At 36.3% G+C, this 72089-nt stretch overlaps 2 protein-coding genes across 4 annotated transcripts; both read left to right on the top strand.

Annotated features, from left to right (window-relative positions):
• Positions 1–2208: 2208 nt before the first annotated feature.
• LOC100377847 (nuclear transcription factor Y subunit gamma-like) lies at positions 2209–20519 on the top strand. 2 transcript variants are annotated; one of them, XM_085492872.1, is made up of 10 exons: positions 2209–2293; positions 5802–5948; positions 6956–7027; positions 8173–8286; positions 9941–10036; positions 11728–11916; positions 12202–12312; positions 13768–13908; positions 16276–16458; positions 17551–20519. In XM_085492872.1, exons 2-10 carry the CDS (start codon positions 5823–5825, stop codon positions 17659–17661), a joined length of 1143 nt encoding a protein of 380 aa, XP_085348998.1. In that variant the 5' UTR covers positions 2209–2293; positions 5802–5822; the 3' UTR covers positions 17662–20519. The 2 variants fall into 2 exon arrangements, with proteins under 2 accessions (XP_085348998.1, XP_077869771.1); XM_078013645.2 differs by having other exon boundaries at positions 2219–2293; positions 5783–5948.
• Positions 20520–31894: 11375 nt separating this feature from the next.
• Positions 31895–70647, top strand: LOC100377697 (axotactin-like). Of its 2 annotated transcripts, XM_002739938.4 has the most exons (37): positions 31895–32072; positions 41424–41762; positions 43588–43769; positions 44398–44520; positions 46679–46816; positions 47242–47348; positions 48101–48264; positions 50745–50899; positions 51069–51291; positions 52174–52264; positions 52848–52996; positions 53463–53593; positions 53983–54210; positions 54688–54820; positions 54922–55116; positions 55526–55615; positions 56149–56282; positions 56795–56974; positions 57093–57312; positions 57702–57803; positions 58252–58391; positions 59054–59302; positions 60247–60402; positions 60810–60998; positions 61388–61522; positions 61814–62071; positions 62353–62441; positions 62742–62895; positions 63140–63321; positions 63726–63834; positions 64233–64388; positions 64793–64881; positions 66018–66092; positions 66975–67293; positions 68239–68982; positions 69408–69492; positions 69925–70647. In XM_002739938.4, exons 2-37 carry the CDS (start codon positions 41464–41466, stop codon positions 69968–69970), a joined length of 6219 nt encoding a protein of 2072 aa, XP_002739984.1. In that variant the 5' UTR covers positions 31895–32072; positions 41424–41463; the 3' UTR covers positions 69971–70647. The 2 variants fall into 2 exon arrangements, with proteins under 2 accessions (XP_002739984.1, XP_085348845.1); XM_085492719.1 differs by lacking the exon at positions 66018–66092.
• Positions 70648–72089: the final 1442 nt, after the last annotated feature.

The following is a 72089-nucleotide window of genomic DNA, read 5'->3' as shown; positions in this document are numbered from 1 at the left end:
TTAAATTGAATTGTAAAAACTTTTTTTTTTAAATGTGTACGACCCTGAGAGTGTACCGAGTATTTGTTGAAGTAACAATCCCATATAATAGAAGCGTTTGGGATTCGAACCTAAATAAAATAAGATTTTCCACAAAATAAGATTTTCCAGACTTGAATTAGATAGCCAAACCATAAATACATAAATGTTTCTCCAAGTTTGTTTATATCTATTAGTACTTTATTTAGCGCGCAGGTCACCGTAGGCATAACAGAAGGTTTCACAGACCTCCCTGTAACTTTTAATAATCTTACTACTTCAAGACCTTTAATGTCTTGGATAAACCCCTCAAAATTCTAACCGACAACAATTGTTTATGCTCCCTTCCTAATTTGCATAAATCCACTTAAATATATAATAAACAAAATTAGTTTCAGTGTGATCGCGTTCTGTTGTGGGCATTAGTGTTTTTGTCGGACAATTTTATTTACAACTTGAAATTTAATGTATTTACAAACTTTCAACCAAACTAAACAATTCTGATAAATTTAGTATAATGGTTGTGTAGAATTGGGTTATCGTGAGTTATTTTAATTTATAATATACATAAAGATCGACGACACTGGGTGACCGTGACGATTCCGTAGGTATATGTACGAATTGGATACGTAAGCTCCCCTAGTGGCTGCTCGTGTATTTCTACGTTATTGTCACATTAGACCATATCGCAAGTTCGAATTTCATTGCATTGTGGGATAGTTTTGACCGAATCGAATCTCTGATCGAACACGACTCTATCATGGTTACTAAACCGTGGTAACCGTGAAAGCATCAATCACAAATCGCGTCCTCTCGTGCAACTATCCCACAACGCACTAAAATTTGGAATTGCGATTAATTCTTCATATGATCTACTAAGACAATAAATAATGATGAGATAAAATTCTACATTTGCACTTTAGTTAATGTTACTTCCAACTTATATATTGCAACTATCGTGTTTACTCTGAATTTCTATAAAAAAAACACTAATTTTGAAATAAAATACTACAACTTCACATAGAGGGCGCTCTAACCATTGATTCTCACTGCCAACTTTGGAGAAACGACTACCGTATAATTCGTGTTAACAATAATGCGCTTAACCCCATTCTGTAAAGGAGAAGGAGCAAATTGAGAACTTACGCGATCGGGACACTTTTATTTAATTTTCCTTATATTATTCTTTGTTTTTTTCAAAATGAATGGTTATTGATACTTATACTTATATAATATAACGTTTGATAAAAAGTATTAGTAATCAACACGGTAATTGTATTTCAATGTTAAATTAATCCAGTGTCTATCCAATCTTGCTTTAAAAGAGTCCACTGTTAGTGCTGAAACAACATTATTGGGTAAAGTGTTCCAAATATTTACAACTCTATTACTGAAAGAGTATTTTCTGACATCCACACGTGACCCAAATTTTCTTAATTTAAAGTCATGGCCTCTAGTTATAGATGGTCCATGTAATGTAACTAAATATTGGTGGGTTGTATGTTATAATTTTGTATCATGGTTCCACGTAACCGTCTATACACTAAAGTAGGCAATTTAAGAAACTTAAGTGTCATATGGCAAAATGACTACACTAGCTCTGTATTTCACACTTATATAAACCAAATTATAGTTTCGATAAAGTTGTAGTAATATATGATGTATATGCATTAATTATGAAGTGGTCCCTGGTGAAGGTCATCCACGCGTTCAAACAAGCTGGACGTAAGTACATTGGTACAGCGCCCGCACGCGAGTACTAGGTAATGATCTATCGTTTTAAACTGCAGCTTCGGAAATTCAAGTACATCGAGTAGGTTCTGAATAAATGGATGTAATGGTATAAACGTACTTAGTTTCGGCCATGGGAAAGCGCCTTTTACTATTTTACCTCACTATACTTGGCCAGCTATACATGTAGCGCAATAATAGAGGCGCTGCACTCGCGAGACCTTTACAGGCACTCGAGAATCCACGAGACTTATAGGGCGAAACCATTATTTTTCGGTAAACTAGGTAATGAATGTATCTTTCTGTAGTGAGAATTACATTGAAATAGCTACGTAAAAAAATAAACAATTAATTCAATAATCTCTATCTTACAATGTACTTGGCAATATTGGTCTCACTCTGACCGTCGTGGTATATCAAATAATATGGATATGTTGACAACATACCCCCTGCGTCTTTATGAATAATAGTCGATTCCAGAATACCCCAGCATCGAAGCCGCCATTTTGGTCGAAAAATTGTAATTTTTTTCCGGAATTCTGAGGTAAGCTATTTCTACCGATTTAATTTGACCTGCGTTCCATTCGTTGTGGCAAGTTCGTTTTAGTTTCATTGCTTCCAAGCTAGAATTCTTTTGATATTTGAGGTATTATATTATTTTGTGTGTCTTTGTTCTCATTGGTTGCGGCGTAGTTGTCTGATTGGCGCAGACAACGCCATTTTCTAATTGGTCCAGATTGGAGAGCATCCCAGGTCACACGATTCAAAACCTTCCAGCCCACCTAGAACACGTGAAAACTACCCCAGTTTGCGCCCAAACTAAACATTACTTCAGCTGGGAAGTTTGATAAAGATTTCACGAAGAATTCTGCCACAAATCGCAGGGTTTACGATCGTCATTTTGCTGATACTCGAGCAAAGAATTCACGAAGAAATTCGATCATGATGTCGATCAGCTACAAAATTCTGGAAATTTGCTCTTCAAAACCGGGTACGATTTCTTCTAACAAAACTCTTTACAATTTATAATCCAGAAGAAACACTGTATCGTACTGAGAAATGTGTGTTACTATCTACATATCCATCGTCTTTTGTCATGTCACTGGAAATGCCTTTGTGCTTTGTTTGGGGTAGAGGGACTGTGATTTGGGTGATGATTTCGTAGCCGATTTCACCATACGATTACGTTCATTTTGTGAACTTGTTTAGAGATAAAACTTACTTATCAATTGCAGTATTTATTCTACGTGTTGGCTGATTATTTTCAACACCCACAATGTTTTTACAATTCCCATTGAATATTACCCGTGTGGGGGAGAGGGGGTTGACTCCAGCATACCGCCAGGGGAGTCCAGATAAACATCTACACTATGAACTGTCAAACTAAAAATTACTACCACTTTTGCACTGACAATTGAGTGAACTACATCTTGGTTAAGACAGGAATGTCAAGCTACCAACCCAAATCCGACTACCAATATGGGGTAATTGGATTTCACAATATGATTTTTTGACCAGTTAATATTCTTGTGCTTTGACTGTGTCATCAAACATTACCAAAAATAAAGGGGTTCTTGCTACTACTTAAGATCAGATAGCTTTTTCTACTACTACCAGGATTAAATGGAAACCAAGGCTAACATTATACCTTCCTGTTAGTGTTAGATACCAGAAGGGGCACTAGAATAGGAACACTAATACGCATATTATGTGTAGTTTTCAAACAGATAGTCACGTTAATAAATGTTTAGGGTTATTAAAATAAAAAAAGGGGCATATTTTTTTAAAATGATGAGATAAATGCAAAGAGATTGTTATTTTCAATCCTTATGCTTTAATGTTTTTTGTGAATTGTCTGGCGAACCAACCAGCGAATCTCCGGGATGATTCTGTATCCCATCATATATAAAGTTCAGAATTATGAGGAATCATCTCAGAAATAGGGTTTGCTTTTGACATGTTTTTACAAATGTATGTATAAAAAATACCAGGTTCAAGCATTGGCACTGATGCTCAAATTTGAGTGTTCCTCTTGGGTTTGTGATCCAGAATGGGGAGTTGCATCATGGTTTATTGTTTTTTGTCATCTTCAATTTCATATTGTGCATCCAAATAATTAAAACAGTTCTGATTAGTTTTTTCAAGATCTCTGTGGAATAAAACACAAAGGAAATCTGAATCTTTGTTTGTTTTTTTCCAAAAGTTATGTTGCCTTGCCAAAACTCTCAACTCTTGTGTAGACTGGGATTGTGTCTAAGTGATTCAGATTCAGGTGTTTACAACTTGATATTAAGGATATTTTGAAGAAATTGCAAAATGACTTTTAATTGTACCCCTATTTAATTCTACCTTACCCTCCCCTATATTTAGGGTTTAAATTAGGGTAAGAGGTGCAATGGACAGTCTTTCTGAAATTGACTATTTTTTTCTCAATTCAGTTGGCTTGTATCTTTTTTAACAAATCTGTCTGAATTCTAATTTGAGAAGTTATAGTATAGGTACCTGTTGACAATGAGTAGTAAGAATTTGTGGCACATCCATGCTATATTGCTCACTTATGGTCTTTTGAAAATAGTCTCAAGGAGCAAAATTAAGTGCTTAAAGAATTTCCAATTTGTAAATATTTGTTTCAGGCCAAAATGTCTAAAAAATAAAATCCAGTTCATATTTTAATTTTCTTTTTTTTTGTGTGTTTCCATATAATGTTTTGATCAATGTAAATATTTTTGTTTGATGCAGTGTGAATTTCCTGATTGCATGCATTTTTTTTATATAAATATTCATAATTGTTTTGAAAATTGTAAGTGGCGGTTGAAAACAACTTGACCAATTACAGTATATATAGTATCTTTTATTTGCATTATAGCAAAGCAGCCAATGATTTAAGGCAACCTGCAAAGGATTGTGGGTAATAGGTGTTGTCAAATGGCTTTTATATCCAATAAAAGTGTCTTCTTTGAATTCAAATGTTTTATAAATATTTGATACAAGATGGTCATGCTGTTATGAAATTCACGTAAAGAACAATGTTTTTGCAACATATTGTTTGCTTGATGAATTATAGTTCAGTAATTACAGCCCAATGCACTTTACTAGTTTGTTACATCGTCAAATATAAGATTTAAGTTTACGATTATTATTGTGTGAAAATGTCTGTTTACAAGTATTTTTCAAACAAGGATTGTTTTATACTCATTATGACTTGAACTCCAATGAGGCAATTTGCCCCTTTAAAAATAGATACTTTTCCTATATGCTATTCCTATTCACCGAGACATTTTTATCATTGGATGCCATCTCAACTCTAAAGTTCAAACCCTTCAACAGTATAGCATTGCTTGAATGTTATGAAAGCATCAAACTTAAAGACAATTGCCTTGATGCCCTATAAGTTTGTCTTGGTGCCTTTTAAAGAAATATAATTTTTCCCTATAACATTAACTATATGCCATTTTAACTACTGTAAAATGACTAGTTTTCACTGGGTTTAAATTTCTCTGATTTACCATTTCAGGCATATTCAGTGGGTTTTAAATTCACGGTTTTATCATTTAGATAATGTGTTCTATGCTAAATTTTACATATTCACTAGGTTTTAGTTTAGCGCATTTTTTAGTCAGCGAAATAAGCCAAATTTAAACCCAGTGAATAATTAACCCTTTTACAGTAGTTGACTGCCATGGGGTCAACTGGCCAATTACATGTAAAGGCTGTGTTTGGCATATTGAAAACTATGCTCTTTTTGAGGTGATGTTATATCATAGAACCTTCTATGCTGCTTGGACATGTATCAAGTATTTGTACGTAAAACGTTGGTCGAAGAGGCAGTCAAAAACCGTTAAAATAAAAAAAACAGCACGTATACGTTGCACTTGTAGGGGTATTTGTTATACTTGTCAGGAGATTTTTAACAACTAGCCCAAAGTTCTCTGAGAGTTTTCAACAATTGTTTAAACGATGATGGTTGTCAGGCAATAAAAATGTCTGGATGTTCACCCTTAGCATATATTAGGCTGTATAACTTTTTACACAGTTTTCTTGTGTGTATACAGGTTGAAAAATAACTTTGCAATATGTCTGAGACTACTTTCCAAGCAGCGGCTGCCCAGCCAGCTGGCAATACAGTACAAACTGAAGCACAGTCACAACTAGCATCATTCTGGGCAAAACAAATAAATGACATTAGGAATCTAAAATCTGTGAGTAGAACATAATTTTATTATAATTTTTTTTATATATGATTTTTAGTTTTGAATGTTTTCATAATTTTCTCGCAACTCTTGAAGACCTTGTACCATGATCAATTGTGAAGACCTTGTAGGATGATCAATTGTGAAGACCTTGTAGCATGATCAATTGTGAAGACCTTGTAGCATGATCAATTGTTCTATGTGCTGTTAATTTCAGTAGCTCACTATTTAATCTTTTCACCACCAGTTCACATCACAAATCCACAAATACTGTAGGTAGAATGCTACACAGAAATATTGTTATTTTCACATATTTGATATTTCATATGGAATAAAAGATTTATGTTTTCTATCGAACAGATATACATGTATCTCAACATCTCAAAACTTTGTTCTGTGGCATATGGTGAAAACAAATTAAATTCACTTACATGGTACTTTTTGATGTCTGGAAGTATTAAAAAATTGACAAAATATGTATTTTTTTTATAAAAAAAAATGTGTTTTTATTGTGGTCCATCACTGCTAAAATTGCATTTTATGCACATTATTTTACCATTTTCTCAAAAAAATCAGGTTGACAGTGAATCAAAAAATAGTTCACATACTGATGACTAATATTAAATTAATTGTTGTCATAATTTGACACAAAATATTGCTACTGCCATATGCACTGAAATATGCGTAAAAAACTTGTGAGTAGCATTCTAACTTTAAAAAGCGCGACAACCAGCCCCCTACATATATTTACTGGTAATCGCATGAATAGGGATTAAAATTTATTTTGGTGTTCAAAGAGGTTAAATAAAGGTCATAATCTCAATTCCCCAACGAAGTACCATATATGGTAATATTTTGTGTGTGCATGTGTGGATTACATTAGTTCATACTAAATTTAGGTGTCTCATATCTTTGAATGCAACTGGGTCTAGCCGATATGCAGATATGACTGATTAAGCGTCTAAAACATGGTACTAATGTGAATATTGATTCTGTATTTTCTCTCTTTAAATTAGGATCATTTTAAACAACAGGAGTTACCGCTAGCCAGGATAAAGAAGATTATGAAGATGGATGAGGATGTAAAGGTAAGCATTGCTTTGCATGGCATGTATAATCAGAGGTTATTGCGAGGATACCAGAAAGAGATGGTACTGTCTGAATGTATACTTTGTGGTATCCTTATTATAATCTTATTATATTCTTATTAAACAACCGACCACTTTCTATAGGACGCGAACAAAATAAATTGCTATGAATCCTGATTTTAAAAGCCTGTAACCAAGAGCCAATTTGAGCCATACGTCACGATTTCTTACATTCCACTAAGCTCCGAGGGAAAGGATAACTGTTTCAGTTGAAGCATTCAGAGTCAAAAAAAATTGTAATATTTATTAAAATTTGTGCATTACAAATAGAAAAAAAAAGTGTTTATTTTGGAAATACTGCATAATCCATCCCTATTTGAAATGTGCTTTTCCTAATATAGTAGAATGCTGATATTCGATGCATTACCACAAAATTATGGCATGTTGTAACTTTTCGCAATACAATGGCAGATGTTTAATAATGTGTATTGTTATACGTCTGTCACCGTAACGCCATAAGTTACAGCGTGCCGTAATTTTGTGGTATTTTATGGGGTGCTTTCATCTTACTATATTAAGAAATATGAATTTCAAGAGTTTGTTTTAAAAAATTTTAAAACAGATTTAACGAACTTCTTTGTATTAGGTTTGGTCAAACTCAGGGGTGCCATGTTTTTGTTTTTTATGATCGGAGGACGCTTACGCGCGTAGTCATTCCATATTTGGAATTCGCATTTCCTAATATGGTAGGATGAAAATACCCCGTACAATACTGCAAAATTACAGCACACTGTAACTTATTGCATTATGCTGACAGATGTATAATAACAGATGTTATGCAACCTTATAAGGATTGTGCATTTCAATTATATGCTGATCATTACAATCTGACCTATTTTATCTGTCATTATGTAAGCGCACATTCTACCAGGCTTCTTATCAAAGCATAACAGAGTAGTGGTCCAATATTCTATATTATTGATTGGGTCATTGCCACAACAGTGAGCACAACAATGACAATTACCATATTGCATTGTAATTAGGTATTAATCTTTAGAAGCATTTTCCTAGAGTGAAACATAAGCTATTAACAGAGTAAATAGTACCTGTATAAAGTGAGCTGCATATATCATTGTTATTTGCAGATGATCAGTGCTGAAGCACCAGTATTGTTTTCTAAAGCTGCTGAGATATTTATTAGTGAGTTGTCTCTCAGAGCTTGGATTCATACAGAGGATAACAAAAGAAGAACTTTACAGGTATGTTAATAGCATGCAATAAGCCCACCCCTCTGTTTTTAGAATTTAAATGAGTTGAGGGCATCCCTGAGTATAGACCCAGGGTGTTTTTACTGGGCGTTGATGGCATTTGTTAAAATATGCATGTAAAAAGTGTCATTGCGTAAAAGTCATGATTGGTATGGTAGTTTGGTTCCTGCTTTTACGAGAAAACTTAATTGACATTAATTTCAGAGTGCATGGCATCTTTCTATACTGTTATTTACTCAGAATGAACCCTGATGCTGCAATACTGAAGTAATCCATGTTTCTTTTGAGTACCGTACTAGACTGCGTTACCGCCCAGGGGCCTCAACTCGAAAAAACGCGTGACATGTGACAGATTATGTCTTTGAGGGAAAATCAATTTTCACAATGAAGAAACAGAAATGATCACAAAAAATATGCACATTTTATTACAATATTAATTATGTACCGCCAGAATTTACAGAATTAAAAACATTAGAGTCTGTTGGAACACGGTCAAAGTCAAAATTCTCATCATTATCTCCACTGACAAAGGTGTTGGATCGTACGCAAACTCTCGATGAAAGTCACTTTCTGCCATGATGCATTTGCAGATTTGACCTGCAGCAGCGTCCTTTGACCTAATGGGTCAAGTTGGTTATTAACCAATCAGAATGCTGTGATGTACCGACGCAATTCTTCGGAAATTCCCGAAGACTTTCCGGTACCGCAATGCGGATGTGAAATATCAATGTCGAAGTACGATCTGTTGTAATTGATTTCAGTAAATAAACGACTTGGTTTTTCCAAAAAATTTTTGATAGGTAAACTGAATATGGCATGAAATATTTACTGCATTTCACTTGTATTAGCAGATCATTGTCAAAGCGTAGTTTACGCACGATTACCATGGTCTACACATTCACAACATATTCACAGCAGTCGATATCCACACTGTATCATATAAAAACGATTACCAAAATTCGTTACGCAAGACCAAGTTTTAAATTAGTTGCATTTTGAAGGGATGGGCGCTTTGCCAAATGTGACCCCAAATATAAAAAGTGCGCAAAAGTGGGGGTGGGCGCTTGCCTGGGCATGGGTGCTAACGCGGTCGAATACGGTAGTAGTTTTTGAAACACTGAAAATGGGATTGTTTAGTCGCGAAAAACTTGGTCAAAAAACATTACTTTACTTTTCCAAATAATCGTGTCCATTGAGACCATCGTGAATGGGGTGTGAACAAGCAAACTAGTCTTTGACATGCCTTGTTTGCGACCGTGAAATGTTTACCACCCTCAGTTTACCTTTAGGGAGTAAAAATCACTAACAGATCGCATTTTAACATCGCAGTACCGTTAATTCACTTCCGCATTACGTTGAAAAAATTTCAACTTCAATAATCAGACAACTTCGTCTGTACGACACAGCATTTTTTTCCTTAAAAAGACGTAATATTTCTCTGAGACCGGCGCTGTGAACGAAAATAAATTTTGTCGTTGGAAAGGTGGTTAAAATTTTAGCCCATCCCCTTATTTTCCCAATTTTACATGTTCAGTTCCCCGGGGTTAAAATCAGGAAAGTACTTAACCTTTATGATTTACACATATCATTGCGATTTTTTTGAAATAAATGCATATTTTCATTATTTAAATTGTTTTTATTTCAGCGGAATGACATTGCTATGGCAATTACAAAGTTTGACCAGTTTGATTTCCTGATTGATATTGTTCCTAGGGATGAACTGAAACCGCCAAAGAGACAGGTGAGTTATTGCACTCAGGTTTGCAAATGACAATAATAAATACAACTATTTCATCAGTACCGAATTCGCCGGCTCTATTAGATCTCTATTTTTATCTTCAATACACCTTTCCTATAAATTGCGCCCTCTAGTGGCATAGCATTTCTATGATGTAAGAAGGTGACGGAAAGTCCATATGAAGTGTTGATATCGTTTTGATCTGTTGTCGTTTCCCAATGAAGATTATGTATTCCATGGATTTTACTATATTCTAGATGTAGAACTATTTCACAATCATCATTGGTATCGATTCAAATAACATTGTTGTCACCCCTAGAAGTAATTTTTGTGTCATGGAAGTTTCCCACCGCTAGAGGGTACAATTTATAGGAATACCGGTAGTATATAAACCAAAATATTAGACTGGCCAAGCTGTGGTGATTTTTTAAAAAAAAATGGAAAAATATAGTTTTGCGAAAGGTGGGGTGAACGCGAAACATTTCGTGATTACAGGGGATTTCGCGTTAACACCTCCATTTCGCTATTTTTTTTTATTTAATTTTAAACTTAAAGAGAAATAAATCGCCTAGACTGTGTCAGTCTACCAAAATATTTATGGCGCATATAAACCAAACGTCATGTTGGTCGTGTACTTAAACATTAAAATGTTACTTATTTTGACCATAGAAACACTTCATTAACTTATGTAAGCACACGTGTTACTGATACAGCAAAAAATATGATAGTTACTGTATGGCAATCATAATCTTGAATTCTCACTGAACGCAATTTATGGAAAAAATCACCCAGCAAAAATATGCTAAACTTTTTCATTCAAATGATCTGTAAGGCAAACTACTGTAAAGGGGGTAATTATTCACTGTGTTTTAATTTTGCTTATTTCGCTGACTGGAAAATGTGCTAAATTAAAACCCAGTGAATATATAAAATTTAGCATAGAACACATTATCTAAATGATAAAACCCTGAATTTAAAACCCACTGAATATGCCTGAAATGGTAAATCAGTGAAATTTAAACCCAGTGAAAATTAGTTATTTTACGGTATACTCTATCTACCGGTACTCACTAAATTCAGCCAAATTTGCCATCTTGCGTAAACAATTCCCATGCTTATAAATGCCTCCAAGAACACTTTCTAGAATATTTAAAACCAAAATAGCCAGTTGAATAATGCATTTCAGTGCCATTGTACCATGTAATGTACAACTGGTATATGATTACCATAGTTTGTTTACAACATGCATAAAATATGAAAAATTTAAATACAACTAGTTCACGTACAATTTAGTGTCTATCGTCTGTGTTGGATGTGATTCCAGTGTGACCGACTTGTTTGAAAATTAGCATGACGTATGAGGTGCTGCTTGTCATGTCACTCTAGAACAAGATTGGCACTATGCTTTATTGTAAATGTAGCATGTTCACCTTTCTGAATCAAGTAAAATAAGTTTTAAGTTCCATTGTTACCTTAGAAACTTGCACTCTCTGGTGTAAAAACTTTCCAGTTTCATCTGCATTGGGGAATGATTATGCAACGTAAACATTCGATATCTCATCAGAACACCAGGATCCAGGGAAATCAGTGAATAAGTTGCCCAAGCTAGAAATCAAACTTCCATTCTTGCACAGAAACCAACTGATTGCACTATAACTCAAAACTTTTCTGTGATATTGATCTTTTCTGCATAGGATGAACAAGTGCGGCAAACAGCTATGATGCCAGACCAAGTGCAGTACTACTTTCAGCTTGCTCATCAACTTCAGCAGCCTGCAGCTGCCACTGCAGCTACAACACAGCCAGCTGCAGCACAAGTTCCTGTGCCTACAACTGTTGCATCGCAAGTACAGGGACAAGTGGTTACTGGGCAACCAGGACAGGTAAGTTGTCATCTTCATCATCAATCAACAAAAAATTAAAATGTAATGTACGCAGTACACACCACTGTACCCTGTGTTGTAATATTAATGTTTCATTCAATGACTTGTTTGACATTCCCAATTCCAATCTCTGACATCACAAAGTGAAACTATGTGTAGAATATAATTCTACTCAGAGATAAATAAAAAGTAAAACAAATGAGTAAAAATAAAATCCAGCAACATAATCAAAATTCTACAGTATGTTTTAAAATTGATTTCAACATTTCTCTGTTTAAATCTCAGGTAATCACAATTGGAGGTCAACAAGTACAACTGATACAGGCACAACCTGGTCAACAAATACCAGGAATACAACAGATACAAGTGTCCCAAACGCAGCCAGCTAATGTATCGGTAAGGAGCTATAGTACATATCCATTTGTAGTTCACCACATACATGTACATGGTATATGATATGATTGTTTTCAAACTGGAAGTTTGCTCATTTGCACCATGGGGTGTTGTATTTAATGCTTTCACATCCCTCATTTTGGTAGCATATTAATTCTTTTATTATTCATCCATTGATCATATTTTTTTGAACACCATATGTCAACATGCTTGCAAACACACCTGCATTGTATCATGTACTGGACATCTTATACTCCACTCTACATATAATTATTATTTTTGAAGTACCTAATTCTTATTTCAGAACCATATCTCATAAAATAAAAAAACTATTATAAAAACAATGTCATTTCATTCAAACTTTGATGAATCAAACAAATATTTGCAAATAAACGTATGATGGCTTGCGAGAATAAAGGGGGGTGCTCATCAGTGCATTTTGGAATTTCATGTAAACAAACAATGTATTTCACATTATGTATTTCATTGTGTACTTCGCTTTGAGTCCCATATCGATTAGAACAAGGCCCGATGACCACCACCCTTTAAATGAGCTCCTGGGATAAGTAGCTCACTTTGATAAAAGAACTGTCATCAGGAACCAGTACTGTAGAATACTTTTTTTTTGCTTGGAATTAACTTTTGCTATTTTCGCTGAAGGAATGATTAAGTGAAAATAAAATCCACCAAATATACTTTTTTTAGCTTCGCTGTCGACTTTGTCGATCAGGGCTTATCATATGAGTAATTGACCAAAGTCGTTCGTATCAATGTTTTACTTTTTCGACTTCTTCTTGAAAACTACAAGTCTGAATGCTTTGATACTTGGTGTATATGTACCTTGGGTAGACCTCTCTTAGATTTGTTCATTTCATGATGATATCTTCAATTCTCTAATTTTGGTGAATATTTTTTTCATTTTTGGTAAAAAGTGGTATTTTTGGCTTCTTGTTAAAAACCGCATGTCCAATTGCTTTGATACTACATATATATGTACTACATGTGGACCTCTCTCAGATTTGTTCATTTTGTGATGATATCTTTAATTATCTAATTTTAATGAATATTTTTTTCATTTTTGGTAAAAAGTAATATTTTCAAATTCTTGTTGAAAAAAAACAGTCCGATTGCTTTGATACTACATTGTATATATATTCTTCATTTTCTAATGATATCTTCAGTTCTTTAATTGAAATGTGCATTGCTAACAGTGGATCTGTCTCAGCCGACAGACTGCTTGTTCCTATATTCTACATTCAACTTGTTAATTAAAAAATTAATTCCAGCAAGAATAAAGTATTTTACAGTATTGTCTGAGTGAAACAAACATTTTGTATTTGTTGCATCTTTATGTTTATGTTTATGTTTTATGTTATAATGCCTATAGGTCACTAACCATTTTCTATAATCATTTTAATATGGTCACTAAATCTAATACTTGTATATTTGTTTTCACAGGGTCAGATGACTGTTGTAACAGCCGGGATGACAGAAAGTCAGCCCACTCAGATGATACAATCACAGGCAGGACAGGTACAAGTGCAGCCCACAACAATTCAACAAGTTATCACAAATACCGGAGAGATACAACACATACCTGTGAGTAATATACATTGAAATACACACACTATATTAACTTGTTTGTTTAACCTTTTCACCACCAGACTTTCTCGCCCAAATTTTTTCGCACTTTTTTCTCATACTCTTCAATTTTTTTCATGGAAATGTACCCTAATTTTGGAGCCAACATACAAATTTTGAGTCGCACCCATTTTTAGCTCTGCTGTCGACTTTGTCGAGCGGAGCTTATCATATGAGTGATTGTCCGTCGTCGTCGTCGTCGTCGTCCGTCTCCGTCGTCCGTGTCAATGTTTTACTTTTTCGACTTCTTCTTGAAAACTACAAGCCTGAATGCTTTGATACTTGGTGTATATGTACCTTGGGTAGACCTCTCTTAGGTTTGTTCATTTCATGTTGATATCTTCAATTCTCTAATTTTGGTGAATATTTTTGTCATTTTTGGTAAAAAGTGATATTTTCGACTTCTTGTTAAAAACCGCAAGTGCAAATGCTTTGATAATACATATATAGGTACTACATGTGGACCTCTCTCAGATTTGTTCATTTTGTAATGATATCTTTAATTCTCTAATTTTGGTGAATATTTTTGTCATTTTTGGTAAAAAGTGATATTTTCGACTTCTTGTTAAAAACCGCAAGTCCAATTGCTTTGATACTACATATATAGGTACTACATGTGGACCTCTCTCAGATTTGTTCATTTCGTGATGATATCTTCAATTCTCTAATTTTGGTGAATATTTTTGTCATTTTTGGTAAAAAGTGATATTTTCGACTTCTTGTTAAAAACCGCAAGTCCGATTGCTTTGATATTACATATATAGATACTACATGTGGACCTCTCTCAGATTTGTTTATTTTGTGATGATATCTTCAATTCTCTAATTTTGGTGAATATTTTTGTAATTTTTGGTAAAAAGTGATATTTTCGACTTCTTGTTAAAAACCAATAGGTTAATTGCTTTGATATTACATATATAGATACTACATGTAGACCTTTCTCAGATTTGTTCATTTTGTGATGATATCTTCAGTTCTCTAATTTTGGTGAATATTTTTGTCATTTTTGGTAAAAAGTGATATTTTCGACTTCTTGTTGAAAACTATAAGTCCGATTGCTTTGATATTACATATATAGGTACTACATGTGGACCTCTCTCAGATTTGTTCGTTTTGTGATGATATCTTCAATTCTCTAATTAATTTATTTTGGTGAATATTTTTGTAATTTTTGGTAAAAAGTGATATTTTCGACTTCTTGTTAAAAACTGTAAGTCTGATTGCTTTGATATTATTCATATTGTTCATTTTCTAATCATGTCTTCAGTTCTTTAATTGAAATGTGCATTGCTAACAGCGGAGCTATCTCAGCCGATAGGCTGCTTGTTTTTGAATAATTGAGAACCAAAAATTCATCATTTCTCATATGTGTAGATGCTCTATTAGAAGCCGCATCCCCTCTGTTGCATTGTACCATTTTAATAGAAGCCGCGGTTTCTAATACAGATTTTACAGTAAATACAGGTGAATACTGCTCCACCAAAATGTATCAATCTTGAACAAAATGCACTCACAACAGAATAAGTTCTCTTTCATGTTATTTTAGAAGAAGTAGATGTACTGGCATGAACTAACATGATTAAAATAGTAGATTCTTTAGAGGGGAAAAGTATATTTAAGCTTTCACTTTAATACTTTTTAATTGAATACATTAAATAAAGATTTGCAGATTTGCCATGTTCAGCCAAAAACAATTTTTTTCTTTTTGAAAGTTTATTCATTTCTGTGGTTGCATTTGATACAAAATTATATATCAATTAAATTCATTGAATTCCAATGAAACATGGAACCAATAAACCAATGATTTCCGTGAATCTTGGTACATACATGTATATGCCAAACACTGTGTCCTGAACTACTGTGAAGTACTTTATTTTCGCTGGAATTAATTTTCGCTGAAAAGGCTTTTTGGTCGTTTTGTATGGAATTTATTTTCATTGATTTTTGATGAGTTTAATGTGAAATATAGAAAAAAAAGTATATTCGCTGGATTTTATTTTCACGGAATCATTGCTTCAGCGAAAATGGCGAAAATAAATTCCAAGCGAAAATAAAGTATTCTACAGTATATCATATCATGACTTGTTCCTCTCTGAATCACTCACCATTTCCATCCTAATCTATCTTGCTTGCTTCACAATGAGTTTTGTTTGTTACATTTCTCAGCTACTTACTTTTTTTTGTAGCAAAGACTCTAGGCTCTGAAATTTCACACCTTATTTATACCCTTGCAACACTTCAAAACAACTCGTGAGATTAATGAATATTTTCGCTACTATCTACTATTCATCCAATGATACTAGAATTTGTATATTTTTGTCACAGGTTCAGTTTAATACAGCACAGATTCAGTATATCCAACAACAACAACAACAGCAGCAACAACAACAGCAACAGCCACAGCAGAGACAAGTAACAACTGGACAACAGCAATCTCAAGCACAGACTGTACAGGTTACACAAGCTGGACAACAAGGAGAATTCATTACACAGCTAGCCCCAGGCCAGGTATGTGACTGAGAGAATGACTCTTTTTGTAGTCAATACAAAGCACTCACAAGGAACATCATCTTCACCGGCCAAGGTTCATTTTTTTGACCATCATCTCACCAATATACCTTGGCAGAATTCCTACTATTCATTGTTGATAAGATCAAACACAATCAAATGCGAAGTTGTGTGTTTTTATCAGTTAAGGCAAATCTATTGGTTTATATTTGAAATGGATGTGATTTGATTTCCTTGGCATTCAGTGTATAACTGAGGTTCAAGAAGCTTTTTCTAACATGATCACATAACACGTTTGTAAGGATGGCCATTGAAGGTCAGCTCAGCAAAACTGTGAAAATCAAAACAAATATCAAATGGGATAATAAGCCATGAGGTGTATTTTTGTAGGTTCTGATAATTGTAGATTAAATTATAGGATTATTCATCTGTCAGTCTGATCAACGTTTCATTATCCATTTAAACATGCACAATCTCAGATATAAAATTGATAAAACAGCAAGGCATAATGTTGTACTTATTCAGGCAAATTTATTTTGGGTTTTGATAATATTTTACCAGCTGGTGTCTATTTTTATCACCAAGTCAGTTTTTCAACATTGATATCAAACTTTTCACTGCCAGACTTTCTCGCCCAAATTTGTCTGCACTTTTTGACTCCCGTGTGTGAAGCACACAATGGGAGTCTTTGCAGTTAGTTTGTCTGTATGTATGTGTGTGTGTCTGTATGTATGTATGTGTGTGTGTGTGTGTGTGTGTTTTTATTTATATTCTTCACTGTTTATGGAAATGAACCCTAATTTTGGAGCCAACAGACAAAATTTGAGTCAATTTTCAGTTTTTATAGAAAATTTGGCTATTTTCGTCCCAATCTTCTGAAAGAAATGCAAACTATAAACAGGACTATTTTGTAAATTTGTGATGAAAAAAGGAAACTGATGGTGAAAAGGTTATACATTACTCATAGTGCATAGTGATTTTCCAAACTTTTCACCCTTTACAGTTAAATTCCCCTACTGAACTTTTTAAAAAAAATTCGCTACTTCAAGTTCAAATGAAACTGATTTATATATTACATGTTTGTTTTTTCAGACTGTGTATCAGTTACCACAACAAGTATTTCTTCAACAACAGCCTATTGCCGGGACAACAGATCAAGATGCCCAGCCACAAACTCAGACAGTTGTGGAACAAGCCCAGTGAACAAACAAATATTTAACTCAGAATTTTTTATACATTGAATGTGTCTTTGTTTTTTCACTTTTGTGTACAATTCTACTTTGAATATCAGTAGTGGCAAATTATTTATTTTCAACATCCGTTCCTTGAAATGTTTTGTATTATTGCTGTTCTTTTTATTTACCTTTCTTATAAAGAAGTCCTTACAAATGTGATTTGATCCCGTTGTATTCCCTAATATTCTGCAATTAGACTTGCAGGTTTCGGTATCACACTGTATTATTGTGTATGACATACCATCTTTTATGTTTGTAGACAGCCTTGAAATAATCAATATTCTTGTCCTCCAAATATATATCAATCACACCAATGTATGGCTGATCAGTGTTTAATTTGAAACACTGCAACATTTTGAAGAAGATGGATTCATTTGGCACATTTGTTTTGTTGCACAAGACGCAGAATTGCCTACGAATGGCTAATGTAAACGGACAGAGTATCACGTGTACCAGAAAACCCACAAAGGGTGTATTACAATTGGGATTTTAGGGATAACCTTAAATGTTGGAGACTGAGTCATGCTCATTGTATATTTCACTAGTTTAGTTTTATTCCTCCTAGGTTACTTAGATTACTATGCATGCAAAGTTAATTGTTCAACATTGATTCTACTTCAGATGCTATATTATAGGTTTCTCATTATTTTAAAAAAATTTTGTGAAAAAAAATAGAAAATGTGTTTTTCATTCATACAAAAATAGAAAATGTGTTTATTCATACAGTACACAATAAGATGTTGAACAAAATAGAATTTATAGCATTTTTGTTTTCACACATTGATTTATAAGATATTTCTAAGGGCAACATGCATTATTCAACAATTAACCCCCTCTTTATTTTGTCACAGCACACCCAGTAACCGGGGAACCCCTCTAGTTTAGCATTTATAATCCTATAATTTTGAGGGATGTGATTCCATATATCCCCTTCCATACGCATTACTATTCCATATGTATGTATGTTCAACGGTTCTGAATTTTGTACTTTGATTCAAGTACCATCGTCATGATCGTCATCATGCAGTGCATGTTTGAATATCAAGTAAGCAAACACTGTATTTTACAAAACTTTTACATCGCATGGGACTGATTTATGTTGAACTTTGATGTAAATAGCTGCCAAGATCTTGTTAAGAATCAGTGTTAGGGTACTTGTTTTTAACTTTCAAATAGTGTTTCATTCTCAAGTCATCGTGGCAAGTTTTCCTCTGACTTGTGTAACTTTTAATATCAAGTAAGCAAACACTATTTTACAAAAGTTTTACACCGCATGGGACTGATTTATGTTGACCTTGGATGTAAATAGCTGTTAAGATCTTGTTAAGAATGAGTGTCAGGGAACTTGTTTTTAACTTTCAAATAGTGTTCCTGTCTCAAGTCATCATGGCAAGTTTTCCTCTGACTTATGTAATTTGATAATTACGGTAGTGAACACAATAACACTATTTGATGAGTAAAACCTGGCACTCTTTCGAAGAGTGCCTCGGCAGTCACTCAAGTCCAAGATATATTCTTACTCTTATACATGTAAGCACAGAAGTCATATTCATGTTTGGGACTACATGACAGGGCTTGTGTGGCCATCTCTCTGTCAAATGGAAATTTTAATGCGCTATCCAGGCGTCAACCAGGCTCGGTCGAACACAAGCACCTGCGACCTAAAACAAGGTTCCCCCAAAGTCGCTATCGTTAGTGAATAAATCTCGGCCAGTGGAATTGGCCTTCCCATTAAGTCTGTGGCACACTCACCCAGGGTAGGGAGGAGAGAACTTGGGTCTACTGATCATGAATCTGATGCGACAACCACTAGGCTACCAGTGATCGGTACATAGTTATGTAGCAACATATCCCATGGTATAGCATACATGTAGTCTGAGCAAAATATAACACTTTTTCTTTGGCCAATAATTTTATTATCAAGTGTAAACTCTATACCTGTGTTCCATCATTGGTAGTGGTGAAATAAAAGGGACATTATCATCAACTTTAGCTTTAAAATTTGATGGAACTCTTCATACTTCAGCCAACTACAGCTAACTTTTGTCGTTTAAAAAACAAACCTGCATAATTCCATATTTTTTAAAATAATTTAAATTAAGACCTGTAGCAAATTGAAATTATGTCTATTTGGTGCTAAGTTAATAAGGAGATTATAGAACAATTCACAAAATATTAGTGGGAAAGTGTTCCATAGGTTATGTAAACAGTGATATTTACTGTAAAATGCTCAATTTTTACTGCTTTCTTGATTTTATGGCATTTATTTGCAAAATTCACCAACACGGTGTTGTAAGACCCAACCAAAATAACTGCTACTGTTGTTCCAAATGCTAATTTTATATTGTACAAAAAAAAAACTTGAGGCCATTTATATGGCGTTGAAGTTGAGATGGATCCTGTCTGACTAACTGACTAGAGGAGGTGAAGTAAAGGGTGCGGTTGTGGACAGAAGTTTCTTGCCTGTGGAAGCATAAATATAAACAAATCCTATTTTGACCATTCAAAAAATTAAAAAACTATCTAGCTTATGTTAGTTAAATGAAAGATATGGCATTGTATTTATGAAAAAAATATTAATGTTAACAGTTTTTTCTAATATGAATACTTATACATTCTACATACAAGTGTTTGTAATGGAGAAAATATCCTGACAATATTTGAATAACTGGACTTGTCAGTGCAGATTTTATGTGTATGAAGAAAACATTTTTCAATGAAAATACTTTATTAGTGTTAATTTCCATCACTGTTGTATCATTTTTCATATTGAAATTTAATTTTACTGCCAACAACAACAATAATTATTAAATATATTTCTCAATATTGTTTCTTTTTCATTACTTTAATCTTTAATTTATCACATTGCTGATGTGATTTGCACATTTCAACATATTTTTTTAATTATTTGTAACAAACAAGTCTTCTAATAGAGGAAATATCTTGACAAAATTTGAATAACTACTATTCACTCAAAGTCGAGAAGAACGCTATAATCACTACGTGATGTACGGTGGGGAAGAGTAAGAATACATATCACCACTGTGATGTAAGACAGGGCGAATCAAGAATCCATATCACCACAGTGTGATGTAAGACAGGGCGGATCAAGAATCCATATCACCACAGTGTCATGTAAGACAGGGCAGATCAAGAATCCATATCACCACAGTGTGATGTAAGACAGAACAGATCAAGAATACATGTCACCACTGTGTGATGTAAGACAGGGCAGATCAAGAATACATATCACCATAGTGTGATGTAATACAGGGCAGATCAAGAATACATATCACTACTGTGTAATGTAAGACAGGGCAGATCAAGAATACATATCACCACAGTGTGATGTAAGACAGGGCAGATCAAGAATACATATCACCATAGTGTGATGTAATACAGGGCAGATCAAGAATACATATCACTACTGTGTAATGTAAGACAGGGCAGATCAAGAATACATATCACCACTGTGTGATGTAAGACAGGGCAGATCAAGAATACATATCACCATAGTGTGATGTAATACAGGGCAGATCAAGAATACATATCACTACTGTGTAATGTAAGACAGGGCAGATCAAGAATACATATCACCACAGTGTGATGTAAGACAGGGCAGATCAAGAATCCATATCACCACAGTGTGATGTAAGACAGAACAGATCAAGAATACATGTCACCACTGTGTGATGTAAGACAGGGCAGATTAAGAATACATATCACCACAGTGTGATGTAAGACAGAGCAGATCAAGAATACATATCACCACAGTGTGATGTAAGACAGGGCAGATCAAGAATACATATCACCACAGTGTGATGTAAGACAGGGCAGATCAAGAATACATATCACCACAGTGTGATGTAAGACAGGGCAGATCAAGAATCCATACCACCACTGTGTGATGTAAGACAGGGAAGATCAAGAATACATATCACCACAGTGTGATGTAAGACAGAGCAGATCAAGAATACATATCACCACAGTGTGATGTAATACAGAGCATATCAAGAATACATATCACCACAGTGTGATGTAATACAGGGCAGATCAAGAATACATATCACCACAGTGTGATGTAAGACAGGGCAGATCAAGAATCCATACCACCACTGTGTGATGTAAGACAGGGAAGATCAAGAATACATATCACCACAGTGTGATGTAAGACAGAGCAGATCAAGAATACATATCACCACAGTGTGATGTAATACAGAGCATATCAAGAATACATATCACCACAGTGTGATGTAATACAGGGCAGATCAAGAATACATACCACCACTGTGTGATGTAATACAGGGCAGATCAAGAATCCATATCACCACAGTGTGATGTAAGACAGGGCAGATCAAGAATCCATACCACCACTGTGTGATGTAATACAGGGCAGATCAAGAATACATATCACCACAGTGTGATGCAATACAGGGCAGATCAAGAATACATATCACCACAGTGTGATGTAAGACAGGGCAGATCAAGAATCCATACCACCACTGTGTGATGTAATACAGGGCAGATCAAGAATCCATATCACCACAGTGTGATATAACACAGGGCAGATCAAGAATACATATCACCACAGTGTGATGTAAGACAAGGTAGATCAAGAATACATATCACCACTGTGTGATGTAAGACAGAACAGATCAAGAATACATATCACCACAGTGTGATGTAAGACAGGGCAGATCAAAAATACATATCACCACTGTGTGATGTAAGACAGAACAGATCAAGAATACATATCACCACAGTGTGATGCAAGACAGGGCAGATTAAGAATACATATCACCACTGTGTGATGCAAGACACGCAGATTAAGAATCCATATCACCACAGTGTGATGTAATACAGAGCATATCAAGAATACATATCACCACAGTGTGATGTAATACAGAGCATATCAAGAATACATATCACCACAGTGTGATGTAATACAGAGCATATCAAGAATACATATCACCACTGTGTGATGTAATACAGAGCATATCAAGAATACATATCACCACTGTGTGATGTAAGACAGGGCAGATCAAGAATACATATCACCACTGTGTGATGTAACACAGGGCAGATCAAGAATACATATCACCACAGTGTGATATAACACAGGGCAGATCAAGAATACATATCACCACTGTGTGATGTAAGACACGCAGATTAAGAATCCATATCACCACAGTGTGATGTAATACAGAGCATATCAAGAATACATATCACCACAGTGTGATGTAATACAGGGCAGATCAAGAATCCATATCACCACAGTGTGATGTAAGACAGGGCAGATCAAGAATACATATCACCACTGTGTGATGTAATACAGAGCAGATCAAGAATACATATCACCACAGTGTGATGTAAGACAGGGCAGATCAAGAATACATATCACCACAGTGTGATGTAATACAGGGCAGATCAAGAATCCATATCACCACAGTGTGATGTAAGACAGGGCAGATTAAGAATACATATCACCACTGTGTGATGTAAGACAGAGAAGATCAAGAATACATATCACCACTGTGTGATGTAAGACAAGGTAGATCAAGAATACATATCACCACTGTGTGATGTAATACAGGGCAGATCAAGAATACATATCACCACTGTGTGATGTAAGACAGAGAAGATCAAGAATACATATCACCACTGTGTGATGTAAGACAGAGAAGATCAAGAATACATATCACCACTGTGTGATGTAAGACAGGGCAGATCAAGAATACATATCACCACTGTGTGATGTAACACAGGGCAGATCAAGAATACATATCACCACAGTGTGATATAACACAGGGCAGATCAAGAATACATATCACCACAGTGTGATGTAAGACAAGGTAGATCAAGAATACATATCACCACAGTGTGATGTAATACAGGGCAGATCAAGAATACATATCACCACTGTGTGATGTAACACAGGGCAGATCAAGAATACATATCACCACAGTGTGATGTAAGACAGGACAGATCAAGAATACATATCACCACAGTGTGATGTAAGACAGAGCAGATCAAGAATACATATCACCACTGTGTGATGTAACACAGGGCAGATCAAGAATACATATCACCACTGTGTGATGTAAGACAGGGCAGATCAAGAATACATATCACCACAGTGTGATGTAAGACAGAGCAGATCAAGAATACATATCACCACTGTGTGATGTAACACAGGGCAGATCAAGAATACATATCACCACTGTGTGATGTAATACAGGGCAGATCAAGAATACATATCACCACAGTGTGATGTAAGACAGGGCAGATCAAGAATCCATACCACCACTGTGTGATGTAAGACAGGGCAGATCAAGAATACATATCACCACTGTGTGATGTAAGACAGGGCAGATCAAGAATCCATACCACCACTGTGTGATGTAAGACAGAGAAGATCAAGAATACATATCACCACAGTGTGATGTAAGACAGGGCAGATCAAGAATACATATCACCACTGTGTGACGTAAGACAGAGCAGATCAAGAATACATATCACCACAGTGTGATGTAATACAGGGCAGATCAAGAATACATATCACCACTGTGTGATGTAAGACAGGGCAGATCAAGAATACATATCACCACTATGTGATGTAAGACAGGGCAGATCAAGAATCCATATCACCACTGTGTGATGTAAGACAGGGCAGATCAAGAATACATATCACCACAGTGTGATGCAAGACAATAATACAACCCTTGTTTTCTGTGAACGAATAACAGATTATCTTACACCAAATAGTTTTAACGGGTCCTTATTTCGTTCTGAGGATACAATATTTTTGATATCCCTGTTGTTTTTAGTGGCAATAAACAACTTTAACACTGTTTTTGTTACATTTTGCTACATTTCGTTTTATGCCTTCTTGGCCAACGTGCTCCCAGAAGCGGCTCTTTCAAATTTGGAAGTTTTTACTAGGTCATATAAATAGAGTACTTAGTATTAGTGTCCTTTTTGAAGATTAAAATCACCATGTTAGCTTGCATACATGTATGCGGAAATCACCATATTAGCTGGCATACAGGTGTACAGGAATGCCCGTATTAGCTGTCATACAGGTGTGTGGGAATTACCATATTAGCTGCCATACATGTATGCGGAAATCACCATATTAGCTGGCATACAGGTGTACAGGAATCACCGTATTACCTGCCATACAGGTGTGTGGAAATCACCGTATTATTTGCCATACAGGTGTACGGGAATCCTCGTATTAGCTGGCATACAGGTGTGCGGGAATCCCCGTATTAGCTGCAATACAGTTGTGTGGAAATCACCATATTAGCTGCCATACAGGTGTGCGGGAATCACCATATTAGCTGCCATACAGGTGTACGGGAATCACCAAATTAGCTGGCATACAGGTGTGTGGGAATCCCCGTATTAGCTGGCATACAGGTGTGCGGAAATCACCATATTAGCTGGCATATTGGTGTGCGGGAATCACCATATTAGCTGGCATACAGGTGTACAGGAATCACCATATTAGCTGGCATACAGGTGTGCGGGTATCACCGTATTAGCTGCCATACAGGTGTGTGGGATACACCATATTAGCTGCCATACAGGTGTGTGGGAATCAGCATATTAGCTTCCATACAGGTGTACGGGAATCACCATATTAGCTGGCATACAGGTGTGCGGGAATCACCGTATTAGCTGCCATACAGGTGTGCGGGAATCACCATATTGGCTGGCATAAAGGTGTGTGGGAATCAGCATATTAACTTCCATACAGGTGTACGGGAATCACCATATTAGCTGGCATACAGGTGTGCGAGAATCATCATATTAGCTGCCATACTGGTGTGCGGGAATCAGCATATTAGCTAGCATACATGTATGTGGAAATCACCATATCAACTTCCATACAGGGAGGAGGGAATCACCATATTAACTTTCATACAGGTGTACAGGAATCTCTATATTAGCTGACATAGAGGTGTGCGGGAATCAGCATATTAGCTTCCATACAGGTGTGCGGGAATCAGCATATTAGCTTCCATACAGGTGTGCGGGAATCACCGTATTGGCTGACATACATGTGTGCGGAAATCACCATATTTGCTGGTATACAGGTGTGTGGGAATCATCATATTAGCTTCCATAAAGGTGTGCGGGAATCACCATATCAGCTGCGATACAGGTGTGTGGGCATCACCATATTAACTTCCATACAGGTGTGCAGGAATCACCATATTAACTTCCTTACAGGTGTGCGGGAATCACCATATTAGCTGGCATACTGATGTGCGGGTATCACCATATTAGCTGCGATACAGGTGTGTGGGCATCACCATCATAACTTCCACACAGGTGTACGGAAATCACCATATTAACTTCCATACAGATGTGCGGATATCACCATATTAGCTGGCATACAGGTGTGCGGGAATCACCGTATTAGCTGCCATACAGGTGTGCGGGAATTACCATATTAGCTGCCATACAGGTGTGCGGAAATCATCATATTAGCTGCCATACAGGTCTATGGGAATCACCATATTAGCTGCCATACAGGTGTACAGGAATCACCATATTACCTACCATACGGGTGTACGGGAATCACCGTATTAGCTGCCATACAGGTGTGCGGGAATCACCATATTAGCTGGCATACAGATGTGCGGGAATCACCATATTAGCTGCCATACTGGTGTGCGGGAATCAGCATATTAGCTTCCATACAGGTGTGCGGGAATCACCATATTAGCTGCCATACAGGTGTGTGGGTATCACCATATTAACTTCCATACAGGTGTGCGGGAATCACCATATTAGCTGGCATACAGGTGTGCGGAAATCACCATATTAGTTTCCATACTGGTGTGCAGGAATCAGCATATTAGCTAGCATACATGTATGCGGAAATCACTATATCAACTTCCATACAGGGATGAGGGAATCACCATATTAACTTTCATACAGGTGTGCGGGAATCAGCATATTAGCTTCCATACAGGTGTGCGGGAATCACCGTATTGGCTGACATACATGTGTGCGGAAATCACCATATTTGCTGGTATACAGGTGTGTGGGAATCATCATATTAGCTGGCATAAAGGTGTACGGGAATCACCATATTAGCTGGCATACAGATGTGTGGAATCGCCATATTAACTTCCATACAGATGTACGGGAATCACCATATTAGCTGGCATACTGATGTGCGGGAATCACCATATCAGTTGTCATACAGGTGTGTGGGAATCACAATATTAAATTTTATACAGATGTGCGGGAATCACCATATTAGCTGGCATACAGGTGTGCGGGAATCACCATATTAGCTGCCATACAGGTGTGTGGGCATCGCCATCATAACTTCCATACAGGTATGCGGGAATCACCATATTAACTTCCATGCAGGTGTACGGGAATCACCATATTAACTTCCATACAGGTGCGCAGAATCGCCATATTAACTTCCATACAGATGTACGGGAATCACCATATTAGCTGGCATACTGATGTGCGGGAATCACCATATCAGTTGTCATACAGGTGTGTGGGAATCACCATATTAAATTTTATACAGATGTGCGGGAATCACCGTATTAGCTGGCATACAGGTGAGCGGGTATCACCATATTAGCTGGCATACAGGTGTGCGGGAATCACCATATTAGCTGGCATACAGATGTACGGGAATCACCATATTAGCTGGCATACAGGTGTGCGGGAATCACCATATTAGCTGGCATACAGGTGTGCGGGAATCACCATATTAGCTGGCATACAGGTGTGCGGGTATCACCATATTAGCTGGCATACAGGTGTGCGGGAATCACCATATTAGCTGGCATACAGATGTACGGGAATCACCATATTAGCTGGCATACAGATGTACGGGAATCACCATATTAGCTGGCATACAGGTGTGCGGGTATCACCATATTAGCTGGCATACAGGTGTGCGGGAATCACCATATTAGCTGGCATACAGGTGTACGGGAATCACCATATTAGCTGGCATACAGGTGTGCGGGAATCACCATATTAGCTGGCATACAGGTGTACGGGAATCACCATATTAGCTGGCATACAGGTGTGCGGGAATCACCATATCAGCTGTCATACAGGTGTGCGGGAATCACCGTATTAGCTGGCATACAGGTGAGCGGGAATCACCATATTAGCTGGGGTACAGGTGTACGGGAATCACCATATTAGCCGGCATACAGGTGTGCGGGAATCACCATATCAGCTGTCATACAGGTGTGTGGGAATCACCATATTAAATTTTATACAGATGTGCGGGAATCACCATATTAGCTGGCATACAAATGTGCGGGAATCACCATATTAGCTGGCATACAGGTGTGCGGGAATCACCATATTAGCTGGCATACAGGTGTACGGGAATCACCATATTAGCTGGCATACAGGTGTGCGGGAATCACCATATTAGCTGGCATACAGGTGTACGGGAATCACCATATTAGCTGCCATACAGGTGTGTGGGAATCACCATATTAAATTTTATACAGATGTGCGGGAATCACCATATTAGCTGGCATACAGGTGGCGGGAATCACCATATTAGCTGCCATACAGGTGTGTGGGCATCGCCATCATAACTTCCATACAGGTATGCGGGAATCACCATATTAACTTCCATGCAGGTGTACGGGAATCACCATATTAACTTCCATACAGGTGCGCAGAATCGCCATATTAACTTCCGTACAGATGTACGGGAATCACCATATTAGCTGGCATACTGATGTGCGGGAATCACCATATCAGTTGTCATACAGGTGTGTGGGAATCACCATATTAAATTTTATACAGATGTGCGGGAATCACCATATTAGCTGGCATACAGGTGTGCGGGAATCACCATATTAGCTGGCATACAGGTGTACGGGAATCACCATATTAGCTGGCATACTGATGTGCGGGAATCACCGTATTAGCTGGCATACAGGTGTGTGGGAATCACCGTATTAGCTGGCATACAGGTGTGTGGGAATCACCATATTAAATTTTATACAGATGTGCGGGAATCACCGTATTAGCTGACATACAGGTGTGTGGGAATCACCATATTAGCTGGCATACAGGTGTGCGGGTATCACCATATTAGCTGGCATACAGGTGTGCGGGAATCACCATATTAGCTGGCATACAGATGTACGGGAATCACCATATTAGCTGGCATACAGGTGTGCGGGAATCACCATATTAGCTGGCATACAGGTGTGTGGGAATCCCCGTATTAGCTGGCATACAGGTGTGCGGGAATCACCATATTAGCTGCCATACAGGTGTACAGGAATCACCATATTAGCTGCCATACAGGTGTACGGGAATCACCGTATTAGCTGCCATACAGGTGTGCGGGAATCACCATATTAACTTCCATACAGGTGTACGGGAATCACCATATTAGCTGGCATACAGGTGTGCGGGAATCACCATATCAGCTGTCATACAGGTGTGCGGGAATCACCGTATTAGCTGGCATACAGGTGAGCGGGAATCACCATATTAGCTGGGGTACAGGTGTACGGGAATCACCATATTAGCCGGCATACAGGTGTGCGGGAATCACCATATCAGCTGTCATACAGGTGTGTGGGAATCACCATATTAAATTTTATACAGATGTGCGGGAATCACCATATTAGCTGGCATACAAATGTGCGGGAATCACCATATTAGCTGGCATACAGGTGTGCGGGAATCACCATATTAGCTGGCATACAGGTGTACGGGAATCACCATATTAGCTGGCATACAGGTGTGCGGGAATCACCATATTAGCTGGCATACAGGTGTACGGGAATCACCATATTAGCTGCCATACAGGTGTGTGGGAATCACCATATTAGCTGGCATACAGGTGGCGGGAATCACCATATTAGCTGCCATACAGGTGTGTGGGCATCGCCATCATAACTTCCATACAGGTATGCGGGAATCACCATATTAACTTCCATACAGGTGTACGGGAATCACCATATTAACTTCCATACAGGTGCGCAGAATCGCCATATTAACTTCCATACAGATGTACGGGAATCACCATATTAGCTGGCATACTGATGTGCGGGAATCACCATATCAGTTGTCATACAGGTGTGTGGGAATCACCATATTAAATTTTATACAGATGTGCGGGAATCACCATATTAGCTGGCATACAGGTGTGCGGGAATCACCATATTAGCTGGCATACAGGTGTACGGGAATCACCATATTAGCTGGCATACAGGTGTGCGGGAATCACCATATTAGCTGGCATACAGGTGTGCGGGAATCACCGTATTAGCTGACATACAGGTGTGTGGGAATCACCATATTAGCTGGCATACAGGTGTGCGGGAATCACCATATTAGCTGGCATACAGGTGTGCGGGAATCACCATATTAGCTGGCATACAGGTGTACGGGAATCACCATATTAGCTGGCATACAGGTGTGCGGGAATCACCATATTAGCTGGCATACAGGTGTACGGGAATCACCATATTAGCTGGCATACAGGTGTGCGGGAATCACCATATTAGCTGGCATACAGGTGTACGGGAATCACCATATTAGCTGGCATACAGGTGTGCGGGAATCACCATATCGGCTGTCATACAGGTGTGCGGGAATCACCGTATTAACTGGCATACAGGTGAGCGGGACTCACCATATTAGCTGGGGTACAGGTGTACGGGAATCACCATATTAGCTGTCATACAGGTGTGTGGGAATCACCATATTAAATTTTATACAGATGTGCGGGAATCACCATATTAGCTGGCATACAGGTGTGCGGGAATCACCATATTAGCTGGCATACAGGTGTGCGGGAATCACCATATTAGCTGGCATACAGGTGTACGGGAATCACCATATTAGCTGCCATACAGGTGTGCGGGAATCACCATATTAGCTGGCATACAGGTGTGTGGGAATCACCATATTAGCTGGCATACAGGTGTGCGGGAATCACCGTATTAGCTGGCATACAGGTGTGCGGGAATCACCATATTAGCTGCCATACAGGTGTGCGGGAATCTCCATATTAGCTGGCATACAGGTGTGCGGAAATCACCGTATTAGCTGGCATACAGGTGTGCGGGAATCACCATATTCGCTGCCATACAGGTGTGCGGGAATCACCATATTAGCTGGCATACAGGTGTGCGGGAATCACCGTATTAGCTGGCATACAGGTGTGCGGGAATCACCATAATTGCTGGCATACAGGTGTGCAGGAATCACCATATTAGCTGGCATACAGGTGTACGGGAATCACCATATTAGCTGGCATACAGGTGTGCGGGAATCACCATATTAGCTGGCATACAGGTGTACGGGAATCACCATATTAGCTGCCATACAGGTGTGCGGGAATCACCATATTAGCTGGCATACAGGTGTGTGGGAATCACCATATTAGCTGGCATACAGGTGTGCGGGAATCACCGTATTAGCTGGCATACAGGTGTGCGGGAATCACCATATTAGCTGCCATACAGGTGTGCGGGAATCACCGTATTAGCTGGCATACAGGTGTGCGGGAATCACCATATTAGCTGCCATACAGGTGTGCGGGAATCTCCATATTAGCTGGCATACAGGTGTGCGGAAATCACCGTATTAGCTGGCATACAGGTGTGCGGGAATCACCATATTCGCTGCCATACAGGTGTGCGGGAATCACCATATTAGCTGGCATACAGGTGTGCGGAAATCACCGTATTAGCTGGCATACAGGTGTGCGGGAATCACCATAATTGCTGGCATACAGGTGTGCGGGAATCACCGTATTAGCTGCCATACAGGTGTGCGGGAATCACCATATTAGCTGCCATACAGGTGTGCGGGAATCACCATATTAGCTGGCATACAGGTGTGCGGGAATCACCATATTAGCTGGCATACAGGTGTGCGGGAATCACCATATTAGCTGGCATACAGGTGTGCGGGAATCACCGTATTAGCTGGCATACAGGTGTGCGGGAATCACCGTATTAGCTGCCATACAGGTGTGCGGAAATCATCATTCAAGATTACATAAATGAAATACAACCTAGTCCATTGGAAAATACGGCAATTGCACAATGTGATTAGATTTTGAGTTGAATCAAGAATTGGTCCGAGTAAATAGAATTGGACAATGGTACAAATATTCCGCTTTAGTCGCTAGAGGGCGTGCTGACAAAAACAAAGTTTCGTGGTCTCGGTTGGTGAAAATGAGGGGTCGTGTTCGGTGCGTATTTGACTGATAGTATGACATATGGGGTAAAGTCCATCAACTGTGGCACCGTCTGTGAGTCACGCTCTGTTCTTCTTTCATCTCATCCTTTTTGGCTTCTCCCTTTGGACTACGCTAGATTTCCCGTCACAATTCAGGTGAGTCGGTATGCATTGTACACCAGTAGAATCGCAAGGTGCAGACGACACTATTCGTAGACTCATTTTTATGTTTGTTTTAATGTTCGTTCAATTCATCTAGAATTGTACAGATTGGTCACTGCCTGCACGTAGTATGCTAAAGGTATCTCAGTGCTGTTGTTTGTAATGTCTAACTCTGTAGAAATTAATAATTAGTACTACCTTGCAGGGTTTTCACAAAGCGGCCATGTTGTTAGCCAAATCGCCCGGTAATTATCATGTATGTCACGATCAAATCTCGAGCTAGTTTCTCTTTTATTCTTAAAATAAAAACGTTAAACTTAACAGGACAGAGGATAATTTATGGTGACCCTAGCTCGTATATTTATTATATAATTCGTTGGAATGTGTTAGGCTGCTTAAGACGCTGCATGAGCTATTGGTCTCTATGACCGCATTGTCCTGACATGCCCGAACTGAAGTAAGTCAAAAGAGTCGTCTTGCGAGTTTCCCGGTCAATACAGTTACTCGACACTGTCATTATTTTTGTCCCTGACTAGTTGACCTTTAATTTGACACAATTAATATCTAATAAGACTTGCACCATAGAAATGTGTGAGTCTGGAGAATTGGTTATTTAGCCTCCTCTTTTGTGATTTCAATTTGATGTCATTGTATGCTCGCCTAGTCTGTTTGTACCGGGGTATACAATACCGTTACGGTAGTGCAATTTGCATGGAGAGTGCTTTCTCACGCTTGTGTGTTATGCTCTTACAGAACACACGTCTCTCTGGGCGTTCGAGCTTACCCTGGACGGGCTCTGGGCGAATCGACATTGAAGCAACAACCCGCACTTTTAATAATATGGAATCAGTTTACAGCGATGTGCTCCCTTCATTCATAGTGTACGCATAAACAGACCCATACTTCGGTACACAAGGTCCACCATGTTTTCCTATTATGTACAACAATATATTCGCCTCCCACAACACAAAATCCTATTGTAAACGTATATTTGGCAAACCCAAATTCAAATGATCGTTTTTTATGCTGCGGGCAAATCTCCGTGCCGACTGCATGTGTCCCACCATCCCACCATATGCGTGTAGCGGACTTTTACGTCCAGTCGTATTGTCACTGGATATGTGTCGCCCAGTTGACCGAACACAGTATAACTGTCCAAATAAAAACGTGTGCTATCCTCATTGTGAAGTCCCTCGCTCTAATGGACGGCTGAAATCCAATGGCACTGCTGACAAAAACTATAACAATAGTACCGGCCAGATTGGTCTAAATCACCACAAGATTGGCACAGTGGTATTTTCCATTCCGTCACCCGTGAAGCTAGTAACCCATTACCCCCGTTTCACAACCTCGAAAGCAATGTCTGGTACAATTGGCGGCAATATTTGCCAGTTATTGTTCCCACTGAGAAAGCTGTTGTAAAACTATTTACGACAAAATATTTGGGAACTGGGCAGAAAATTATATATTTCCATCGTTTAATGGATAATGCCCGTTTGTGTAAAATAATCTATAATTGTTGTAATAAATTTAGCCGTATATACACTATAGCAAACCACGCTGCATTAAATCAAAATGTGAATAAATTAAGAGCAATATTTGTATTATTATGTATGACTAACTGGAGAAAGTAATTAATATTGTACATTTGTAATTAATAGTTCTGTTGTCGTTTGTCATAATTAGTAGTTATTAAAATTTACTGCTCATTTTTTGTATTTTAGTCGCCTTTAAACGGATTTGAATCTCTTGATTTAATGTGTGTATTTGATTACCGTGCGCTTCAATTAACTTTACCGCTCATTAAATAATATCACCGACTTTCATTCTCATGCAATGTAACGACAGTGTCACCCGGATGACCGCTGTAACATTAGCGTATTATTAAACGCAGTTACCTCTGCTACGCCTAGGCGGCCTTGGGGTAGTTATGCACAGTGACTCTAGAAATGGGCGTTCTGGCGTCTGGCCATTCACTGAAATACATCACAAACTGTATCGATGTAATTGAATGGTGACGTGACCTCTGGCCTTGTCCAGTTCGTAACTTCCCGAGCCCGACTTCAAAACTAGCTGGTTTTCGGCCGATTCATTCATTCATCCATGCGAATCTATTGGTGTTGCTGTTATTTTCCCCAGTATCCAGTAACAGCGATACATAGCTGCAATTTGAGGAGTATTGCTTTTTTCACCGATGTATTTGGTTGACTGCAATTCTTTGGCATATACATTCCCACCACACACTTCCTGAACACTTGATACATTGTTACTGAGTAGCATTGTTGATGTTGCACGCCAGATTAAAATACATAATTAAATGCACACGAGTTGTTTTTTGCCGTTTTCCCTTCTTTTTTAATCCATGTAATACTAATCCAAAAAAGTACTTACCCATAGACCATGCGAACAAGTTTCGAAGGTTTGTGTGTTACGAAATAAAAACACGCGGAGTGAAGGTTTGTTTACATGTTATGCACATTTGTTCTTAATTGGACAATGGCCGCTCTAGAATTTCCGTGGTTATGTATCCTAACCTGACTATAATATATTGTACGAAATCAAAGTACCGACATCTTAGAATATGCAATAAATTGACTGAAACTTAAAGGCGGTGGTCGCCGCGCCGCGTCCTATTCAATACGGGACGTACACAACGCATGTAAAATACATTGTTTGTTTACATGAAAATTCTAACACGCGCTGCGTGACGACCATCGTCCTTTAAACTACGCTTATTCATAGGCCCAAACTCTCCCATTAGCGACAGCCGTGGTACAAATTAGTTAAATATCATGGTAACTGTGAGCCCGTGGTTTATATGACATAACCATATAACTATAACAAACTAAACTCATAAACAATGCTGGAAGTTTTTTGTTCGAACAACAATAATTCATCCCATCACATTAGCTTACATGTCACGTGACATGTCATATCACTCCTTGTTTTCTCATTTTCTCATGTTTTCTCACCAGTACCAGTATTGTATAAATAAAATAAATATTAACAAATTTGCAAAAAATACGCATTTTATACCTCTTTTAAAATCACGTATAAAATAAGTTCTATATGCATAATATAATTAGGAACAAAATAAATTGTTATTGCATTTTTTATTATTATAACACTTATGGACAACTCACTAGTTTGAAGATTGAGCAATCAGTGGAAATATTGAAATTCTATTTATCAGGAATGTGATTCACTTGGCGATATCGCATTAGCCTATCTTATTGCGGGACATCAATGTAGGCTAAGAGTCAAGGGTACAGTGAAACTCGTCTTTCGTTCTTGTAATCAATATGGAATAAGATAACCCAATTTTACAATCGATATCCAGCCCAATAATTAGTACTAAATATATGTTGTAGTTCACAGATATCAGTATCACATTGATGATAGGATTTATCGTCAGTAGAATTAATGTTAGTAACATCCATGTGAGATACACTATTCTGGGCTTAACTTTTTCATAATCAGTTTCCTGTTTTCATCACAAATTCACGAAATAGTCTGCTCTTTTCTTCAGACGATTGGGACAAAAATAGCCAAATTGTTTTGAGTTAAAAATGAAAATTGACTCAAATTTTGTCTGTTGGCTCCAAAATTAAGGTTCATTTCCAGAAATATCGAAGAATATAAGAACAAGTGCAGACAAATTTGGTGAGCTTTGATGAATCACACAGTTAAGTATTCGCTGATGAAATTAGCTCATATTTTGGTACGTACAATAACAATAACTGCGCATGTGTATTAGTATTTTTCAATTTGCTAAAACATTTTTAGTTGACAATGAATTATAATTCAATCATGAAGTATCAAACAAAAATAATAAAATATCTATATTTCCGCCCATATAAACATCTTCATAATATGAACACCGATTCCATATCTTTAATATCAGTAAGTTCAGATTCATACAGTACATACAAATCGCGCGTCCAATTTTATTAACTATTATCTATTCAAAGTAATTGTAAACACTTCTGGCACTCCTTACCGTCACACGAGTTTACAGTACGGCCACCCTGAAGATAGTTTTTGTTTGCCGCTTTTGATATCATAAATTATTTCTAGTGACACACTGTAAATACACTATTCTTAGTAGTCTTAGAAAATAGCGAATGATTGTCACTTTGTTGTAAAACTCTGCAACACAAACTAATTATCAGAAATGTTCGGTGATTTTCTTATTTTATTGGCAAGGAGATTCAGGCTGTTGCATTTGCTGTATAATGGCACACATTATTTAATATGTCAAGAGCTTCCACGTTTAATATAGTTGCGCGTTTTTGTGTTTTAACTTCGGAGACAATTCGTACAAATATCCTAAAAATTTGCTAATAGTATCAAGAATGTCATATTAGGGCTGAGACTCACCTGTTTAGTCACTATTTTTTGGTGAATGCTCATTTACTTTGATTTAGCATAGTAATTATTTTGTCGTGTTATTTTTACTGGTACATATGCTATAATATGTCTGCAACATTTCCTTTACCGAAAAATTGAAATTTATTTGCATATGTTTGTAGTATATGAAGAGAGGGATAAGTCTTCATATAAATATGGGGACTGTCTCAATATGGAACCAATACATTTCTCTATGCATATCGTTTTGGCAAATATTAGAACAGCTACAGTGAACACAACATTGGATGAATGTCCACAATTGTTTTTATTCCGTGACAAAAAATCAGAACTATTTTATTGATAAAAAAAAATAAACAAATTTGTTTAAAGGATGACATTTCCAGTTTTCTGAATATACATAACATGTCTTGTGGGTGTAAAGGTGCAGCTGTAATATCATGAGGTCATCTCGAGCACGAACACGAGGTCATACAACCATGAACAATTTAAAATCACAAACATTACTTTTGTGCCTGTCAAAATACAGTTCCTGATATTCAATGTCACTGTTGTCTCTCTGGGCTTTGTTTAATTCAAATTGCACGCATGAGTGCTGACGTATAGTACAAACAGAAATTAATGAATTACTCATCATTGCAATGTTGTTGTATTACTTCCAGTTGGGGTTAATCATTTACTTGTGGATAGCATGAATGATGACGACTGTATTTGCAAAAGGTGTAGCGACTTCAATTTAGTAGGATGGTATATATTTCTGCAAACTGGTTAATTGATGACATAATTTTTCTCATATCGCATATTAATTCATTAATGCTAAAGGCTTTCAAGAAGATGATATCAAATATAACATATATTATACAAACATAATCATGCTCAGGAAATAATGATAAATTGGATTTATGATATGCAATTTAGAAGCAAATATGCATTATTTATTTATAAGTTATTCGGTATTTGTTTGCTATTGGCAAGATGATTCGGACTTTTGCAATTGTTATATGATGACAGACATTATCTAATATGTAAAAAAACTTCCACATAGAATATAGGCAATACAGCTTTAAATTCAAGTTGGTGGTTGTATTATTGTATTGTATTACGTCTCGTTAGTAGAGTCGAATATGCCCAGTATAAAATACGTCGAATAATTACATGTTACAAAGCGATCACCCTTGTTAACATTAAAATCGTTCGACATGCAGGTGACAACACAAAATTGTGAACTAACTCATTTGTGCATGGGGCGATTAACTTTAACATAAATCAAAAGCATGTGCATTTAGTGTGAATACTATATATTAAAGAATGTAAATATAGCAAGTATAATGTACAGAAAACTGATCCCACAATTTCCCTCATAGCACACACAGAAGAAATAATACCAATGTGACCTGCCTGTAAAATATGGCTGGCTAAAAGGCTTTTAATCAGATAAAAAATATTGACTATTATAGTACATGGTCCGGTTCAACAACAGTGTTCCATGAATTTTTTTTTCAGTGCACAGTACGGTATCACTATGCACACCTGCGGAGCATCTAGTTCTAAACGGACTAACAAAATCCCATAGCACATATAGATCATGAAACCATGCATGGTGAAGTGGTTATTACTCGACAACCCAGTGATCTCGCGAATTTGTCATCGTGATCTTGTTATGTTGTCTTGTTGCTTCGCGACTCGATTGAATACTAAGATCACGACGCGATAGCACTGGGTTGTCGTGAAATAGCCTCTAATTGTACACAAACATCGTCAGAAGATAAATATTATATATGTAAGAATTACAAGCAAATTAGCATTATTTATTAAAATTGCTTTCAAATTTTGCAAGACTGTGATGAACCAAACCTTTTATGCATTTTATGTTGAAGTGACGTTTATTATATTTGGGAATGCAACTTTAAAAAGTATTGAAGTATATTTTAACTGAGTTCCACAAAGAACTGTATCCACAAACAATAATGATTCATTATTTTGCTGCTTCTAAGTTTAAATTTAGAATGCTACGCGCGAGTTTTTCACTTGTTGCACAGACTTAGCGCATATACCAGCAGTGACAATATTTTGTGTCAAAATCTATCTACAATTATTTTTTATAATTATTTGTTATATGTGTTAGTCCACAGTATGTGAATATTTTCAGTTCACTGTCAATCTGTTTATTTGAGAATAACGGTAAAATATTATGCATGAAATGCTATTTTAGCAGCGGCTTCCATCGATGATTTCCTCGTTGAAAATCCACTAAAAATATTGTCAATTTTATAATAACTCCTAGACATCGAAAGGTACTATGCAAGACTCTATACATCTGTGTCCACTTAATGTCATCCAGCAAAATTTAGGGATATTGAAATATATATCCTTGTCATAGGAAACAGTGGCGAACTGCCCTAAAACAGACAAAACATACTACTTTCACTGTATTTTATTGATCGATTTTCTTTGAACTGAGTAAATACGGTGACCTCTTTTTATTTTATTTTGTCATCCTTGTTACATAATGCATCAAATATGTAAAAGTAAAGAAATTTGCATTTTTTTTTACTTTTGTGTAACATTCTACCCTAATTATAAGGTAATCTGGAGTTATACATTTATAATATATCAACATATATAGTAACGCAGTGAATGGCCATGTTGTTTGTTAACTACGTTAAATTCAGAATAGCAACTACCTAATTGACAAAATAATATGTAACAACTGTAAAGCTAATGCTGCTGCTCGTGGACCAGCTTGCATTAAAAACTTGATCATATCCATACGTGAAATGCAATTAAATAAATAGATAAATAAATTATTACACTATTTCATGTGATATGAATGTTTAATGGCGCATAACGGTGTGTGTGTGTGTAAAATAAACCCCAATTCGGAACTAGGTAACATCGTTCACAGTAGGGTGCTATAGATATTTCGGAAGTTTTTAATAACCGTAATTGTCACTTGAGGGTTTATAGTCTTCTAATGCTATATATAGAAAGTTTTATTACAACTCCAGGTGCAACGAACTCTTAAAAAGTGTATAACTAGTATCCTTGTTTACTCGGCGAACCCCACATGTCGTTCATTGTTGCGTGTAATAGCTCATTGCCCAGTCTATTCAACACAATGTTTAGTGTTAACGGACAAATAATAGAATGAATTGTGGATGATGCTTACACAGCAAATCGAGCCAATGACAGATACGTTCACTTCTATTATTACTTGTACTCGTTTTTTTCCATGGGTCTGTAGCAAGTCTGAGCGTTTCTCGAAACATACGTATTGTATTTAAATAAATAAGAATTCAAATATTCCTACATCCGACTTGTTTTGTTTTGAATTTGGACATTTCAGGGATCCGTATAGTGTATAGTGTTAAGTTTCTGAATGGTTTAGGATTTGAAACATTGTAATTGGTCTCTGTTTTTTGGGGGTATTATCTAATAAAAAAGAAAAACACAAGAACTCAAAACGATGAGCAACATAGTCTTATAAAAACAAAATCGACATTGTTAAAATTGGCTATATTATTAATATCGTTTGAAAGTAAATGATTCAGATTTTTTTCCCCGAAGTATTTAAAAAAACAATAATTATTTCAAATATTCTACCCTTCCCTATTGTCTTTTTAATTCAAAAGTTGACTATTTGGGAAAAACGAAAACATTTCTTGCTTAATAGATTTAGGCGGGAAACTGTGCTCTAACGACGTGCTTATTTAGTACATCTTTTTCTGATTAATGGTTACTAAGCAACGCAATAGGTATGACGAGTAGTATGAACTCAGCGGTATCAGTCCCGTACCAGGCAAAGTAAAACTTATACTGCAGTGTCGAGTAAGAAGACTATGTACTAAGTAAACACATAACGCGGTCAGTTGAATATCACTAAGAAACATAAGTAAATAACATCGCTATATATAATATTACTAATGTAGCATTTTCAATTTCGTTGCTCTACGAATGAATATCAAGTGTTGTTCCCTCTTCGACGCCCTATGGTCTCCCTCACTCATACACTGGTAGACTCCTACTTTGAAATCTATGGGTTTCTTTATTCACCGTATTAACCTGATTTGACCTGAACGTTATATTTGCATGTGTGTATGCAAATATATTTGAACTTTGAATTATCAGTAACCACTTGAATTACTATGACAACGCCTTTATTTCAACGAATGTGTTAAGATTTTGCATATAAATAAAAAAAAAATTGCGTCCCCCATAAGTTATTTCGGGGGAGGTGTGTCTGCTAAATATTGTTTACAGGTTGTTATCTGTAGCAACAGTTGCATGTTTTAGGGATAACTTCCCCTATCATGCTCAGTACTGCTGCGCGTTTATCTTAGGGCTTTGCTACATTTTCGCTGCTTTTTTACAAATCGACCGGTAAGTGTTCATTTAAAATCTCAATATAAAAGATTATTTGTACATGATGTTTTAATAATGGACCAAATTTATATCAATAAATACTGTGTAGTTGTATATGAATAATGCTAAAATATTGATTAATATCAATTCATTTTAGGTGTCAACAATCTTGTTAATGTCATACAATTGGCGACCTTTATTCCAAATAAAATATGCAAAAACCTTGCTAAATTAACTCACTACTAAGTACATTGTATCTAGTTGATCCTGAATCAGATTCATGTATATTCTGTAAGTAAAGTATTGTTAACATTTGGGTATAATTTCCAGCGACAACAGAATCCGCACATGGTATGAGTCTGCCATTTCTTTTCTGACAGTTGACCTGGCGTGATCTTTGCATGTCTTGCCAATACATTTATTCTATGTTTATGTACACACAGGTTATGTGCGTTTTGTTTCAAAAGTAAAGATTTTGTCATCACACAAAGCTTTATCTATTGTTAATGAATTTTTTAAATTTAATTTAGTATAATATAATTTAATAAAATATAATTATAATGTCAGTTCAACTCGCAGTCAAGTTAATCATTAACTGGTTATTTTAATCTACAGGTTACTGGGTGACAGGTGCTGACGATTCTACAGGTAGACGATGAGGGCGCCCTGTTTGTTGGGCCTTCTCTTCCTGTCGCAAGTTGTGTTAACTATCTGCGAAGACGATACTCTGACCTACTTGGATTCAAAACTTTCGTACACTGAGTATCAGCCATCATGGCCGACGACGGAAACACAGAACATACTTTTCGAGTTTAGGACTTTTTCGTCGAATGCGTTGTTGATGTACAACCAGTATAACAATGACGAGTTTGCACAGACGCCATACGCTATGGGGATTGTTTTGAAGAATGGACGAATCCAAGCACTGCATATATATGACTCATTATTTGACATGTAAGCAAACATCCTTTTCTATAAGTCGCATCCTCTAGCGACGACGCATTCTGTGACGTCACAATGACTTATGTGTAAAAGCAATGTTGTAGAACATTTTTCCATTTTAGGCCAGACTTTTATTATCCCTTGTTTCGCGAACCCGCCGAATGAACAGGAGCCGAAAATGAAATAAAAATAAAATTTTATTTCAGCGTAATTTCTCGCACCCGCCGACTTGTAAGTGCAAAAAAGTGCCAAAAAACCTTTTTTATCTTCATTTTTTTCCGCCCGCCGCATAACAAACCCGAATTGCATTTCCGTGGGAGTATCATGATCAAAGTACCGAAGTCTCGCGCAGATGAGAAACAAGGTTATACATGGAATAAAATTTTATTTCATTTCTTCTCTCCGACCAATGACCTCATTTACAATTCTTTGAGAATCACACAAATCTAATGGGAGAAACAGAGAATAAAAAAGTCTGGCCTTATTTTCACCAAAAAACAACATTGTGCTATTGAAAAAGAAACGTTGTATTGACAGCCAATATATTTAGTATTCGTTTATAATAAAAACGCAGCCTCGCTTTGCTACAAATTACATGTAAATCATGGCGCATTTGTATTTGCATATTCATTATTTTATCGAACAAATACTCAGGCTGCTCTGTTTGTAGTCAAAACAACTTTTTCTTTTTTTTGCGGTAAATCGTAATATATCAAGATAAAATATCAAACAAATTCTCGACAATTCAATCTGAATTCAATTAAAAATTGAAAGACTAACTGAAAGACTAATTACGTAAATTTGACCGAGAAAGGGGTTCAATTCTCGAGTAATTAACAAAAGGTCACTTGTTTGCACAGAAATTACCCATATGAGTGACAGGAATATCGCGACAGATAAATTTGTTGCGTATACGTATGACGTTTATAATACAGTGAATCTAGTCGTATATTCTAAAATAATAATCATCTAATAACTGCAAGTGAATTACCGAAGTCTTTACGCTAGTAGTAATACACGATTTTAAAGTCCACACTTCACACCTTCTGATTTGTTCCCTATTTACTTCGGGGTTTTGTATTACTTTCCTGAATACTGTAGATGCAGCCAATGTGCTAGACTGGCAAATTCGGGACTTCTTTTTTGTTTTACAAACAAAAAATATAATTAATTCTCAATGTAGCCTTTTTTAAACGTGATCGCGAACTAGTGTGACTGTGAAAGAAATTAGCGGACAGATTAGTTGTCACGATCACGCTAAGAGGACTAAAAGAACAATTAATTATTTCTTTTTGTAAAACAAAAAAGAGTCCCGACTTTGCCAGTCTACCAATGTGCATGCAACTCGTAGAGTAGTTAATCCACACTTCTCGTTTTACTTCCGGGGTATTTATTACTTCCCAAGATACAGTTGATATCCCATGTGTGTGCAACTCCTTCTCAATTGTTGGTTCTTTTACTCAAAGGGTATTTATTGTGTGTATAACTCGGGAGTGGTTAATCTATCTTAATCCTTCTGATTTGTTGACTGTTTTAAATTACTCCAGGTATATGTATTACCTCTCTGGATAACGGTTGATGTAGCTATTGTGCGCGTAACTCAGAGAGTGTTCAATTCTATTTCTTGGGCGTCATGGGAACAGAATTTATTTTCCTCCTAATCTTATTTATGTAAACCGACATTTCAAATTTACATACACGTTCATAGATGGATATACGGAAGGGCACTTATCTCCAATGATGTTATTATCGAGTTTCGTTGTAACATTCGTAGTCTTATTAAAACAGTGATATGTAAATTGCATGTATGACAACTCACTTATTATTAACATTGCAGAATCACGCTCGGTAAAGGTATGAATGATAATTCGTGGCATAATGTATCTTTAACAAAATCGGTGAATGGTACCCTCACTTTGACTGTTGGCAGAGAATCTCAGACATTGCAGTTACAATCATACGCCCTCAACGATACTCAGGACGAGATGACGTCAAATATAACGTCAGTTTACGCTGGAGGTAAGACATATTTAACAAGTATCAGTCTGTAGATGACCATCATACGTATTACATGACGTTATTTGAAAATGTGTAAACAATTTTGTTTTATAACTGTATCTGCCAAAAAACATGGTATGATTTATTGTAAAATAAAAACATAGCAGTGATCGTTTGTAATAATAAAAACGCTGCTGCGCGTGCGCCATGAATTGCATGATGCGGTTTTTATTATCTCATCGATCTGATAAACAGTTTGTTTCCTATCAAAATATTTATATCGAACTTATCCATGTAGAGAAAATAACTAACCAAGTACATTTGATCGAGAACTTGAAAGGGCTTGAATCCTAGGCGCACGTGTGGGATTAATATTGATAAACAGTGATACTCCCGCCAACACAATTCCGAGTTTTGATCTGGTCGCTATGTGCAATAACCGACTTTAAATTATAAGAGTCATTCAATGCGTTCCAATCATTCCACCAATTGGTTATTTTTTTATCTAATCTTCTGAAGGAAATATATGACCCATATTTCGAGACAATGAACAGGCTTTAGTTTATTTGGTTACAGCATACAGGAATATAGTCAGGTTATCAACGTTTATGGAAATCACATATTTCAATACACTGTTCTTTAATCATAGGATTGCCTGCAGATCTAAACGATTTCATCGGTTTTCGCGGCGAACACTTCTTGGGCTGTATACGCAACGTCAAATTTCCCGATTCTAATGGTTTGAATGAAAATATCACATATACGACAACAGGTGAGTGTTATCATAATTATGGAAATTATAAACAGATTGGCGTTGACATATGTATCAGGGTGTGAAGTACATGATCTGATTACCAAGATATATACCTCTTTTCGTGGAGGTCGAGTCTTAAAGAAAAACTTAAGTAGTACATGTGTAGTATATGCCATAATTTTGCAGTATTGGCCAGGGAATCTGTATAATAGCTTATTCTAACTTAACCATTCCGAACATGGAACATGTACAACGGTTCAACAACTATCGTTTTACAAATCGGAATATAATTCTAAATTGTCCGAGTCCACTTGCACAACGCCCAAAGGTTGTTTGATGATTGTTTAATTTTGATTACTGCACTTGAACTACCTACCAACTATCTACTCGATTGTTATTTTAGAGAAGGCACCAATTCATGATCAGAATATCGTCATCATTCTCAAATGACCAACAAATACCTTGAAGGGCGGTGGTCGTCGTTGCACCACGAATGCGCGAGATATGGGTCTCATATAAACACAGATGGCGACTTTGAATGTTGCATAGACCAACGAGTACAAACCGAGAGGTTAAGTTTTAATTAGGTTGGTGACTGGAAGATGTCGAAGGAGTCGCCGGCGGTAATAATGCAAGTAGTAACACAACTCGTACTCTTGACTTTTTTAGAAATGCGACGACCATCGCCCTTTAAGTATTACTTAGACAAAAAAGGAGACTAGTGAGATAAATGTCTGACTAATGAAAGAGAATGGGTTACCAAATGCAACCACGAGATGAACTTATGATATTGGTCCCTTTTATAGAAATAGGTTATCATAGCGATTTGTATTGCTAAAATATCGATATTTATCTGAATAATTGTCCGCTGTCTTGCCTACATGATAATATGCCAATGATTCACACTCTAACAACGACATTCCTAAATGAACTCAAACCAACATTTCGTCGAATGGCGTTGTAATCGAACTAAAATATTCGTAATTATTCGTAATTTTCAAGGAAAATGATTTCTAATTTGTTCACAGTTCATCGTTTTAGTGTTTATGACTTTCAACACTCACCACTATTAGTTTTAATCTTTAAATACATTTTCTTTCGCTATTAAACAGAACTGTTCTGTGATTTATGTAATTGATCCTCCTCTTGAGAAAAAATAGGTACAATGCCCAAGGTTCAGTGTGAATTAACGCGAGGTTAAATGCTTCCGGCGTAGATAGTTTGCTGCACCGTGTTATTGTAAGCAGGTATGCTTTCAGAAGAGAAATCATTAGTTTATTGTCGAGAGGTAATCGCATCAACTAAACATTGTTCACCGGTGACATGCGCTTTGAACCTCGCAAACGGTTCTTCATTTACGTGGTTAGAAAAAGCATAAGAGTATCACGTTTTCTGTCGTATCAAAATTAGGATGTTACATGTGTATATTGTCGGAAAATAGTCAACGTCAACCAAACACTGACACATGCTTACTGATCCACGCAAACGGTGCTTCAATTACGTGTCTAGAGAAAGCACAGCCATGCATGATGATATTACCGCCTGCCGTAAAGTTGGGATCTCACATTCATGAAGCCTATGGCTGGACTTAGCGCTATTATGAAGTCGTTAAACACCACTTAGCAGAAGATTGATAGGGACTTATACGCATGAGTAATCACGTGAATAGTCCCCATTCATATTTTAACATAAATGTTTACTAAATGAAGATAGTGTCATTCACTGATGGTTCTACAGGCAAAGAACACAATGCGCCTTTTCTTACTGAGATTTCTCGTATTACGGCATTTAATGTAGATGCCCTCAAAGAACACGCTGCCTTTGTATTTGATCAAGTTGAAACCGGTAGAGGGCGACATGCCTCTGTGACGATTTCCCGATGGACGCACATATGTGCGTATTTTGTGGGTTGCAGTCTCTTCTAAATTCACTGCCGTATTTTTCACAATCATAATGTTACTTTCCTGTATTGAATATATTTCATATACACAACCTTAAATACAGTGCAACGTTATGTCACTTTTATGCATTCTTTTTAAATTGTGGCCAAATATTTATATATTTACTCATTGCTACAAATCATAATTGAAAAAAAATATAATAATGATTATTATTGAAATCGATAATATATATTTGTCTTTACTTTAAAGTAACTTTCATTTTTGTTTTATCACAGTATTAACAACTCCCGGATGTATTGATAAGTGCGATACAGAAAATAGCTGCGTGAATGGCAAGTGTATCAATCACTATGATGGCGTAAAATGTGACTGCTACAACAGTGGATTTGAGGGGAAATATTGCGAAATTGAAGGTGAGTGGCGATACGCCCTCTACGACTGGGCTACTAATAATGTCACGATTGCAAAATCTTACTAAAAATATAACTCACCTAACCTTATGAGAAGGTCTCGGTAGTTCTGCGCGAAAAACCTAAATGCGGATCTCAAACCCCCAAAAGTGTTACTGCCTTATTTGAATTTCACAGTTACAAATATGATATCGTTATTCTATTTTTTGTTTACGTAATTGCTTATAACTAATTACGACCATGGTGTTATGTGACGTCACACATCATAGAAACTTTGTCAGATAGCAAATGTTTTGGAAAATATATTTTATCACACTTTGTACGCAATGAATTATTAGTTATGTGTTTTTCCAAAAAATGTACCACGTTCTCATATTTTATCTCTGTATTTGTATTTTTCGATTTATTTTAATTTTATTTTTTTACAGAGGTGACTGAATTAACTTACCAGGGATTTAATTTCATCGAATACCGTATTTTTAATAGCTCTGCTCGACAGCATAAGTCATCAACTCGGATCAGTCTAGAATTTAAGGTACATAGTAAAAATCATTAAATAACAAAAAGTTTGAACACCATGGTATTATTCAAAATTTGTATATATATTGGTATATAGGATCACTAGTATGTCGTATACGGGGCTCACGTGGCTGTATTAGTTTCATCTGATTTACAACTTTATCTCAAGTTTAGACCTTTTTTCCGAAGACCAATTCTAATGCTCCGCAGCTTAATTTGAGAGTTTTCTAGGCAATCTGGCGGAAAATACAATAAATGCATAAACCAATGCAATATGTATCTCATCATATCTAGAGATGTCATTGTAGACATTTTCCTTACACAAAAGGAATATATTATGAAGGTCACACACAAAACGAAATATAAATTGTGTCATCCTGAGTTGAGAAAGTGTTTCTTCAATACTAGTATATATATATATATATATATATTCAAGATGTTTTACGTGCTGTATGTCATAATACCTAAAATATACTTCTCTCATTAGTTTAAAATTGAAAAAAAACTACTACTCCAATCATATAAACTTGTGGAACAAATTTCCTTCTTCCATTAAAATCTCGACTTTTCTTAATTTGTAACAATTATTTTCTTGAATTCAAGTTGATGATATTTGATCATTGTCAACGGTTTGTTGAGGCATTAATCTGTAATTGTATGTCTATACACTTATATGACAACGCATATACACATTTCAGTACTTACTCACCTTCTATACTTGCCCAGTGAGGAGATTCTGAATGTCTTTTAAATACACTTGTATTTCAGGTAGAAACAGAAGATCAGGACGCTGCTATATTGTTCTACGGGTTAGGGGTATTCCCCCTACGTAATTATTTGGCGATAAGCCTGTATGCTGGCACAGTTAACGTTACTGCCGACTTTGGGGACGGACCTTACTATCTCAGTGGTGGATCCAATGTCAAGAACAAGTATGTACATTATATTATAGGATGGCAGATTATTTGCACAGCTCTATTTTGACTATTTTTTATAGTCACATACAATGTTTTATTTTATTTAAGACCAGCAGTCAACAAACTGACGCAACTTGATTTTGAGAGATTCCATTTCGACTTCTACAAAATCAGTTCTGTTTGAGGGCACACTGTACATCTGTTCACAACATGTAGACGATAGACACCGTGTCATGTGATGTAGTGTATTTTAAACCAATAGAATAGATGCGTTTTCGCACAGCTGTTGCTAAGAAAACTTACGCTTATTACGAGCCAATAAACCGCAAGTATGAGCTAAATCTGACCTGCTTTTAAGACCCGGTCTAGTCTCTTAGCATGGGCCACGAAAATTCGTGCTTACGGTTATTTACTGAGGAAGGACTAAGCGCTCCCGGGGGTCACGGTTACTCAAAAATTACTCCAATAAGCTCCCGAATCGCATACAACCGTCATAAGTACGCACAGTAGTATACTAAAAATTGATTTGGTAATATGTTCTATAATATACTAATGTATTTTAAAATAGTGACATAGGGGTTATAATTTTCGTCAATTTTTCCTCCGGGACCCAGGCATACTTTCATGACAACAGTGAAAACGATAAATGACGATTCCCGATTCTGAATGTTATTACAGCCACAAAGAGTACTCATCCGAAATGCACACAAAGTCCTTCGTAGAGCTTGTGCACTAAGCGTGGATATTCTATCAAAAACTAGCTGAAAATTTCAAATTCGCGGGACATCAAGTGTTCGACACAAGAAAGAAACAAAATGGTGGGCCTTGAAATCTCAAGCGATAGAGGGCGTACATAGCGCGACACACATCCTTGGGGGATTAGGCAGATTCACACCTATTAACAATAGCGTTTCCTAACCTTCTTTTTTATTAACCGTGCTGGGATGGATCAAAGTGGCAGCAAAGTTATTATATTGCATTCGTTGTTTGTTTGAAAGATTATCTATTATATTTATAATCATTCATATCGGTAAATCATTTTTGCAATGACAAATAACGTCAGTCGGTGTATGCAGAGATAGTGTTCTTTTAAAAAAACGATGATATATACTTTGTACTACTTCTTGTTATTCTGCAATTTGCACTTTCTGAACTTGCATTGTCGTTATTTCATAAACATTAAGCTGAAATATATACCTCTCTTAGTCCGTACTAAGTGCTGGCCCCCGTTGTTGATACAATTGGTCTAGCCGATATTTAAACATATGAGATTAGCCTCAATCTTAACCCGTATTAGGTGTAGCGTCTAATGTGATGGTTACGATAACGTCATTGACACTAGTTCTCGTATCAGTAAGTCAACAATGCAAAATAGCGTGCAGATACCATGTGAGACTTTTATCAATATGGATTTCTCCGTTTTAACCCTATGACGCTTGACCATTGAACGCTAAAATCAACTTGTGTCGCCATTCACAAAAATCAACATGTATAATATTGTTACATCAAATGTTGACCAAAATAGATGTACATCATTATACTAATGTTGTACATCTTATCTAAAAATAAGTTAGTTGGCCGGTATTGTGATCTATTAAATTGTATCACTATATTTTGTTTGAAAAATGCTACTAAATTATAGATGTGGACTTTAAATATGCCTTTGCCTTGTGAGTATTTTCACCTGGTACATTTCATGGTTTTAGGGAAAATCGAGTGACAAAATGCCAGTATTCCCCAGAAGTTTCTAACAATTCATGGTATTCAGAAATATTCAACCTATAACAAAATACTATTTTGATGTGTTACCAAAAATACTTTCAGATATGTACAAACTAATGTAAAATGGCTGAAACATCGCCATTTTAAAGCTTTTTACACGTTTACACAAAAAGCGGTTCAGCGACCATATGTTTTATTGGTTTTTATGTGAGGTTTGTATAAAATAAATCCTAAAGGTAAAAATTATTGAATCTGAACATCAGTTCTTATAACCGCGAACGGTATTAACAAATAAAATATTGAGAAAATACACACAAATATAAAAAGCTTGCACCAATATTGGTTGGAAAACATGGTGCTTACTGTTACTATTGCTTCTTTATTAAATGAGGACAACAGATTTGACTTGAATGACACAAGACATTATTTCATATTGTTAGTTTTCGAAAATTGCAGTGTGGTGCTAGAGCAATATCTCTAATCTTCATACATAACCTTTAATTCACCGCCATATAGACCGCTTCACTGTGACGTCATATGTTTACATTGTTGCCAACCAGTACGCGAATGTCTGATAACAAATGTCGCTCAATGATCAGAACTAGCTCACGAGTTGTTATGGCAACGCTGTCCCAAAGTTGTACATTGCCAGGAATGCATATAATAGAATAGCAGCAAATAGCGAACGTGAACGTAAATAGTTGCGACGGTCTGTAGTAATCATATTATTTTATGGGCTGACGTACCGTTTTTGTTTATACATTAAATTATAGATGGCGCTCGCTAACGGTAACGCATAGCGGTCGATCATTGACCATGGAAGTGGATAATGAGATGAATGAAGTTGAAATAACGGGTGACCACTATCACCTGCAGCTTGATCCGTTGGTGTATTACGGAGGTGGACCGAATCTGGCAGGAAGTCCTGGTTAGTTATTTTAACTGAGACTTGGAACCTTATTCTAGAAATTTTAAGTATTCTTTCTCCTTTGAAAATCCGGATTTTGCGGCAGACGCTCGGTCCGCGCCTTTAATGCAATGTGCGATATCTCGCAGTTGAACGGAAAATCACTTATTATGTAATGGTTTCATTTCAGGGCTTCCAACTGGTCGTAACTTCGTAGGATGCATGAGAAGTGTTTATTACAACATGGACAATCTGAATGAACAACTAAAAAAGGATGACGCAAGAATTCGCCACGTTGGCGCTGAACCAATTTATGGATGCAACGCAATTGAGTTCACTCCGTTGACTTTCCCAACCTTTAATTCACAGTTATTTTTAGATCTTTGGCAGGAAAACGAAGATTTATCTTTGAGGTAGGTTGTTTGTAGGTCATTCCTGCATGGCGGGGATCAAGAATAGGCCTTGGATGCAAATGGCCGCCATGATTTCGCGAGAGTGAGAAATCCACGAGATTTGTTTTTCTCACTCGTAAACGCAATCTCCCACGCAGAGTTCTATTTCTATAAATATAATATCTCTACCACCACCGTGACGCGATATTATGCTCGCCGTTGATTGGTCGATGTGTCACAGTGGTACTACTTTCAAAGACATGCAGGGTGTTAGATTTTCGAACCCGACGAAAGCGTACACGATTTTTGTAGATTCTGGTTGTTTTTAAAGTGAGAAGCTCATTTATCTTTATTTTCCGTTACGCAAACAGGGTGACAATAGGACGAGTTAGCTTGAAAACTGCGTGATCTGTTCTGCTTAGGTCGCAATTAAAAAAAAACACTCTACTGTATTTTGATACAAGATATCTAATTGCTGTTTATTTTTGTCACACATCCCCCTTTGTCGTTAAGAGAGCCTATTAAATACACACTGTAGTGGTTCAATCTTCCAGGTTAGTTTGGAGGGGTGACCTGAAACAAACGTTCCTTGGCTGGCGAAGATGTGATCGAATGGTCATTAGTGAATGACTTGTTTGTTTGTTCGTGGTATTATAATGCTACACATTTCGTAGAAATAGAACTCTGCGTGGGAGATTGGGCCACTGGCTGCAGGTCGGCGTCCTCTCTACACCGATCTGACACATATCCAGTCGCGAAAGGACATCAATAAAAGTCAGTTGATGAGCATTTGGGAGTGCACCGATCGAATTCTGTAGTGAATGACTTGTTTGTTTGTTCATGGTATTGTGATGCATATATAAACATATAGACATATATAAATACTCATTTCATTTCTTACAGTTTTGAATTCCGCACCCAGCAAAGGAACGCCCTAGTCATGGTGACTGTTCTCAATATTAGAAACACTACCAGTTATGCCGGGACACTAAAAGTAAGTGAATACCTACATTTAATTTCCAGATTAATTTTGAAAAATCTCTTGATGTTCAGATTTTTTTTATTAATGATGATATGACAGTTAGTTTTTATTTAGTCTTTAGTGGTACATAATATCATAATCATTAATTTGACGAGTGTCTACAATCGCTGCTAAACAAACATCAGGTCGTTTATTTACCTCAAATACTTTGTCTTATTCTTTTTGACAAACATTTCAGCACCGAATTGAAGTTTTTCTCCACAAACTGAATGAGCGTCTTTCCATATACCAATAAATATATATTTATATACATTATATAATAAATTACAATTTCAGATGATCGAATTCTCGAAATTGAAAACTACCGTAACCACGTTTATGCTGAGAACTTATGACGTATCAGTGTTTGTCACAAACATTCTGAGTGGCATAGTCGACGCCAATGAGAGTTTTCAAATATATTGAATACATTATTGCGCGATGTTAACAATCTAACAAGAAAAACGAAAAATATAAATCTAGTAAACAATTAAAAACACAAAAGTCACATTCAATCTGAGATGATATTAACATTGCGTGTTGTTTTACTTTACAGCTTAAATTAGCTGAAGGTAGAATGGAGGTACACTTGGATATATCGGTCAACAAGAAAAATGACACAGTATCATATTGGACATTTTCTGGGCATAATCTGAATGATGGCAAGTGGCATTTATGCGATTTAAGGATGACTTTGGCCGATGGGTGAGTAAGAGATATTATTCACTGAGATGTATACGCATCAACTAAAACTCTGCGCTACACGTTATATAGAGTATTCGGCGAGAATATCACCACTGACATTCTGTTTGATACTCTGATGTCTCGTGGTCAAGAATACTCACTTACACAAATATGAATTGTAAATCAAAATATCATTTTTAGCGTTATTTATGTTTGGAAATTCATCTTGAAAAATAAACAATATATTATGATTTATCTTAAAATGAAACGCCAGTGTGTATGTGCTTCCAATTATCTTCGTACAGGTAAATCCGAAGCGCATGCGCATTTGCGTTGTTCATTTCGTTTTTGAACGGTTACCTCATATTTTTATTCCAAGATAAACCATCATGTTCATGGACGACTATTTGAAAATGAACAAACATTTTATGTAAACTATATTGAACAAATTAGGAACTATATTATCAGCGTCGGTCATTTTTTTCAGTATTGTAACAATGCGTCTAGATAACGATGAAGTGTATGTTGTTAGCAACCGAAAGAAAGTTATCCAGTTAGGTGGATTTCAACCAGCTACCGACATATTACTTGGAGCTGGACTGCACAACCAAGAACGAGGTATTGTAATTTGTATCATTCCGCTCTTAAAGAAAATGTCAATATAATGCTCCCAGATGAAAGAGCTCTGCAAATAATCCCTTGCTGGAGAATCAAGATGGCGGAGTACATAAAACTTATGAAAAGTCAATATCTAGAGAATGAAAAGTGATATAACAAACTGTATATTGCATTCTCCTACATATGTGGAGCTCATCCATCTGGGGGAATTATATGTTGTTTGACTCTTTAAATGTGATATTTCAATCAATATTTTGTAATTTTTGTATTATTGCCATTTCCGATTCCTTCAAGTTGAAAACCACTCACTCGAGTAAAACAGAATAGAAGTAAAACAGTTGAAGTAATTTTGTTTTTAAATACCACGTGTACCATATTTTGTCCTGTAGGTTTCGTTGGATGTATTCGTCGAATAGTATTACAATATATACATATCAATCCATTGGATACAATAACCAGCGGTGCGGCCAATGGTTTATTACTTGATGGGTGTGACATGAAAGACATTTGTGCCATTAATAACATATGTGAACATGATGGGTACTGTGTCCAAGATTGGTATGAGACGTTGTGTGACTGTGAAGGCACTGGATATAATGGAACTGTCTGTCATTTTCGTGAGTATTAATGATGAATATTGTTTGTAGATCACGTGATCAAGCCGAGCTCATATTGCTATAGTTTATCGAGCAGAATTTCGCACTACTAAGAATGTTACTGCTTGTGCAAGGCATTGTGGGCGAGAATTTACTATTGTATATAATGACAACTATTATTAATTATCACACTGGAAGGTGACCAAATTAAATAAAAATACATTTTTAAGGTCTATGGCTGTGTTCTTGACGCGTGCGGTTACCGTCTCGTGCATGCAAATAAGCAGAACTACTGTAACTTTTTCAGGATTTCAAACTAAATATTCAGCTAATACTCAGTGGTGCACTAGATATAGATTTGGGAACGATTTTGGTGAATAATACTCGACTGGCTGCAAATGAGACTGAATTTATTTACTTTATTAAGTTCGTAAATAGGTGTACAAGTATACAATTACCTTCTTCTTTGTAATGAACAACGTTTATTTTTCTAAACAGCGCTATATCGTCGTTCCTGTGAGGAGTACTACCACATGGGTAAGCATCGCAGCGGTGTTTGGCGTATAGATCCCGATGGTGTAGGACCAATACCACCAACATACGTGCACTGTGACATGCACGGCGACCTTGGGTAAGAATTTTGAACCGTTACAGCACCTGTTACTTATAAAATAGAAAGTATGTTATAGCTCGTTTTATGCCGAATAATATATTTTATGTTTAAAATCACAGGGGAGGTTTTTCGTCCACTATGACAATTGACCATAACCTTGCCGCCTCAACTCTAGTTAGACAAGACAAATTTAGAGATCTGAAGAAGGTTCTGACGTACCGTGGAGCTGACGAAGAGAGCTTAGTATATTTTGTGAAGCATTCAATCAATTGTAGCCAGACCATCACATACGAGTGTTACAAATCCCCCCTCAAGTAAGTATTAAACGCATTTTTGTATTATTATTTAAGTTGATCGATATGTAGATATGTAGACGAATGCGTTATTGAATTCTTTACAATGCACTTGATGCAATTCATGCGACGAGTATAATGTAGTTGCCATTTAAACTAGCCGTACGCAATGCATAATTATCAATGATTGGGGTAAGGAGTGAATATATCTCATGCTCTTTTTTATCTTATTCGACATTAATTCTTTAATAAAGCAAAATAGATAGTGTTGACTACTTTAGATGTGTTTAAATAATGTTGTTTGATATTGCGTCTTCATAAAATAAATATAGAAAACATGGTTAGTACTTTCAAACTTCGACATAATTTTAGTCGTGCTACTGTTTTTTTTTTGTCATTTGTATCTAAGGTTGTTTTTTTATAATTCTAGTCTTTGGGATCAAACACGGTTTTTATCAGCAGGAGGACTAATGTTCAATGAAGTTGAATTCTCGGAAAACTGTGTCTCGAATATCGATAAGTAAGTAGCTACAACATATATGTGCAGTAAAACTATAACTACTAGATCCAAGTATTGCATCACTATTTGAATGTCATGGGGTCATATAATAACATTGATCATTTTGTAATTCTATCATGGTTGCACTTTTATTGAGACATTAGTTCACAATAGTATTTGTTGTTTTGATGTTTCGGGGACTACTTTCTTGTAGTTAGAATATGTACTGTGATGTTGTTATGTGTCACCTGATCAACTGATGTACTGATCTAGAAAAAGTAGTGCCATTGGTATAGCTTAAAATAAACAAACGTGAAGGTGTCTTATGTTTCGCTGGTTCCTAGTAGTCGTCTATCAACGAAGATTTCACTTTATTCTAGACCAAATAACATAACAGTGTTCGATTTGAACGACATACGCCACTGTGACGTTACAGAAGCGTTCCACCACTAGAGGGAGCTATTTATAAAAATGGTATGTCTGATTTAGAATCAAAACATTTATAACAAGTATAAGATTATATTCGGTATCCTATTATACACATCTTGTTTCAGATGGCAGCAGGACGAAGCTATTGTGACCAAAGATACGTATCTTCCTATAACAGAAATGATCTTTATGCAACAACTCAATTCAGCATCTACTAAAGCAAAAGTGTCACTTTCCTCATTAAAGTGCAGCGGATCTAGTTAGTAAAATGTTCTTATCAATATATTCTACAAACGATATGCATTTTTACCGAAAATGAACCCTTTCGGGGTGATGTGATAAGTACGTAATTAAATATAAATGGTCGATTGACACAACTACCTCCAATATCTACATTCAAGACCCATAGGCAGTTGAATCGTGTTATCTCATATTAATTTACGTACGGTTTTTATTTCACGCCATATCGTTTCTGCGTACGTGCTTGCTATATAAGTTGTGCCCTCAAGCGCTTATTTTACGTCAATATGACTTAGGTGGATGTAATTGTCATCCTAATCAACAACAACAATAACAACTGTGTTTTGTTTGGATGCTGTTTGTTATACAGAACACAGTAAATTTCTTGTTGACGGACGACTGCAGCCAAACATATCGGTATTATGAAAGACCTTTTCTGTCCTATTAACGTCACACAAATTATTCGTCGCTAGCGTGTGCGACTTATAGAAAGGTGTGTTATGAGTATGTGTACTACCTTCTATTTTTCAGATATTTACGATCCTAAATACGCAGTTACATTTAGAACGGACAACGGATTTTTAATGCTGGATGCTTGGGACCATGGAGATATCAGTTTTAATTTCAGGACTTTAGAAAACAATGCTGTCTTACTTTTTCAACAACCGTCAAGGCAGTCGACGGAGCAACTTCTAATCGAGCTTATTGATGGTACGTTATAAGTTCTGACAATATTATGGAAACGACGCGTGGGAGCAAATACATTGTTATATTCAAGTCATTTTTTGTAAGTAAATTGTTTGTGACGTATTGCCTATTTTATTTACAGGTTCATCAGTGGATTTCACCTTTGACACCGGCTCACGAGAAGCTAACCTGACTGTTCCAACTCTACCTCTCAATGATGGCAATTGGCATAAAATATGGATTGAATATGATGCATATCATGTTCGATTTACCGTGGATATGATAAGTACATGGTTTCAATTAATGGAAGGGGAAATCTTTGGACCATTTGGTGGACCTCTATTCATTGGTGGCATGGGCGGGTATGTATTATAATGTACAAGTATTATGGCCCACTCGTTCTCAACGAGATCTCGGTAAAACATGTGCTTCTTAAGAGCCTCGCACTTTCCTGGTTGCTAACGCTTCAACACCTCAACTCGTTGAGTCAATGATCTGCGTCAGATAGATCGGCTGTATTCGCGTTACGTTCATGTTCCTAACCACTTGGAATCTACCTGTATTAAAGTTACGATATGATTCACTGAAATAAGTAATTGTCGATTATACATCCACAATACTATTCTATTCTAAAGCTGTCCTGAAGCTAATACAGTTTCTACCACTCTTTGGGAGCATTTTAGAATTTAATAACTTGTATAAATATATTGTGATACACTTAGTATTGAGTGATTTCTGTGTTCCATTACAGTGGATATTTTAGAATAACACCAGGATTTATCGGATGCATTCGTGGTTTGAGCATCAATGAAGAAATAATACCTTTACAGGACTACATTACCAATGATAACAGGTAGCGATTATGTAACATGCGATTAGTTAACAAAAAGATATATAACAAGAATTATCGACCCCCAAGTGGCTTTTATTTGCCGAAGCCGAATTTTATGACATCAGAGGCCAGTAACACAGAACATTACGTCAGAGGCACGAAATACAATGGGAGAGGCCAATATTAATAATTATCGAACGATCATGTGACCATGTTTGGCCAATAAGATTGACTGTCTCATACTGGAGGGATAATAGTGTCAAATATTCATATATGCAAAGTGTTTTATGAAATTGAATTGTCATTTTGTTAGCGTATGTCTACATCGCATTTATAACCATTTTAACTAGTTGCGTTAAACATATAAAGCAATGACATCTACCTCAATACGATGTATGCCTCCTTGCACTGTTGTACACCCGATATTTTATTTCATAATGCTAATATTCTGTTGTGTTTGACCAAGCAGTTCAGCGGGAATCGAAGCAGGATGCCATCGATCATGTGATCCAAACCCATGTGTCAACGGCGGTTTGTGTTCAGAGATGTGGGGGTCATACATATGTATGTGTGCAGATATATCACATCGTGGTCAAAACTGTGAAGAAAGTAAGTAGACAATCATTCAGTTCATTTTAAACATTTCCCAAGGTATCGTAGATTACAGAGGAGTATCTAGCCGTTTTTTTCCTTGGCATATGTCAACTGAAGACAGCATTCCTTGGAAAACTACAACTGGAAGCAGCTTCGCCTGGGAAATTACTTGCCAAATTGATTTGGTATTTTTTGGGGGTAAAGCTTTGTCAATTTTGTGTGTATGGTACTATGTGTGCTGAGATCCGCATCTCCTTTACTTATGTTTTGTCGGTAACCGTTTGTTGGTTTATTCTTTTTGTGTCTTCTTAAGCTATTAATTGACACATATTTATTGTTGGTATGTTCTTATGAACTATTACTATACCTATTCCAACAATGTAGATTTTTTGCAAAGTTCAATTGAGTGGCTGTACGCTTTGGCCTCAAATCCCGACTATCTGGAACATGCACATAGTTAATTTTTGTATTTTATTCGTGCAATCATTTTCTTATCAATATTTTGTTTGACATCAGCTATACCTACTTACAGCATGGGAACTTATTGTATTTTGACCACTACCAATATTACTTTGTTTTGTTTTGGATTGTCGACATCTAAGATTATGGAATCTCGGAATTTCATGAAAATAATTTAAACGAATAATAAATAATTATGTTTTTGCCTCATTCCAAAGATTATTTAGACGACATGGTAACTTTTCCTAATAAGGAAACTATTATGAAGATAGATGCTGTAGACGATTCTTCACTGACATCGGACATAAGATTTGAATTTAGAACAAGGCAATGGGATTTGCTAATATTATACGCCAATGACTATCTTGGTAACTTTATTCAGCTGTCCTTCCTTAGAGGCAATAGACTGCAATTGAAGTTTAATTCCGACCAGAGTATCAATGTTTTACAGATTTTTACAGAGCAAGGTAAGTTCTCGCTGATCATGTGAATTGTTTTAATGAACAAGAACAACAAAATGGCAGATAGTTGTGGTGTATTGTGTTACAACCAACCACGAACAAGGACAACAAATGGCGGGTAATGATGACGTAATCAGACAAAAGTACCACGTGACAGACACCCGCGAATGGTATATGTTGTATTCGGTGATCATTATCGCGAGATGGTCAATAGAAGTACTATTCTGATTCGTGTAGTTTCACTCGTTTACACGTGTGATAAAGAGGTCATTTGAATTCGCGGCTAATTTAACTAAGGTAACGTGTGGTGTTACACGAAACAATATTGATATGTTTATATCAATACTGCTTCTCACTCGTTATCTCTGTTATCAGAGAATAATCTTTAATTATTGTTTTGAGCCTATTCTGTAATGCATTATGGCCTTGTGAAGCATTGATTCAAATTTAATGAGCTTTTAAATTAGTTTCACATTTCTGAAACAAGTGCTTATTTATCAATATTCAGTATATTTCCATAACTGTAAAATGAATTGTGTTCTAGATCAGGCTGATTGTCTTTGTGTTAAATCGTGTCATTTCCTCACTGTATATACTTTGTAACACGGTGTTATAGTAATTTACATGTTTTCTAAAGTTCTGCCCTCTAGCAACGAATCGCTTCTGTGATGTAAATTACTAGTAGCTACACAAAGGCCGTTTAAATTGTCGAAATCGTTTTGATCTGTAGTCGTCCATCAATGACATTGTCTTTGCAGAGAGAATTTACTATATATTAGATGTCCAACGACTACATAACCAAACAAAGTGGTCGATTTGAACGACATCGCCTTCACCCGCATACGTCATTTTGACGTCACAGATGTGCTCTGTCACTAGAGGGCGTCATTTTGTGTATCCATGTCATACCATGATTAGCGTATGTATAAATCATCTCTCATATTCTTTAGATATACGTAACGGTGAATGGCAGCGAATTCAAGTAATACGAAATCACGGACAAACATCTCTCTATTTAAATGACGAAGTTGCTCACATCCAGACACCGCTTGTATTACTTGATGACTACATACCGATAGAGAGCCGGTTCACCAATCCATCATTGAGTAAGCAGACCTTCAGTTATTTGTTTCCCTAATTGAGACTTGTTGAAATTGGATAAAAATGATTTTTCTAGCAGAATGTTGTGCTCATCTTGCATCATAACAATACATAAAAATGAAACTGTTTGGTACTGTGTATACTTGGATAAATTAAATTGTATTTTATTGTCAACTAAAATTGCTGTGCTTAGAGCACAATTTGAGTTTGATGAAATTATGACTTTATAATATACATGTGTGTTGATTGTTTTGATACTGACAATAACAATTACTACATATGCATATTAGTGTATTTCATTTTATATAAAACGGATACTACACTGCAGCAATATTAAACTGCATGTTTTCGTTTATATTAATTGCTTATTTAACGTTTTAGAAATTCATAGTTTCTCATCATCCTATTTCAGTTGATGTGTGGCCTGAGTTTGAGATCAATACAAACAGCACTCCTTACACATATGTATATATTGGAGGCGTTCGACAAAACATGACAGACCCTCTGAATGTCAACACACAGGGAATGGAAGGATGCATGCGAGCAGTGTTTGTTGATGAGGTGCCTTTCAGTTTAGTTGCGGAGACAGAAAATAACGCAGGTTAGTTTTTGAAAAATGAATATTCTTGAACAAATTGTGAGATTTTATTAAGAGACTTATGATTGTCTCCATCTGCATTGAACCTGATCTATGACCTCGAAGTAATAAGCATACCAGAGTTTGGATGTCTACCATGAGTATAATGCCTACTTATGCAGAATTGAATGTATAGTACACATGTTATGCTATAATAGTTGCATGTTCGCACTTGAAAGCGTCGCTCGGTTTATGGTCACATGCGACGTATAGGCGTGAAAATACATCGAATGTTTACATGTAATTTGAATACGCGCTGGAAAAAGGGGCCACTTTTTAAGTTCATAACTCCTGCATTGTAATCAATAATCCTGTGGCATGATGACGTAACATGCAAGTTTATAACTTTTCAGGAGTGTTTCCTTTCTGTACTCCATTCTGCACACCATCGGCATGTAAACATGGAGGTATTTGTAAAGAAAAATGGAATAGTTTTGAGTGTGATTGCTCAAAGACACTGTTATATCGAGGCGCTCAGTGTGAAATCGGTAAGTACTAGTACATTCCTAGCACGCCTTCGCAAGGTTATAAATGTTAGTGTTTCTGTTTCATCCCATTTTAAACAGTGATTTGGTTATTGTTTTGCATATTCAAGTTTTGTTTGGTATTACATATTGATAAAAGATAGATACGGTAAGATTTAATTTAAACTAAAAATGTTTACAACATACATATCAGTATTCGTTAGATAAATTAATAAAAAAGCTAGTGCGCATGCGTTTTCAATTATCTAATGAATACAAAATGTACTATACTATTTAAAAAATATTTCCTCTTAGATATTGGTGCTTATTTTCAACCCAATATGTATCTTCTCTACGAGTTCAACCCATTCAACTCCACGTACATCCAGCCGCCTGGTGCAAATGATCCAGCCTATGATGAAATGGACTTTGCGTTTATTGCCAACAACACGTATGGTGTCATGGCCTATGTTAGAGGGGACATCTACGACGATGAGTTCCAATACATCATTGTAGAACTTACAAAAGATGGTTATGTCTTCGTACATATCAATCTTGGTTACGGACAAGAAAGTAAGTGTCAATTCCAATTTCAATTAGATTGCTAGAGCTATTATTTGTTTAGTATACATTTGTATCACTTCAATTATTAACACGTGGTACATATGCGAGGTACATGTGCTCCGTTAAATAAAAGTATAACACAGTTTTTTTATTCTAATGCTATTCTAATAATCATTATAAATCACTCCAATCGAGTATATAATGGTGGTCAGTTTGTGCCACATACGAACTTGTGGTACGTGAACTGATTTAAGTTTGTATTTATATAATTTTGTTTTAATTTGTTGCAGCATTTCTTGCTCCATTACCCGGCCCATACAACGATGGTAAGCGTCACTGGTTTTACTATCGACGTAGAGAACGACGTATTGTGATTGATGTGAGTTTAACGATTATAAATACGTATTTCTAGCATGACCAAACTTTGATTTAAAACATATAAATCTGTTGTTTTCGTGATTTCATATTCGAGACGTCGATCTACGCTACTTCGCATTTCTTGTTTCTTATTTGTGTGACTTTAATGTTCAATAGGTTCCATTTGTTTTCGTGTTTTTCTCCCATACCCTGGTCTGTAGCTCTATTTTTTATGTGTTCGTGATGTCTGGTGAGCATGATTTTTGCGTGCATTACTAAATTCGTAATAACGATTTCCCATGCTTCTGTTAATTTAATCTAGATTGACAACACTGCGAAGGAAATCATGGACTTAATGGTGGACGAAGACAAAGCGTTATTTGATAACAGAGATGCTATAGTTATTGGAGGTGTAGAAAATGAATTGATACGACAACCTTTGAAATCATTTTCAAATTTCAGTGGATGTATCTCGGGTAAGCTAAATGAACAAATACAAACAATTTGGATGCTATGAACGACATTTCGTGCACATATTTACGTCACAAATAAACTTCGCCGATAGATGGCGTGACTTTGGAAAAGATGTATTATGTGGTACAGGTAGGTTGAATAGACACAATAAAACACAACTGAAATATCACGTCACCAAACAGTGTACATAGCGTGTGCATGGTCTAAAACACACAAACAAAAAATGTTTTTCCCGTGACTTTTCAGAATTCCAATACAATGGAATACAGCCAATCAAAATCGCACTTGGGTTGGAAGGAAATGATCCAACAATCGTTGACGTCGAGGGAGATTTGTTAGAAGCTAGCTGTACTGTCATTAGACCAACTACAGCGCCGTTTTCTTTTGCAACTGACCAGTCCACCACGTCTATGATGCCCCCTACTGAGGTGAGGATATGAAACGATGCATGACCTAGTGTCCATTTAATCTTCTTGATATTTCTTCATTGACCCAGTCAACAACAGCGTACACACATACTCGAATTTCTATTTACGTAACTAGTGGTTTTCAAAAAAACAAAAAAACATCAAAAGTATCAAAAGGCGAAACAACTAAAGCATTTTATACTGTTTACTTAAATGGCATGTACATCAGTACTTGACTAGATGATTATACACAATCGCCCCTAGCATGCAGTCATTTTGAATGCAGCTAGGGGAAAGCTTGATTCATCGTTTGCGGAAGGGTTTGACATGTCATTGGTAACATAGCGTAAATTACCTCTCTTGCATCGTACGTGCCATGAGCAATTTCCGGTTTCAGCTGTACATTATTATTATATATTTTGTAGATGTTCACCTACCCACCTTGGAATGTAGGAGCAGCATCAACTGTGTACTTGTCTTCACCTCAAGCAGTTGCTCCAGAAGCACAGACAGCTGACTCTTCATCGAGCACAGGTATTTCTATCTATTTAACACCTTGACTTTCCTTTGAAAAAACACATAGTTACTAAGATCTTTTGCCCTTTGAATATTGTTCGAGTATCTTCCACCACCGTGTTTACTGTTGCCTTGATCGATGTAACTATGGTATTTGGAACAGTGGATGCGATGACTGGCGAAAATAAAACACTGTCTCGTAGTCTATTCTCGTTATTAACGAGATTTTGACGGCCATTAGCATATAGGTATATTTTCGTGAACTACAATGTTCTCTCCGACTTATTTGAAATTTGAACTAATTTAACAATTCTGCATGCGAATTATCTCACTGTAATAATAATTTATTTATCTATGATTTATCTGAGCTATTTTCTTGATTTGATTGTTTATATCTAAGATGGCTTCTTTTTCAGTTGTCCTAGCTTTTATGGTAATCGTGGCAGTAGTTCTATTGGTGGCTATTATTTGCACTGCTTTTCAAATAAACAAAGAAGAGCAGAAGAAGAAAGAAGGTTATCAAAATGTCCCAATGACTGAGATGGAAAATGGTACTAGACAACCAATTAGAGGTAGGCGAAGAAGGTTTTTCTTAAGATGAGGAAAATAAGTTTTTTTGAGGGGTGGATGACAATTATGTATACTATTTTGATTAACTGAACAGTTCACAATACAACTCTTAACTTATGAAAACCATATTTTTTTCTGACAACATTTTAATGCAAATTTGCATGTATTTACTAGTACTAGCATGGAGGTATATTTATGCTTACATGGTACTAGACATTTACCTACTAATTTTGGAACCACTGAATATAATGCTACGCTGTCAACAAGTCTATATCAAAGTTTTTTCAAAATTATGAAAAAGATTTATGCATTTTGGTTTCAAAAGTTGGTGCTCTAAAGGGTGATAGGAGAATTTTGTTATGACTATTTTCAATGTAAAGTTTTAAAATGAAATCTTCCTATATAGATAAAGATGCAATAAGAAAAGAAGATCTCAACAAGCCTTCACATACTATCGTGAGAGAGCTGCCTGAAGAAAAAGTCCCACTGAAGGAGGTTTGGACAAAATATATTATCTATCATTTTCGTCATACTTTCTTTGTTATGCCATTAGGATACAAAAAGTAGGAAACAAGTTCGGGTCCTTGGACAAGTCCGGTATATAAAAATAACGAAATATGTTTTTTTTATCTTTGTTTTCTTGCATTGGATTCTTTGGTGAAAGTATTTATGTATTACCTTCATGTCTTCTGAAGCATGCCATATGACATGTAAAAATGCAGCAAAGACTCCATAAAAAGACTAGTTTATTTCCTTTTCCATCGCAATACATAGATCATCCATCGTGTAATGCATAGATGTTTAATGTATAACTATGATAAAGGGCGTTGGTCGTCGCGGTGCGTTGTGTTCGATATGGGTTTCATGGGACGTATACAATTTATTCACACACAAATTTCGCACATGCGCTACGCGACGACCACCTCGCTTTAATTTTTCTAATATAGTGTATTTAGTTTATTTTCATTCGTCATCATATCATTTATGTATTCATTTCCCCCACATAACAAAATCAAAACACAACCAGATAAAAAACCCACATAGAATGATTACGAATGACGTAACGCGAATCATATCTTATTTTGGTAAACTACATTATACATAAGTAATTCATATCTTATGTAGTGGACTAGATGTACAGTGCGTGTGTATTACGTGGGATGATTTAATTGTGGTTGATATGTTTTTTGTGTTCTCAAATGGTTTGAAATGTGAATTCGCCAAATCAAATAATTAATTAAGAACAAAACTGTAAAATGTCTAACAAACTATTTCAAACATGAAATATTCATATAATATACATTATTTGGGATAATATTTGAAAATAATTCTACAATGTATTTGAGTCTACAGCAACAATTTTGGTAAAAAACATTCTTCGATTGGGTCAAATGTCATTTGTATTGCTGTGTGATGAGGATCATATATCTGTAGTCATGACAGCAAAGTAATATTATAAAGTCAACTCGATGCTAGTTAATATTTGGTCACTTACATCACGCGACACAAGAATTTAAATTGCTAAATATGGATTTAATTTATTAAATAATTTAATTACCAAGACACGCGTACGTGAATGAGCATATGAAACGTTTTTTGTAAATTAGCTAAATTTGTATACACTTTCGTAGGAACCATGGGCAGTTGATAACCTGTCCGATTCAGATGATGATATCCTACCACATCGCCGACCCTTACAAGTAGGAGTAAGTCATTCAATGTAATAGGACTTGAACTTAATATAAAGTTTCCAGCTGACTAACTAATATCTGACTATTTGTTCCTTTCTCCTTTCCGTACTTCTAACCCTTTTATATTTCCTGACTTCATTAACCAATCCATTACTATAAAAACATATTTACATTGAGCAATGTAATTCAGCTCCTAGTTAGACATCATTACCAACAGTGATTTAATTTCGCTCCTTAGTCTGTTTTCTATACATCGTTCGCGCCCTCCAGCGACGAAATATCTCTGTGACGTCAATTGGTGTAAGGGACATCGTTCACGTGACATCGCCGCTATTGTTTTGATCTTTAGTCGCCCCTTCTATAAATAATATCGTTCTTAGTAATTTACTATAATCTAAATGACAAACTACTTTACAACCAAATAAGTTTGTCTTTTTTAAACCACTTTGCTTACACCAATCTACGCCTTTTAGCGTCAAAAAAGCATTTCGTCGCAATAGGGCGCTTGGATTTTGGGTGTAATGGAAGTAGAAGTCATGGGCACTGTATTGTTCTCATTTCGATGAGATGATTTCATAAGAACGACTAACATATTATTATACTTTTATTATTATTACTATCTAAACAAATCAAACTTCAAATAATTCTTACCTACTTGCTTTATATCGGACCCAAATTTCTGTTGGAAACACTTATTACGTGTCAACCAATATGAGCCGATATATCACAAATTTATTCCACAGATATCATGCATGCATAATATTGGTTGTCATCCGTTAAGTTCAAGTCCTGGTTCACGTCACTGTGGTGGTGGGTTTCTTTTAACATCATCTAAACAACTGCATGTTAATGTGCATGTCACGTGGTACTAACAACAAACTAATGCATTTGCAACAGGAAGAAGAAATGGAATGGGATCCGGTAGCGGATACGACACTTGTTGCTGATGATCCTAATTTATCCCCCGTTACCCGGCAACGAGACAAGACTCCGACAGAAGATAAAGAACCTTTGCTAAACTTCGATGATATACCAATGGCGGATGATAATATACAAGAGCCAGATCTGGAATGGGATGATGAAATGACGCCGCCTCACGAACGACCTGTAAGCTATGACCTGCCACAGCAAGATGAAGACACCGATGAGGATGAAGTTAAAGAGGAGGTGATAAAACAAAAAGATGAAAATGAGGAAGATGATGATAAACCAAAAGGTGAGTGAAGCAAAACAGAAGTGTTCACATCCAGTATGATTAGGCCAAAAAATAGTTTTGTTGCCCTCAGCGACCGACCGACAAATATGATTTGATTTTTTTTAATAGTCCCAAATATTAAAAACTTACCATTTTAAGCTGTAAAAAAGTGTTTCCTCTAAAAAGTAACTATACAGGACCGTTGTTTGATCTCCAGGGTCCCTGGGGGATAAGTGGCGACTTTGAACATCCGGTTGATCTGTATTTCTCTGACTTGTTCCGATTACTATGAAGTTTAAAAAAAAAATCGACCGACCGACCCAATTTTTCAATTTTCCGACTTGAGGCTAACATAAGTTTTTTTTGGCCTTATTATATAGCATAATTTACAATTTTTCTTATTTATTTGGTAGAGATTATGTTTGTAACATCCATCCAACAACCGTTTATTTACATCTCATGCAAGCCAACTTTTTTATCCCTTGTACGTTCGGAATTGTTGTTGGGATGCATGTGACATAACCGAGCCTCGTGACGTTCGATCTGGCGAAATGAAAATGTGAAATTGTTTCTATGGAACCGAATGTTTTATTTTGTTTGCAAAGATCAATTCAAATCTCATTCTTCATTGGTTTACGATCGCTATTAATATTTATTCCATGCAATAAATAATAATATTTCAATTATTGACCAACATCATCTTAGAATTAGTTCCTGTTGAAATGTTTTTAGAGCATCTCAACAAATCATAAAACTCCATTGCTTGGTTTATTTCCCCATGGCAATAATATAATGCAAGTACAACTACACATTCTATGTAAATGACCCAGGTTATAGGTGAGCACGATGTTTTACAGAAGTGAAGAATTTTTTTTGTTGCAAATCAATTTCGTCTCTCATATATGTATATATGTGTGAAGTAGTCTAGTATTTATAGATAATAATTCATTACTCATCTGTACATAGAAACAACCTCACTGAATGTCGTGCAAGATGATGTCGCTCAACAAGATGACGATAGTGATTCTCAAGAAACCACACCTTTGGTTCCTCCAAAAACGTCCGTAAGTTATGAAAACTTAGAGGACGACGATTCTGATAACGAAATCGATAATGAACCAAAACAGAAACTGATTGAATCGGAGTCAGGTGAAGAGTCTGACAAAGAGCCAGAGCCAGAACCAGAATCAGAAGAACAACAACCACAACTAGAGCCAGAGTCAGAACCAAAGCCGGAACAACAGCCAGAGTCAGTACCAGAGCCTAAACCAAAGCAGGAGTCAGGACCAGAATCAAGACCACAACCGGAGCCAGAGCCACAACTAGAACCAGATCCACAACCGCAGCTAGAGCCAGAACCAATTCTACAACCACAGCAAGAGCCAGGAACAGAGCCACAACCAAAGTCAGAACCACAAAAGCCAGAACCAGAGCCACAACCGGTAATTGAACCAGAAATACAAACTCACTTAGAGCCAGAATTAGAATGGGAACCAGATCCTGGTTTCCAACCAGCCCCTGAACGCAAACCCGATTCTGAAGATGACGACGAAATGGTACAAGGGGAAATTGTTTCTCCTGAAAAATTACCCCCTGAACACACAAGTAAAATTGCAGAATTAAAGACACAAGAGGGCGTCCCAGATGAACTGCAGACGAATGGCATGCCTTTTGATTCCGTTTTTGACGATAACGACAATCCTGCCAAAGGTAAGAACCATTTCATATTTATAAAATGTCCAATGTTTTGAGCTCCGTGTCAGCGGTTGGAGCAATGATTATTACCTACAGATAATGGTAATGATTTGTACACAGAACAATTATATAGCGTGTGTTTATAATGACATCACTAAAATAGCGACAGACGACATCATAACTGTTGGGGCGTTGAAATAATTTCTTAATGGTTTATCTAGGCAATAAACTTCCTGGGGATGCACAACAAAGTAATTCAGTTGGACGCACGTTGTCCTTATTTGGTCTGTTTCACGCGTTATGCATCGTTCTATAATTACGACAGATTTCATAATCGCGACAAACGCAGTTCGTTGTGTATTTTTACAAAATCATTTGGTCGTCTCTGTTCCAAAACTCGCTGATATTGAATAGTCATTAATATTTACATTTAATTTTAGTCGCTGACGTAATACCAGGCGAACCCGAAGACTCTGAACCAACTCCACAAATATCTTCTCCACAACGGAAAAAGAAAAAGCGGAGGTAGGTTTACGAGTTTCACGTGCTCTGGTTACCTGTAACAAAGTGTTCATCGTGTTGTTTCTACAAATTGGAACAATTTCATAATCTGTCATTCATGAGCCCGTTTGTGGCGGGTTTAATAATTGCACTTGACCTCTTGGACTCGGAGATAGATTGTGAACTACGTCTTGCTTCATAAACACAACATTTTCATATTTTATACCAACATTTTCAAAACTGTTCAAAGTAATCTGGATGCCTACAATACACAATCAACATGTTTTGTTCGAAACACAATAAGAAACACCTAACAACTGTTTCCAAGTATGCTAATCCGCCATTTTGCTTACGTCATTGACACTGTCATTCGCAAGGTAGCATTGCAACAAGAAATTATATTCGATTAACTGAGTATTCTAAATTGTATGGTATTTTTATATTTCTCTTTTTCAGAACAAGTCGGCGTGGCTCAGAAATATCTCAGCAAAGTCAAAGCTGAAACCATTCAAGATGTTATCAGTATTTGTGTAGTTCAGTTTCATATTGTGTTAGTTTGCGCGTATTACTTGAAATATATATGTTTGCAGATGTTGAGTTACCTTGTTGTAAAATAATCACCAAAAATTTAAGAATTTATCAGAATATTTTTATAATATTATTTATAATCAAAAATGTAATATGAATGTTTCACAATTTTGAAAATTTAAAGGTTTACTCGACTTGATTATTGTCCTGTTATTAGTGATCTGTCTTGCTCAGTTCATTGTATTGTCACGTGATCACACCTCTGCTGTGCTTAGGTCATTTTTGTAACTTTATACAAGGTAACGTTATATGTTTAGTTTCGTAACGTTATCGCGTCTGCAAACATTAGTTCTCTAAATTAAAGTTAACTCATACTCGCAACGCATTCATTTTCTCAAGTATTTACTGACATTTCCATAGCAACCATATCGACCCGCAATGAATAATTAATTTCATTTGCTGTTTAGTTCTCTCACTACATGTTATCAACTCTGTATTAAGCTGTGTTATGTATGTGAATTGGTCGCTCACTCTTGAATTGTTAGTTTTTCAACTATTCATATCATTTGTTGTCATTTTTTAACGCTAACATTTTAATCAATGAAAATGTAATTTATATTGTAATAAAATACGAATGAATCATAATCTAAAGGTTATGGCTTGTTATCACATGTAACTCCGTTGTTTACATACAGTGTGAATACTTATGCAGTGGTAAAAGGTGGAATAAACTTAAATTGACAATATATAGAACCTACCAACACTTTTGGGGCCTGGCTATGGTAATAGTTCGAGGCAAGCAACACTCTGGTTTAATTCTGTGTAGTTTTTTTAGGGATGAACTTAATAAGTCTTGCTGCTCAATTCAGTCATGAATTGTAACGCTGTCACTTTCCACTGAAATATTGGGATTATTTTATTACGCAAATAAATAGAAGTATGGATATTACGAACATCAGGTTGAAGTTGACAATCAACATTAACTGAGAAACGGTCTGCCAAATTGGTAATGTTGTCAGTACTTTTGTGCGTGATTTTGTTTAGTTCTTCGATGTCAGGTTTTTTCCACTTTAATCTCCAATTCATAAAGTCTGAGCATTGCCTTCATTTGCATACTATTTCATTAATGATATACAATGGTTAAAGCGGGAGGGTCGTCATCTGCGCATGCGGCAGACGGTTAATACGTTGTTGTTTTTTTACAAAAAGCGTCTACCCATGAGCCTTTGCGTACGTGCGTTGCTTAAAACTCAATTTCCACGCGTGCGCAGGTGACGACCCCTCCGCTTTAAGAGAAATTATAAGCACATTTTTATAACATAAATAAAGTAACAGCATATACATCATATGGCAGGTTATTTTAAACATTACGTCATTGTTCTTTGAGGATGGTTTTATTGGACGGCAAATCAGTTAAACAAAAAGAAATTAATTTCCCCTGCTGACCTGTGAGTGGCAAATGTGTTTGTGTGTGGATTAAGAAAGAACACTCAATTGCCGCTGAATAATTAACGTAACATTGCGCCAGAAATGTTAACTGAAAATATAAAGTGTAAAATTTTGACCAACCCATCTGTACAATTTGATTAAACTTACGAATTCTGAGGAATGCTTTGCCACATTTAAAAAAAAAAAAAATTTTTAATAAAATGTGTTTTTTCAACTTAATCTTTCCCTGAAGCTTTCCTTTGTACATGTATCAGCATGTCATTATTTGATTGTTCCTAATACCGGATGTATGCGAATACATCTAAGATACATGTACTCATAATAGTAACATCGTTAGCGCTTGACAAGAACAAGATAAAATATCCAAAAGGAGGTAGCAACCACCAAAGGTCACCCGCGAACGTTCCAAGCCTCGACTGATTTCTGCCGTTGGTCAATTGTGTATCACACCTTGTGTATTTTATGTATATCCCAAACACAGATATTTTCAAAGATTATTTTCATGCTAGTAATGTTGGATTGAAACGTGATTGGTATAAATAAAGAGTCCAGTTCAAATTGCTGTTCAAAGTAATGCAGTCAAAGGTATTCATTTCGGGGTGCTTGAAATGAAGGACTTTCTAGTACCTAAAGATTGCATTTAC

Source organism: Saccoglossus kowalevskii, chromosome 18 (assembly GCF_978046115.1).
Source record: "Saccoglossus kowalevskii chromosome 18, keSacKowa6.1, whole genome shotgun sequence".
Classification (NCBI taxonomy): domain Eukaryota; kingdom Metazoa; phylum Hemichordata; class Enteropneusta; family Harrimaniidae; genus Saccoglossus; species Saccoglossus kowalevskii.
Note: the sequence above shows the minus strand (reverse complement) of the source record. Positions and strands in the feature narration are given on the sequence as shown.

Excerpts from the sequence above, each read along its gene's own strand:
- LOC100377847 (XM_085492872.1), top strand. The coding sequence starts at position 5,823 with ATGTCTGAGACTACTTTCCAAGCAGCGGCTGCCCAGCCAGCTGGCAAT. Across the intron at positions 5,949-6,955 it reads ACATTAGGAATCTAAAATCT|GATCATTTTAAACAACAGGA; the intron begins GTGAGTAGAACA and ends TCTTTAAATTAG. Across the intron at positions 8,287-9,940 it reads ACAAAAGAAGAACTTTACAG|CGGAATGACATTGCTATGGC; the intron begins GTATGTTAATAG and ends TTTTTATTTCAG.
- LOC100377697 (XM_002739938.4), top strand. The coding sequence starts at position 41,464 with ATGAGGGCGCCCTGTTTGTTGGGCCTTCTCTTCCTGTCGCAAGTTGTG. Across the intron at positions 60,999-61,387 it reads GGAGACAGAAAATAACGCAG|GAGTGTTTCCTTTCTGTACT; the intron begins GTTAGTTTTTGA and ends ATAACTTTTCAG. Across the intron at positions 64,389-64,792 it reads TACTAGACAACCAATTAGAG|ATAAAGATGCAATAAGAAAA; the intron begins GTAGGCGAAGAA and ends CTTCCTATATAG.